Source organism: Lissotriton vulgaris, chromosome 1_1, assembly GCF_964263255.1.
Source record: "Lissotriton vulgaris chromosome 1_1, aLisVul1.2, whole genome shotgun sequence".
In the NCBI taxonomy this organism is placed as follows: Eukaryota; Metazoa; Chordata; class Amphibia; order Caudata; family Salamandridae; genus Lissotriton; species Lissotriton vulgaris.
The window spans coordinates 947,933,892-948,005,980 of NC_141685.1; the positions used below are offsets into that span (position 1 = coordinate 947,933,892).

Below are 72,089 nucleotides of genomic sequence, written 5' to 3' on the forward strand. Positions count from 1 at the left end.
AAGGACACACGCTTGCTCTGAGTGAATCGATGGAGGCTCCAAAGTACTGCAGACACTGAACAGGAGTCAGGACAGACTTTGACATGTTGATGTGCAGACCCAGTTGGTTCAACAGAACGGACGTCCTGTTGAAATGCAATTGTGCTTCCTGGAAGGTGGAGACTTTGTATTCCCGTTCCTAGACGACTGGCTGATCAAACACTTTGTTATTTCTCAGGTGTGCTGCCACCACCGCCATGCATTTTGTTATTTCTCAGATGTGCTGCCACCACCGCCATGCATTTTGAAAATGTCCTGGGTGCAGACGGAAGTACGGTGTACTGATAGTGGTTGTTGCCGACTAGGAAACGCAAGAACTTCCTATGTTTCTGTGCAATGGACACATGGAAGTACGCATCCTGCAGATCTATTGCGCAAAGCCAGTCTCCTCGATGCAGCTGAGGATAAATCTGGTGCAAGGACAGCACGCAAAATTTCTCCCTGCGAATCAATTTGTTTGCTTGTCGCAAATCCAGAATGGGCCTGAACTAGTTTTTGTCCTTTTTGCGCACAAAAAAAAAAAAAAGAACCTAGAGTATAGACCCTTTCAGACAGAGGGACGGTTTCTATTGCCCTTTTTCTTAACAGGGTTTCAGCCTCCGCTTGACGTTCGCGCAACAGGCACTGTGAGCAAACCGGTGGGATAGCTGGAGGGCTTAGAAAACGTAGACTGTATCCATTGCAAACAATCTTCAGCACCCACTTGTCCGGAGTAATTTTCCTCCACTCTGACGGGTAATTCTGGATGCTCCCCTACCCGGAGTGGCTAACAGAAGAGGGGAAGTAATCCCTCAGGGCTTAGACCCAACAGGCCCTTATTTCCAGATGTGGATTGCTGGTTGCCTCTGGTATAGTTGTTGCTGCTGCTGTTGTTGTTGTCCAGCTTGAGAAACCTGCCCTCGATGGAACCGCTGGGAGGAGTAGCGCCTTTGGTATGGACGGAAAGACTTCCATTGTTCCTTCGGCTTCTCCAAGCCCACAGCCTTCAGCGTTTCAACTTCCGCGTTCATGTGGGCCATTTCTTCATCCGCATGGGTCCCGAAGAGGGTGGACCCCGAAAAGGGCAAGTTGGCAATGCACTGTTGCGCCTCTGGTTTCAGGGAGGTAAGTCTCAACCAGGAATGGAGTCTCAAGTTCACCCCGTGGCAGTACCCATGAGCTGCCAGGAGAGGGGGGTATCTGCAGCTGCGAAGATGATTTGATTGGAAACCATCATGCCTTCATTCAAGATTTCGTGAAAGTCTTCCCTTCTGTCCCTCAGGAGGAGCTCAATGAACTGTTGGGAGTGACTCCCAAAGTGACCGGTCATAGCGACCCAAAAGCGCAGTCGAACTTTCAGCTTTCATGGAAGTGGCCGCCGTACTGCAGACATTTCTTCCCGCTGAATCCATTTGGCGGCTCTCCTTGTCCAGAGGGACCGTAGATGACAGGGCAGTAGAATGTTGCTTCTTTGCCGCTGTCACAATGACAAGAGTCCGGTGCAGGGTCTGTTCTCAAATGCCGGATCAGAGTCTGGTGTCTTGTACTTCTTCTGAAGTGGAGATGGAGCAGACTTCACCGAAGCCGGCGTAAGGAACAGCTCCATGGCCGGTTCCTCCAACCCTGGCACAAACTGCAGTGACGGACGAAAGAGGGGGGCCTATGCTGCAGAGTTTCTAATATGACAGAGGTCGACGGGATAGGCACCGTCAGTGCTATCCCTAGTTTTGCTGCTCCCCTCAGCAGTACGTCCTGGGATGTCACAATGTCATCCACTGGCGAAACTCTCGTTGGCGGAGAGTCCGACAAAGTAGGTGAATACCTCCTGTCACTAGAAGAGTCCATGTACCTGGACCGTGACCTCTCTCTACAACGGCGATGTCGCAATCTGGTCGAAGACTATGCCCACTGCGCGAGAGGGGTCTCCCCCGTGATCTTAGTCTCCTGGGCGCGGCCGGAACCACCGGCACAGGCGGTTGCGGAAGAGGCAGCGATTGAGCCAGAATCAAAGGCCTCGTTTGTGGAAGCGGAGGAGGTAATTGCTAAAGAGGAGGAGTAGGTGCCCTAGGCCGTGAAGGTGAATAGGTCCTAGAGTAGTCAGTGTGATGACTAGCGCCGGCACGACCGGGTACTCTTTGATGTGGAAATGCTAACCAGAGGATGAGCTTCCACTAGACTCTGTCCTGGGCGTTTATTTTCTCTTAGACGTCGACTCCTTCCTCGACGTCGATAGTCTCCTTGACGGCAAACGGCGGTGTCGCCTCGACGGCGAGTGCCGATGTCTTCGGGACTCAGCAAGACGATGGTGTGTCAACAGTCTGAAGTTCTCAATGTCTACCTCGCCCGAGGTCTCGACGTCCTTCCCCCTTGATGCCGAGAGTCTACATCGCTTCGACCCAGAGCCCTGGGTCGATGGGGAGCATATGCTAGTCATACCCTTCAACGTTGACGTCTAAGTCATCGACGTCGACCGGGACCGGTACAAGTGCTGGGCCTTCTCTTGACTGGGGAGCCCCCCAGAGACCGATGCACGGGCAGAGGATAGAGTTCCTCCACGCCCAGAGGTCCCACTTGCACCCTGATGTCTTCTCTGCTCCAGGGCTTGAAGAAGGATCTTCTCCCCGTCACGCAGGGTCTTCCTGGAGAAAGATTGACAAATATCACAGGAGTCAGGAACATGTGTTGATGGAAGACAGAGTATGCATACTCTGTGTGAGTCTGACTGTGTGGCCTTCTTCCTACCACACTCAGGGAACTTGTCAAATAACGCTGGCATTTCGACTGGAAAAAGATGGACTAGCAGCTCCAAAAAAGCAGCAAAAGGAAGATAAAGGCCCCAGACGTCGAATGAAACACTAATTAGCTAAAAAAAAAACCTCAAAAAATGGAAGTAATGCCAATAAAGGTAGAGCTCAATGCTCCAGGGTCATGCAAGCAGGAGCCGGAAAAAAGAACCGAAAGTAACTTGCCTGTGGTTGTGCATTATGGGATACCAAGGGTCTCTGGAGGGTTCCTTAAAAGCACGGTATCCCTTTTCCAGACACATAATGACAGCCTACAGGGCTTGTATGTCCAACCCTTCCTCTCTATCATGATAAAGGATCTTTGTGAAGGGGAGTTTCTCTCTGTGTGAAACTTTGAAAAATGTGTAAATTTCTGTATTATTTCGCTATCCTTTTTCAGGATGAAGTGCTGGCCAGTGTAGCCTTGTTAATTTCAGGCTGCATTATTGGTCTTTCATTTTCTCCTAAGTGTCTATGCAGGACTGCAGAAGAAGACGACTTAAGAGACTATTTTGATTGCTCCGGGTCCACGCACAGGGGGGGGGGGGGGATTTGGGGCAGAACGGACTATTCACAGATTAGGACTATACTGAGAGATCCCTACTACAGAACTAGTACATCAAACGCCGTTCATAGGCATGATACATTGTAGCATCCTTTGGCAAAGAGATTGTGACTGGCACTGTTGGGGTGTATATAGTTTTTTTCTTTAACTATAAATTTGAGCAACAATAAGATCTTTAATGGGGACAAGCTGCAGTGTCGTAAAATTAAAAAAAATGTTGGTCATCTTAAAAAAATAGTTACATTACAGATACAGTTTTACCTACACCCACAGGGAGGGTGAAATTCAATCTCTCCCATTCTTTTGGCTCATACAAATGACACGTCTTGATCATTCTAATAAAATAATGGAGTTATCCCATCATATTCCTTAGGCCCAGTATGGGTTAGATTTCCGACATGCTCCATAATAACAGTACTAACTTCTACCGAAATGCTTCCTGGAGGACAACACTTCCGCGTTTCATTAGCACAAAGGCTGCATAAGACCTTGGAAGGTGGATAGGATTTCAGTACAAGCTCAAAAAAGGGACTGTGAGAAAAGGTGTCATGTCTAGCATAATAAAATGACTGCCACTTGTACAACGTGCACGCCACCTTCTCCTCTATCCCCCACACTGCCTCCCTTAGATGTAGTGCTGCCTGTGAATACAACACATATAATTTAAAAACAAAAGCTTTAGTGGAATTGTAAATTACATTACAGATTCTGAAGCAAAATAAATACAAAAGCATTTTCTATTTACAGATTTTGCATATTTAGTTTAAGTCTTTAAAAGCATATGAGGGGGAAAATAATGCAAATATTTCTTGCTTGAGAGGCAAAGATGGTCCGAGATTCTGCATGCATGTTTCTCATAGCTAAGCCTTTCAGCACAAAAAAGAGTGAGATGAGAAGGTAGGAACTGAGAGTTCCAGCAGTCCATCACGCTGAAGGGTGACAGTGTAATTGGCAGTTTGTACACTATTGGAGTATGTCAAGTGAAGGGACATGTCAAAATAAAAAATACAAAACAGAGCCAGGAGTCATTTGCTAGAGATGAAGTATAAACCATTCAAAGAGCATCTCAAATGTTTGTATTCTTGCTGAAAATAGTACTATCCATCAAGGTTTTAAATTCTAAAAGTCTTTTATATTTTTTGCAGCCGTTCGAGATTAAAAGCTTTCGGAAAACTGAAGGAATATAGCAGGCTTGGAGTAAAATTCATGTGTAGTCTCCACAGAACCACTGGTACCGTCCATCGCTCTAGTCATGGAGTAGGCTAAACAAATATTGTCAACAGCTCACTTCAGCATGGGAGAGGCAAAGAAGTTTCCAGGACGGCCAATGCTGGTCACAGACTTGCTTTTGCTCCCAAACCTAAACAAGAGGAAAGCAAGCAGAATAACTGAGAATGCATGTACACAACAACACTTTTCAAAGTATCCTTTTGGAAAAGGTACCCAAGAGCAAACCAGCTAATAATTCAAGAGAAAGATGAAAGGAGAGTAATCCTTGAGAGGAAGGTATACATAGGCATAAGTACCAACACTTCTCACAGTTACTGCATAGAGCAAGTTGATCTTCTGTGAGAACTGCTGAACAAGCTAGCCTCTCACCCACAGGAAAAGGAAGATAACTCTTATTCTACAGAGGATATACTAATAACAATGGACACGAGACATACTTGGGTGTGGTTTTGCCAAGGGTCGACCGGACTCTCTGGGATAATGAGCTGGACGAGGGGGTCTTGGAGAGTTGCTGCTCCGGGGTAGTGATTGGTCCAAACAGGTTCCCTAAAAGATAAATAGACCAAAAATAAACACCTTAACCAGGAAAACAAAGACAGGGGTGAAAACAAACAAAAGATGGTACTGCACCACAACCATCAAAAACAAAACAGGATACTTCAACCAGGCTTCAACCATTGGTGAAATGTTGCAAACAGCAAAAACAATTAGCACATTTGTTGAAATATTATGCGGACGAGCTAGGCAGAATCTTCATAGTGCATTCTGTAACTTGTGGGTCGGTCTTAGAGTCCCTATGACCATAATTATTTGGACTGACAGGGAGAAGAGAACAGCTGATAAATTACCGCTGGAGGAGATTGGAGCTTTCAGCCCAAAACTTTTTCGGATTTATTTTCATCAGAGGTAAGATATGGCCACTGGTGTGCAGATGAAACTGTCCAGCCATCAAGTTATTGTATTAAGCACATCATTTAGGTGGTAAGGTGACCAATAATAATAAATGAACAGTCTTTGTATTCAATATTGCAAGAAGAGGGAGGTAATCCAGCACGGCAAGGCTATTCATAGGTTATTGAACTATACTTTAAATAACACTGATGCAAGGAATGAATGTCCTTAATGCAGGAGTACTTGAGCAAAGTTTGCCTTCGGACACTAAGGGGTACTGCTTTTGTTTTTTTTTCTACTGCTGACATAGCATTGCAAGTCAACTTTCATAGGAGATAAAACTTCAAACTTTCACTTTGATCTACTGCCAGTGGTACTTCTTGGTGAGCACAATCTCACTAAAAAAGGTTTCTCTAACAAATTACTGTACACACGGCTTCTAGCTTTAACCCGTTAAGCGCGCCGCAAATTCTGCCCCAGTGCGGACGTTCGATTGCGCTAACGGGATCCGGACGTCCAACGGTCATGCGCAGCACTAGCGAGGTAGTGCACGCGACGACCGTTGGACGTTCGCAGCACTGAATGGGTTAAAGGATGCGCTACGTCAAAGTACAAGAAAAGCCATTATAATTACACAGCTCAATTACAACCATACCTTTTATGTCCGGTGTGCCGCCTGGTGTGTTGTAAGCATTGGTGTTTTGTATGATGTGACTTGGGTCCATGTTCTCCTGTTCCACCATCATGAACTGGCTCCAGTACTCAACAGGCAATGAAAGCAAACGCTCTATCACCTTGGGAAGAAAGCACATGGTAACAGATGCTAGAGTCCAGCTACAATTCAATGTTTGAACTCAGTATTGTATACAAAAGCAAATTTACCTTTGGCTGTCTCTTGGTGTCCTGAAGGATAGTCATGGGGTCTGGGTCCGGCACAGCATGTGCCACAAGTGTGGGGCCAAATACCCTGGCTAGGTTAGAAGTATCCATCTTACAGTCTGGACTCTGGGCAACTCTAGACAAGAAACAAGCAGTTTCCTTTGAAAAATCAACCCACGTTATAGTCAGCCTTGTAACACAGTAAGAAATAGCTTTTTTGAAGGTTCCACATTACAGCTCAACAGGCAAGGCCAACCATTTCACCAGGTCAACAGATAATCAACAGAAGGCATTGAGCCCTCACCACCACACCTTTTCCCATCAGCAAATTACTGCTCACATACCTTTGTAGGTGAATCATAAGGAATGCTAAGGTATCCCGGTGTGCAGGGGGAAGTTCATCCACAGCCTGATAAATAGCAGCTATGCTGTTATCCTCGTCACTGATTTCTGTAAAAGTAGAGGTTCAATAAGTCTCCCTTGTGGTGTTAAGCTTAGCATTGAAACAGTTTAGGTTAGTTACGGAAAAAGTTTGTCACAGAACTAGACTATACAGTGAGATTTCCCTTCTGCTCATTAAAATTAGGTGGACCCACATCCACTCTTTAAGTACCATTCGTTCAGGGGTACAACATGGGGCAACAATTAAGATCTTTCAACTGTGCACTACAGCTTTAATGAACCAGTTCACGCATAACAATCTAATAGGATACAGAATTAAACTAAAGGGAAATTTACATCTATCGAAGGAGCATTCGCCAAGACGACATAGTCCAACTATACCACAAGTTACAAAAGGACATGGAAACCATTATTACCAGTGAATTGTTTAAAAGCCATATGCACAATCCACTTTTAAATTGAACATATCAAAATGCTACTAAGACCTGGAACCATTGGACGGCTGCAAGCATTCAAATAGAGTCATCAGGGCAGCAGATTTTATATACGCAAGTAACTTGCCTTTACTCCAATATCTAAACCAACAATGAACAGTGCCATCCACACGAGATAGAAATGGACAAAGTCTGTTGCCATTTCTCCAACAAAGTCTTTAAGCATATGACTAGCACAGTGCTGTAAAATGACAAAAGCCATTTACCACTCCAGGAACAGTATTACAGCTTTGAATTGGTAATGTACCAACCAAGCCAAACTGAAATGAGTAAAAGCAACCCCTGTATACATACAAACATACATACATCTCTAATGAATGTTAGTGACCCTGTAAGTACCAGTTTGTGGCATGTAGTGCTGTAGATATGCATGCCTAGCATAATTCCACCATTTAGTGTTAGGCTCGGAAAAGTGTGCACATTGTTTTTCTTTGAAGAAATGTTTGAGTCATGAGGTTATGAGACGGCTGCTCTTGCTCGCAATGCGCATGGTCCTCGACTCCATTGTTAGAGTGTTATCTGGTTGCCGGTGAGGATGAAGTATAAAGGATGATTAGTCCTAGCGAGGGGATCATGGAAATATAAGTACGATAACAGCAACCCTCCTAGGTTTATGGAGAGGAAGGAAGGCGTATGTGAATCTACAGCACTGCATGCCACAAAGAGCTGCTTACAGGGAAACACTCACCATTTGATAGCCTGTGTGGCTATAGATACACATGCCTAGCATATAATGTAACAAAAGGGGGTGGTGATGGACGTGTGTTTGATTGATTCAGATGCTCCGTCCATCACCACCCCCTTTTGTAGCATATAATGTAAAGCAGTTTTCATCCCAAAGCGGTGGCTAACTTGTGAGGGGTACATTTGCTTGAAATAATATACGTAGAACCAGTTGGCCTACATTGGCTCGTTGACGGGTAGGACATCTACACAATAAAGTTTGGTGAATGTGCGTGTGTGGGGTCCACATAGCTGCCTTACAAGTCACCCATGGGTAGATTTCCTAGGAAACCCATAGTAGCTCCTTTTCTGTGAGTAGCGTGAGCTTTTGGAGGGCTAGCGAGAGCCCCTTTAGCTCTCGCTTAACAGGCCTGGATAAATTTTACAATTCAACATGATATGCCAGATTTAGAAATTGCTCTTCCCTTGCGTTTGTTGAATGCAAGAAAGTTGTTGTCCTTCTGAATGGTTGAGCTCTATTAATGTAGTAATTAAATGCCCTTTTCACATCTTGTGTGTAAAGCTCTTTTGGCAACTGAATCAGGGTGAGCAAAGAATACAGGCAACTCAATAGATTGGTTCAAGTGGAATTGAGTTACTACTTTAGGGTTAGTAAGTAAGGAGTCGTTTCTGTCCTGTAACTCCAGTTCTGTAGTAGGGGTATCTCGGTTATAGTCATAATCTAGTGAATAGTCCCGCCCATGTGCGTGGACCCCGGAGCAATCAAAAATAATCTCTTAAGGTGTTGAAAAATGCAGAACTGCACAGACACTTAAGAGACACTTGAGAGAATTAAAAACAGATAATGCAGCCTATAAAACCAGGCTACACTGCCCAGTACTTCAACTAGAAATTCCACCAAAAATCCACAAACAGCAAAGCCTGTCCTGATCCTGATTGCCCCGGAATGGCCAAGAACCTGCTTCACCGGTCTCTTCTTCCACACATATGGCTGCCGTGCAGGCCGGACCTTCTCACGAAGTTCGGGGGCAGATGTTGCACCTCAACCTCTCATCTTTGAGTTTGGCGGCATGGCTCCTGAGATAGTGCAATAGGGCCAAAACAAGATTCGAAAAAAGAAAAAACAATCCAGCATGGATTCAGACAGCTTTAAATCGCTCCTCCAGTATAAAAAGAACTGATTTGCTCAGAGATAAACCAAAACCAGATGAGGAACAAGATAAAATTCGCTTCATCACCACACACTCAACAACCAACCAAGCCATCGTTAAAATTCTGCGAAAAAATTGGCATATTCTACATATGGACCCCAAAGTGGCTGAAATTGTGGGAGATCATCCAAATGTGACTTATCGAAGGGCAAAAAACCCTAAAAGACAAACTTATCTTTAGTCACTTTCAAGAACAAAAGAAACCAGAAGTATGGCGGAGACCCAGAGGATTTTATAAATGTTCTGGATGCAAAGTTTGTTGTATTGCCAAAACTACCAAGGAAATAAAGATGGCAAATAAAAAAACTTGGAAGATTGAACAACTAATTAACTGTAAAACACAATTTGTCATATATGCCCTAGAATGTCCGTGCTCCTTAAAGTACATCGGAAGCACCAAAAAAGAACTGAAACTTCGCATTTTGGAGCATGTTCGAGCTACCATTAACTCTGACCGCAGTAATGCCATGGCAAAACACATGGAGAAGGAACATAAAGGAGATTGGAAACCTCTAATCTTCCATGGAATTGAAAGTGATGGACCTAACCAAAGAGGTGGAGACCGAGAGAGTGATGAGACAAAAAGAATCCAAACACATCATGAACTTTCGAACTCTGAGCCCCTATGGGCATAATCAGGACGAAGAACTACATTGCCACCTGTAAAACTGTATTTATACAACCTTCAGAAACAACTGATACCTACCCTGCCTTAATTTTAATTTGCATGTACTTGTCCTTATTTGAAACCCTCACTCTTAATTTTTCATTTATCTAGGACATGTTAGAATAATTTTGATATGATGTAATCAGCTTTGATGACTTAGAGACTTATAAGTCACTGTTTGATACTGAGCGTTCATGCCCACTGGAGGGCTATATCTTGATTTAACATGTGGTTAAATTCCCAGAATCAATTTCCTCAAATGTATATATACGATTGCTAACAGTAGGCACGCACTTTTTGTAAATTTTGAAATGCCCACCTGAGGGCTCAATTTTGGTTTAATTGTCTACACAATGGTCATATATAGTTGTATATTATTTCATATTGTTTATAAATAGTGCTACTTATGAAACAAAACTGAAATGTAATGAACAGTTATGCACAGAAACGTCAGTTATTTGAAACTACATGTCCCACAATGCCTGTGCGAGACACAGGAAGTGATGTAACTTCTAAAAAAAACTCATTTCACTTTATTTAAATGTCAAAATAATGTCGACTCAGTTAACCTGTGAGCAAGGTCTCCGTAGAGACCGAAACGCGTAAGGTGTTGCTGGTTAAAAAACTTACAATCGACTAAAAACCAGTGTGGTTGGAACTTTATTGGTCACACGGGAGTGGACGAGGAACAAACTTCTCTGTAAGGAGAAAACCTGAATTTATTTGATCGCAGCGGGTCCTGCTGCGCCTCGCGTGCACCGCCCGAGAGCACCCGGGAGCCTCCGACTTGGGCCAGATGGAGAATATATATATATATATATATATATATATATATATACACATATTATATACACATATATATATACATACACACATATATACGCACATATATATATATACACACATATATATATATACACACATATACATATATACACACATATATACACACATATATATACATATACACACACACATACACATATATATATATATATACACATATATACATATATATACACACATATATACATATATATATATATATACACACATATACACATATATATGCACATACACATATATACATATATATACATATATATATATATATATATACACACACATATACATATATATATACACACACACACACACACAACCATGTAAATCATTTCATGCACAGTCTAGCAAGATGGCTTACTGGGTTTAGTGCTGTGCATGTGATGTGGAAGTCTCATTATCCTTTATGCCTTTCCACGCCACCACATATGCAGTAAGCTCGCCAGTAGATAAACACGATACAAGGCTCTTGTTAGAATCAAGGTGCATCATTCTAGGTGCGACTCAATAGGCAGCATTTACATCAAAAAGCCAGATAGACAAAGGAAGAAAAGAATACAGGAGAGATTTAGTCAGTAGAAAGTAGAGCTATCTGCTCCTTTATCATGATCTGGTGGATTTCTTTATGGATTGCTTGACAAATTGGACAGTGGAAGTGGGAAGATAAGGCGAATAATAAAGGGACAGTTGAGATATGAAGCAAACTAACGTTTCGGCAGTGGGGGAATCCTGCTGATCTTACTCAAAGTCCTGAGACCTTTTCATTCTACGTATTGTAGAGGTCATTAGTTATCCAAGGCCTTCCACAATTCACCAAGTGTTCCAAGCCCAATCATCTTTTGAAGAAACGGGTCTTTAAAATATATGTGCTTACCGGCTGCAGTCATGAAGGTCTTGTTGAGCCGAAAGGTAAGAAGAGGTTCCTTCAGGTTTCGCAGAAAGTCTTTCAGGAAACCACACACGGCATGGATGTCTTCTATCTTACTGAGCAAAGGAACAGTCTTACTGCGTAAAAATTTCTCTTTTAAGTCCTTCACTGTGCGGTCGCATCCTGAAATTCGGTAAAGGCCAGTCTGGGGGGGGGGGGGGGGGGGGGGGGGGGGGTCAGGGGGGGGGAGAAAGAAGGAAAAGCTTCAAAGCCAAACAAATGACACCAACCCCCTTCTCATACCTATATTTTCCAAGCCTTGTAACATCCCAATGCCCAATGAGCGCATTCTATCCATCTACTGGTCAGCACTACTACCCCCCCATGCATCCTAAAATCTATCTCCAGTCATTCCCCCAACCAATCTCAAAGCTCCCACATTTAACCCCATGTCCCAACCTTGTTTTCAGATGCTCTTCACACGCCTCCTTTCTCTTGGGTTTTTCATGGCCCAACACCTTCCACTCTGAGGTCCACAATCAAACTACCCACTTCGATCTCAGGTCTGGTTCTCTCCCTACCCATCTACTGCAAAGCTCACACTTGCAACCATCTCCCTGTTCCATCTCAAAGAACTGTGGTATAGCCACACCCCAGAAAGTCCAGTGCCACTTCACCGTTTGTAGTCGGGTGGCCACTGGTCCAGGACACCTTTCTATCAGGTCTCTAGTAATTCCTTCCCGTTCTTGTATTTTACAGATGCATGGTCGAGACCCACCTCCAATCTATCTCCCGTATTAAACCCAGTTTATCCTGTCCAACACCCATTAGCAAGTTTTAAGACCCAGATACCCTGCGTGCCAACCATCAATTCTGCTGTAGTCACCACCCTCCCAATCTCCATGGTTCAGACCTTCACTCAGTCTTATCCATTTCACACCTCCCACATTCTACTCAGATGTCCATGGTCCAACCACCTATCTCATACATACCTAGCCAACACTTCTAGCATAAAGATCCCAGGTTCAACCCTCTTCATCTTAGGTCCCTTGCCCATCCTCCACTTGAAGCTAGATTGCTACAACCCACTTTGACATTAATTGTATAGTTCCATTGGCCATGCCATCCGTTGAGGTCTGATTATGGGCTATTTCACCGTCTCTTTTCACAGAGACCAAAGGTTAAAACTCATCCATCTCAAAGCGCCATGGGGCAACTCGCTTCCACCCCCATGATCCAATCTCCGTTGACTTATGGCAAAATGAAAAGCTCTTCAGAGACTCAAACAATGCCACCATCAATTCCTGCATCAAATATGATCTATACTCCCACCCCACTAAATTGTGGTACCATTTAGCTTCCCTTTCACACCAGCCTCCTTAATAGGAAAGTCACCAGTATTTCTTACCTCATGGAGTCCCCTCTGCTCAATCTCATTGACACAGTGCACAACAACAGAGGGGATCATGGGTGGTGTTGAGGACACAAAATCAGACAGGCTGCCCTGAAAAGCAAGAGAGGAGATTAAGACATATCCTACAGATTTAAATCCCTGCAATTTCTGCAGTAAACTCCCTCGTCACCCACACCCAGCAATCCATTCAGTTGCCAAGAAAAAAAGAGATGCTTTAACAATGCTGCTCTTTAAACTCAAATAGCCTGAATCTTAGTCTGGCTCTGCTCACCAAGTGTCACATCGCTTACCAAATTTACCATAAAGATTAAGAGATTTAATTATTCCTCTTACATTCAATTATCTTTCCTACACATTTTTTTCCTGCATCCATCCTCCCAAATTTTTTTTGCAGTCACACGAGCAGCCTTTCTCTGCCAACGATTCACCCTGCATGAACATCTTTTATTGCCATAGTGATTCACATGGCTAAACTGTGAGCAAGTCGGTTGTACCTCTCCAATCCGGACAGGAGTGCCCCCCAGTGTTGGGATACAAGGAAGGGGGCAACGATCACGGCACTCTGGATGAGATACCACTCGGCAGTCTCTACACTTAAGTGACAGCTTCCCAAACTTTATACGCTTCCCACAGGGAACGCACGACTCTGGCTTGATAACCTGATTATGGAAACAAGGAGAAAACGCACAGACATTTTTTATTATAAAGTAACGTCTTTTCAAAGTGCATTGCAATGCATAGAAACAGTGCAACACCGTAAAATTATTCATGTCTCCCTTTGTTGAACACCCACCGTTTTGGATACAAACTCATGCAACCTCATTCCCCCTGTACCCTGTGGGGTTCTGGTGCCGTCACTTGCAGAGTTAAAGTCCAAATTCCTGCTACCCAGGGTGGAGTCACTGCTCCATGGTTGCAGATTGGCTGAAATAGAATAGAACAACAAGTTACTTTCCAAATACATTCTCTATTGCTACAGCTAATTAATCCCCTCACCCAGTCTTTGGAATGAAAACAAACATTCTTCCTAACATCTCTAGTCATCAAGTCCATAGCAGACCTTGTGTTGCCCAGTGTTAGGCTTTCAACAAGCAACATTAGTACCTGTACAAGCGTTTCTTCTCAACTACTCAGATTGAGCCGATAGGATATGTGGACTAAGATCTTTCCAAGAGACTTTCAGATGGCTGGTTAAACTTCCTGCAGGGCTGACTGGGGTTTCAAAGGTTGATAAGTCCCTTTTGCATTTGATCCAATCAACAATTGTGTAGAAGTCCTTACATAAACAGTCCTTATATATTATTATACATTATTTGTAAACTACAAAGAACAGTGTGCCATCAAGGTAGATGAAATAGCATGGTTTGAGCAAGAGACTTTAAACATGATTCTGAACAGAAGTCACTAACACACATTAGATACAGAACATAAATACCAGTGTGAATTTAGCACACCTGAGAAGGGAAGACCATTAGCTAAAATGTTTATCTTACTTAAGATGCAAACACAGGCCCCCAAAACTGAAAAATGTTAACAGTAGATGATTAGAAATGCAGTGAGACACTAGCTCAATAAACACACGAAAATAGGAGGGCACGCTAAACGGAGCTAAACTGGGTAAACCATTAAAAATATATAGATATATATTTTAGGGGAAAATCAGGGTCGAGCTACTACAATTTAAGAGTCATGAATAAACTAGCCCCAAAACTATGTTTGGCACAATCAAGAATCCCTCGACGCTGTGGAATCTGCACGTCAAACACAACGTTACGTTTAACCTTTGCTAATTGCATGTTTCTATGAAAGAATCATCTTACCTTTCAACTCGCCTGTTCGCCTCCTACTTCTGGTCCAATATGGCCCAGTCTCAATGGTGGAGATAGCCTCAATTGGGCCACCATTGTTTGGAACCGTCACAGTCGTCGTTGCCACAATGGATTCATTCTGGAACACCGAAAATAATCCAGTAAAGGTTTGGGTTTACGATGTAATCACCAAGAATGCTGTGTTAGCAAAGTACAGGGAGGTGTGTAAAGGTCTGGGTAGCTTTACACCAATCTCTAACTGAAAGCATGCAATTCATACGAACAGTATTTCCTCACCACATGCCACCTAAATGCATTATTGCACCACCTTTTTTTGTCCAACTACTTTGTGCTGGTGCTAGTACTATAGGGACATGCAGCTTCTTTACAAGGGCCACCGGAATCTATCCAAAGGAATCAGTGTTTCTCACCTTCAATCCGAAATGTAGGGGCAATTACCAGCCGCATAACATTTAAAGTGAAAGTGTAACAAGTCCTCGAGTTTTAATGACTGCCTTCCACAATCCTCAACACATCTTTTCTACAAGGGAAGGAAGCACTGGAACTTTAGTTTACATCTCTGCTTGATAGTTTCCGAGGACTATAGATGTGCAGATTTTCACATTCAGGGTACATATGATGGTTTTCCTCTTGGAATGAGAAGGACTCATGGCCCTATTTAATGTAATTCCTATACCACCTACCCTGGATGTCCAATCACCTTTGGGTGAGGTTCTAACAAAAATGTTAACAGATGGTCCTCTGCATCACCCACACTCAGACATCCTCAAATACAGACTCAGTGCAACTGTGTAGCTGCTGAGGGTATTCTAAAGCAGTGGCTCTTCATCTTAACTTCTGTGGACCGCTACTTAACCTTTAATGGAATGCCGTGACCCACCACTGAAAACATTTTGGAACCAGGGAACCCCCACTAACTCAATATTGTAATTTGGGGACTCTAGCCGAAGCAATTTTAATGATTTGAATGGAAGAATACACAAAATTACAGAACCAAGCATTCAAACAAATACACAAATGATTAAATCTATTAAATTAAAAAACAAATAGGTTTTAAAAAATAATCATAATTTTAAGGACAATGTTGGAGCATTTCTACATTCAATTGAGGCCACCTATTGTCAATACTATATTCTGTTTGATGCACTTGCACTGCTCCCACAAAGAAATCGGAGGATGCCAACTTCTTAATGTTTAGTTTCCAATTTCAAATTCCTTTGCCGAACGTTTGTTTCCCAATGCTGCCTCTTTATTGACCCCCCCCCCCCCCCCCCCCAAAAAAAACGTGTAGACACTGCAGACCCCCAGGGGTCTCCGGACCACAGGTTAAGGGCGGCTGATCTAGAGGTTGAGGACGTAGGACCAAGGAACCGTGCCAAAGGCTTAAAGAATTAATCAACATTTCTCACCCAAAAGCCACCTTTAACCAGGGAATTGGAGTGCTTATACAGACAAAAGGGCAATGTGTGTGCACAAGCAGAGGTTAAATTACTCTGAAGTGCTACAGCCTGGTAGCGAACATGACGTTACACCAGGCATTGTTTCAGCTTGTCGACCTAGTCAGCAGACTGGACTATGCTGCGCCCAAGTAGCCTAGATCTGGAAGAGACACTACATGCTTTCCAGATGGTCCACTTCCCAAAAACATTTATTAATCTAATAAAAGCTACAATGTTGCGAAAGTATGCAATGTGAACAGGGAAGGAATCGCCCTCTCTTGAAACATTCCAGTCCAACTTAAATTGCAAGTTCTAAATGGACATTCTTAATAGATCAGCTTCACAGCTCTGTCACAGTACAAAATGATTTTACTGACCCAGTGTCCCCGTTGCAGAGAAGAGGAAGTCCACACATGAGCGTACCTGCTTTTTACATTAATAAACCATCACTTTAGCCCTCTGTAGTAAAAATATCCATCTTTCAAGTGATCACAAAGGACTTAAACAGAAGATATTAGCGTGAATGGCCAACTTGTTCGCCATTGGGTCTTACAGAATAGATAAACCCTTGCAACAACTGTTACATCAACGGTGTAGGAAGGTGGATATCTAACTATGGTTGCCCCCAACTTTTTGCCTGGTGTTTTGCTGGTTTTTCGACTTAGTTGACCTGGGGCCCTGCTATTCAGGACCCCAGGCCCACTGCTCTCTCTGTAAAATGGATTCCATGTACCTTAGGTACATATCTAATTGGATACTGAGTCACCTTATCAGTCCCTGTACAGTGTACCTTAGGTACCCAGGGCATAGGTGCACTCAGGGCCTACCAGGGGCTGCAGCATGTATTATGCCACCCCTGGCTGGCCATCCAAATCTGACAACTGGCTGCACGACAGCTGGGGCAAGGTGGTGTAATCACCCTTTGCTTTAGGTATAGTATTCCTATATCTAACCGTAAAATGGACACATGTATTCCTATCAGTCACTCCTATGGCAGGCCTTATCAATCCTGAAGGCAGAGTGCTTGGAATTATGTGAGATGGTGCTCTGGCATGAGCTGAGCCCGTTTGCAGCTTGCGGAACCAAGTCCTAATAGCTGTTCCATGATAAAGCGTACCATATACTCTTAAGTGCATTATAATCCTCGCGGTTATTTGCCAACTTTGGTATCGCTTTATCAAAACATGTCGAGTAAGGTGTCATACGAATTGGAATACTAACCCCTCGCCAATTCTGGCGACGGGGATTCCACCCTTCTAGAGGGACACGACATGGATGTAACTGTGAACCCCGGTTAAAGTTAACTCGAGCCTCAGCATCACAAAATGGATGCTGCCACCACCACCACAGACACAAGTCTGACCTCCTGCTGCTGGGGGTTTCCTGGGTAGCACCATCCCAGACAGGGTTTTGTGTATCCCAGGTAGGCAGGGCTGAGAGGACGGTGACTGCAAGTGGCACCCCGGTGCTCACAGTGCATATGCCGGCTCAAACCAGTTCCAGGGGCACCCCAGCCCCTGAGCTGGGGAGAGACCGGACAAAGGAGAGGGGTGTAACCACCCCCCTCCTGGTCCCACCCATGGGCAGGACCTAGACGCGTGCCAGCCCCTTTTCTTAGGATAAAAGGTAGGAGCGGACCCACTTCCCAAATTAGATAATCTTGAATCTTGAACTACTTTCCACGAAAGGAACTCTTGACATTCTCTGAAGACTCTCCCTTGTGGCTAAGGAGTTGCCACCCTGCACCCGCAGGCACCACCTAAGCAATTGCGGTTTGCTGCACGTCCATCCTCCGGATCAAGACTGACCAGCTCGACGAGACCCGGATTCCCTGCCATCTCTGACCTCTACCTGCATCATCAGCCCAGCTGAGATCCGTGGGTGTGACGAGACCTGAGGGACCGGCCATCTTCAAAACCTGCACGACGCTTAACCAGCACGACCGCCGAGGGATCCTCGAGTGAGTGCACTGGGGTTTGAGAAGCCCCAACCCAAAGCAGCTCCAGCACCGAAGTCCAGCCCCCCAGCATCCACGAGATCTGCGTGGGGCCCTTCTGCTCCTTTGCTGCTTGCCACGTTGTCCGGTCACTTGCCCGTTGGCTAGTGGCCTTCCTGACGTACCACGACGATTACACCGCTGGTCTGGTTGCTCCAGACTGGCCCTAGCTCCCCTCCAAAAGAGGAGCACCCCGGACCCTCCTGGTCCCCTCCAGACGCCATCTTGACTCCACCGCGTGGGCTTGCCCTTGCCAAGGCTTGTTGCTCCAATCCTGGTTCCAGCATCACCGACAGCAGACACCATCGTGGGACAGCTCGCACCTCCAGCCTGGTCGCCGACAACGCCTCCTGGCCCGTGTGACTGCAGAGTCCCGCGTCGCCCACTCACCTGATAGGCGGTGACCTCATCCGGTGCCATCCTGGTGCCCACACAATCACTGGCTAGTGATTAAGAACTGAGTCCCCTCTGCTTTCAGGTCGTCTCCATCACCGATCCAGCCTTGGATCACACCGAACATCTTCACTGGTCGCCTGCCAGCAACTTCTTCTTTCAGGCTCCATAGACTACAACGAGGATTCCCGACGTCACTTGAACCCTATGCAGCCACAGCCCCTGGGCTAGGTAACCCGAGCATTTCGGTGCTCCAACGCAGGTTCACTATCCAAGTGTCCAGATCCCTTTTCGTTTTTAGTCTACCTAGTCGGATTCGTCCGGAAACAGTAACTTTAGACTTACTAGCATCCATAGACTTAGTCCCGCATCCCGCGTGAGTGCGCACACTCTGCACCAGAGTTCCCTAGGCCTCCTGCTCCTAACCGTAGAGTTCAGTAGTGTAGTCCTAGCGGTCCTGAAGCCTCTGGATCGTGTTACTCACCTGCTAGTATTTCGCATTCCACTTTTAGAGTATATGGTTTTTCGTGCCCCTCGGGCATTTGTGTAAATTGTGCAACTTGTAGTATTTTCGTAAGAGTTTTGTATTGTGCTTAGCTCCGACTCATAAAGAGTTCAGGGTAGACTTGTTATTAATATACTTTATTTTTATAACAACTTGTGTGGTGTCCTTTCACTTGGTGTTCAAGGGGTATATGTGATGGTAAAACAGCTGGCTTCACACACCCTCTAGAGTTTAGCCTGAAGACTGCTTTTGTCCACGCTACTAGGATAGCTGGTCTATAAGGTTGACTTACAACCAATCAATAAGGGTCGTTTGGTATGATACACAGTGATCACTAGAATAGTGAGCACTATATATCAGGCCAACTTCTCACAAACGGGAGCACAGAAGATAATTTGGGTACCGTCTGTTGGCTTTTGGGCCATTTTTAAACCAGATGGTAGACTACTTTCTGTCAGGGTTTTGAACAGTGCAGTAAATAAGATTGCAGAAGGCTTCAGACCGCACCATGCCGTAAAGAGGGGTTGTGTGTCGTCCTGTCTCTCGTCGTCCTCAGGCCTGGTAGTGCCATTGCGCTTTTGCAAGACATCGCTCACGGTGAGTGCAGCGCCCGCCCGCCCCTGTTCCATGATGTACAGGGGCCATGGCACGGGCTGCCATGGGGGGCGGGGGTGCGAGCTCATTGCAGGCACATGTGGCGGGGATGTGGGCACTTTCTCTGTGCAAGGAGAGTGCCCCTCGGGGGCAGTGCGGGGCTGGGCCAGGTGTCCTCCGGGGCGGTCCCTGGTGGCATGGTGGGGGGTGATCAGGGGACTGCGGTGCCCCCCCCCCCCCCAACATGGTGGTAGCACTCTGTATTCGTGGGCACTTATGCCCTTGTGTCGTATGTATTCAAGTGGCCTATCCACAGCACGGTTTCTTTGCCGTGGCTGCGCGGCTGTGTTGAAACACCTGGGGTCAGAGTTGGACTATGTGCGAAGTGCCTTTTCACCTCCCGCCCGTCCGGGCCTCTTCAGGCTCCTCCCAGGCCTGGCACTGTTAGTTTGGGGGCATGGTTTGACCCGATCAGGCAGCGGGAGTGCTTTCATTTGGGAGGCGAAACGCGTCATGGCGACTGGTGGGCTGTTTATTCCTCACGAATAAATGCACTAACAACTGAGCACGGAGTCTGTGGCTTTACTCGATTTTTCAGTGTGGCGTGGCGTGGCGTGGCTGTGCTCTTTGCTGCGCTCGCATTGAACTTTACGAAATATATATATATATATACATATATATATATATATATATATATATATATTTTCCTGGAGGGTGCTGTCTTGTGCGGTGTGCTGCGGGAGCGTTAGCGATATATATATATATATATATATATATATATCCATAGAACAGGTAAGCCCCAAAGGATAGATGCCTCAGACAGAAACGTAAGCTCTATTCGTTTGACATCGTTCAAGCAGGCAAACTGACAAGGTAACAGCATCAGAGTTCAATCTTCGCCATACGCGTTTCGGGAGTCTTAGTATTCCCTTCTTCAGTGGCGCTGAATCAAGACTGAGAGCAAAGTTCTTTCATGCGCACCCATATTTAAAATGCTTGCCAAAGTGGGCGTGGCCTAAACAAAGGCTTCTAGTCCTTATAGTTCTTATGGTGCGCCGAATGTCATCCCGAGTGGGCTTGCTTTCACATCGCTTCATAATTAATTAGATTTGGATTGTTAACGGCCTGCCTTGGTCGTGGGAAGAGCTGACTGCCGTCTGTAGCGGGGCCGCAGCAGCGTCATTGATGCTGCTCACGAGCGGCAGGAGAAAGAACACGCACCTGAGCAGTAAGGTGCTTCTTCACAGCGGAAACAGCAGAAATAAAGCGGAGCGGGAACCTGGAGTCAAGGCACCCACATTGATTGACACTATTTGACAAGTTTGAAGCGCACCCACTGGGGTAATATTTAGGCACGGACTACAACTCCCAGGAGGCCTGAGGGCCACGCCCACAGGGGCGGGAAGAAGTTCAAAAGTACGAGGTGCCTGATAGACGCTTTTCAACTTGCCAATTCATTAAGCCACTGACGAAGAGGTTGGACACTCGAAACACGTTTGGCTGGGACACATGGTGCAATTGTTTTTTACTTGGCAAAGGAGTTCCTGTGTGCAGTCTGCTGTTTGAAATAAATCTGCTGCCTATCAATTGGTCTCCTTCGGGTTCTTTCCGCTTTTGGGAAACTGCAAGATTTGGATATATATATATAACTCTAACCACTAGTATATGTAGTAGACCTTTGAACTTACTACCATTCCTGTGAGTGTAGAGTTTATCCGTTTTTATATCTCTTCCTTGAGTGACTTTACAACTTGTACATTTGCAAAAACAAAATCTGTGTGCATCTCTTCGTTGTGTGACTTTACCACTTGTACATTTGAACAATTTTCCTGTTTGTATCTCTTATGTAACTTGTGTAATCCAAAGTCCTTATGTAATGCAACTGGTTCTTTTGTAAAGCGCTCCGACACCTTCAGGTAATGTTCGCGCAATATAAAATAGCATTAAATAAAAAAAATTAAAAACCCAACTTAGGATGTTAATGGCAACCTTTAGTGTGTCAATTATCCTGGCCGACAAAAAAAAAAAAAAACAAGCTTCAAGCATACTCCTTTGAGGGATCTTTCGAGGATTGCCACAAGGATTACGACAATCCTCAGGATGCAGCTGCCTATTATGTTAAAGAGCAAAACATAAATGTGGGTTTGGTACCGATTGGGCATTTAGTGCCAAATTACGTTTTCTGGAGTCACCTGTCCCATAATGGGTGGAGGTGTGGAAGGATTAAATACTGTTTCAACAGTGTGAAATGCTAATTACTTTTTGAATCAGGTCTCATCTACACTTGAGCTATAAAGCTACCCTTGCATCAGCTGCTTCCTCACGGGCCCTGGTGAATTATTTAAATACAAATTAGAACATTATATAGTGAGTAAATGGTCTGTACCTGATCAGCAGAAGCTCCGATGGAGCGATTCTTCTTAACAGGTCCTGGTGGGCCCTCAGTATGAAGTCTGGAGGAACGCTGAAGATAGGGACACAAATTAGAGTAATGGCAGAGTACAAGGGGTCAGAGTAAAAACACCCAAATAAACATCTATCAGCTGTACAGACAGAAAAGCAAAAAAAAAAAACATGACTTTTTGGTCTTCATTTACTGCACAAGCGCCACACCAATCAACTTTCCCTGGACAAGTCCATGGAGTACTTGAAGCTGAGCCAACATTCTGTCACCGCTACAATGCCCACAAAGTAACATACACATAACAGAAACTGATTAATTATATGGATTAATTACATACTCTCTTCTCCCGCTTCTTTAACCGGACAGTCCTCACCAAAGACGAATCCCAGTCCTACAACACAAGACAACATTAGTACACACTGTGCAAAGAGTGGGCAAGATCCTAGAGATTAAATAATAGAAGCAAATGATGTCCCTTCCACTGTGTCAGCGGCAATCAGATTCAGGTCGCAGCTGCGATTTTTGACCATCGACTCAGCTAACTTTCATAAGCTAATTGTGGTCACGCGTGCACCAGATGCCTCAATAAGCACAAGTCACTTTACTAGCACCTTCTGCCAAGGCACAAAAGGACTCTAAAGGCTCTGAAGGAACAACATCTCAACCGTAATATCCTCATACACCACCAGGGTTACCCATCACAACAGGTTGGCATAGCACTGATTCCAGTAGTGGCCGTTTTTACTACACCCCATAGTTATCTGGTACAAATTGAAAACTACCTTCCACCTGTGCCATCATAATAATGAGATGTCCTAACATGCCCACTCCACCACATGCAAATAAAGGTCACTTTACCACAGAATCTTCAGTCTTGTCAAAACTGATATCCGAGAGGATGGAGGCAGATTCATCAATAGTGGACAACCTAAAAGCAGTGCAAGATAAAAAGTGGATGAGTCTTCATAGCTTTAACACCTACATGTATATGTGGATGTCTGATCTCAGCCACATCCACAGGTTTCTGGCAACTTGGGTTTAAAACTGAACCTGAAAGAAAACATTTTGCAGACTATGGTTGGCAGCAGAATCCGGTGTCAGCTACTTATGGAGCCACAATAAAAGGCAAAACTGAGAAACCTGAATTCTGCATTTGGTATGAACATAAAAATATTCACAGAGAAGTGTCAGATTCTACCCCAGAGTTCAAAGACTGTGCAGGCATCGCCACCCCTGTGAAAGTGTTTTAAAGGATTTGTATTACAGCCGCTTGACAAATACAAGGTGACAGAGTAAAGCTACGTCCTTTATTTGTTGGGACTTAAGCTACAGATTAACCTACACCAAAAATCAGAGCAGGTCTTGGAGTGAATGCAAAACCTTTTGCGCCCAGATCAGACTCGTCCAAAATAAGGCACCCTTAAGTGGATGATGAGAGATGAGAGATGATGAGAGATGATGCTCCATTAAACATAGGATACTAAAAGGGTTTGCAGGGCAGGGAGATCAGCTTACAGTAGCTGGCAAACACAGGATAGAATAGAGTTTCAAGCAGCAGCATCAAGTCAAGTGGTAGCCAGCTATTGTTTCTTGAAAATCGAGGGCAGTGATGGCCAGCCGAGGATGCACATTATCCAAGAGCGAGTACATGGATTTTAGTTGGATGTGCCAATGCTTAGCAATTGTCAATCAGCCTCAAACAATTCATTGACTGTCATTCTACTGAAGTGTTACTGATCAGTTTCTATTTAACTGTGTTTAAACATTTTTTGCACAAACTCGACTCCAGGGTATTAAAGCGATTTAGACGAGCACCAGTTATATTACACAAGGTCACGTTCATTTTTTAGGCAAGGGGAGATTGCTTATTTGTCCAGAATCACAGGATTTGGAGCCGACGCCAAGACTTATATCTGGTACGAAAACACTTGCCGTTAGGTCACATCCTTTTCCTTTCTTCTGTGAATCTGAACTAGTGATTGGCTGTGCTTTTACAAAAAAAAAAAAAAAAAATACATGCACACCTTTTTGCACCGTCCGATGAGCGAGTGCGGTTATTATTCAGGAACGCCAGAGCATTCTTCTGCTGCTCGCTGAGCTGAATGGAACCAGAGGCATCACACATTAGCAGCTCCCGAATCAGCTGGATCTGGCGCTCCTGCGATAAACATAAAAAGAATTAGGGGCGGCTGGACATCACATGATCCAAAAGAGGAGAGCTTCAGAGAAGAATCCTTGGGCTCGGGAGCCCCCCTAACTACAACCGCACCCCTAAGAGCTTCTCTAAACGCTGCAGCAAGACTCATCACTGGGTCAAAAAAACTCCCATATTACCCCTGACTTGAAAGCCCTGAACTGGTTGCCATTTGAAGCTAGAATACATCTGAAAATAGCCTGCATGACACACAAGGCGGTACATCTAAACTCACCAGGATACCTCGCTCAGAAACTGACAATCTCGGGAGGAGCTAGAAAGACCAGAGGCACAAACCATCTTCTGCTGAAACCTCGAAGATTCCGGAAGGAAAAAACATATAAGCGCTCCTTCTCGGGAATGGCGCCTAGGATCTGGAATTCTCTCCCGGCCGAAACCAGGCTTATCTCTTCCACCACACTCTTTAAAAATGAAGTAAAAGCTATCCTCATGGCTAAATACACCTGAACCACTATCTTGATCACTGTTAGTACTCTGCACCGATCTATACTACATGTTTGACCCTTTTGCTTATTTGTATTAACTGTTTATTACTCACAGGTTGGTTCTGTAACCGCATATTTGTAGTACTCTGTACTCATGTTGGGCTTAGCTGCCACCAATTTGTACTTATTGACCTATTGTTTTATCTTTTTAACCATGCTACCACATGTACTTCTCTTTGTAAAGCGCTCTGATATCTGCAAGGATCTTGTCTGCGCTATATAAAACTTTCAAAATAAATAAGTACAGTAACAACAAGATTGTTCAAAGAGTAAAGTAGTTTTTAAAATAGACAACTTTCCCCCTCATCAGATAAGTATGTCTGAAGGAGGTAGATTTGTCTTCATGGCTGTACTCACCAGTCGCTCACAGTCTGCCTCAGCACGCTGCCTCCGCTTGATCTCCACATCCACCTGATTACGAGCATGTTTCAGTTTCACCTCTAAGGCACTGCGCTCCGTCTCAGTCTTCATCAGGGCCTCCTTGGCCCTGCCTAGCTCTTGCTCAGTCTTTTGCCATTTCTTTCGGAATTCATCAAATGTCTTGGCCAGCTGGATAAACTCTGGAGCAGAGAAAAAGGGTGAACATTCAGTGATCCGAAATAGGACAAAGGCAGTAAAGGGAGCAGTCAATCCGACACAGACTGTTGCAGCAGATTTGCGACTCTGAAAAATATAATTTTATAAAAAGCAAGCAACCTCTTTTCCAGCCCTGTACATGCCACCTACCTGGCTCCAACCCGTTTCTTCCATATATACAGAGCCATCTTATTTGATACTTGTAACCGTGTTGATGCTGGAGCGCACTAAAAACTGCAAACCTACAACCCCAGTCTTAGACACTGAAAGATGGAGTGCAAGAAAATTGTATGCGTGTTTTCTCTCTATCTGGAACCATAAAGAACCCTGAGCTCACTAAACATGTGCACCCTACCACTTGCCTACTCTGATGACTTTGTCTGAACTACCATTTGCACAACCTCTTCACATCCGAATGCTTCTAGTAGAAGCATGCCACAACCCAACGTTGTTGTTCAAGTCATACTACAGCTTCCTTTAAACCCAAAAAACATTGGGATCATTCCATCCTGTAAGGATTATTTTTTTCTAGTAAGAAATTCCACATCAGCTGCATGACAGCAGTTCCAAGTGAAAACCCTTAAAACATAACCAACAGCTCTACTACAGTACCAGACATCTCTGCTAAACTGTACTGGAAAGATCCTCGAAGGGCGATAACAGGAGGGGCTCATTTAGTGTACATGAAAATGAAAAATTAAGGGAGGGACCAGTGTGTTCCTTTGTCTATCTCCTGGCTTACAGACCAACACACAGAGCCACTGGCATTCAACAGGCATGGACAAGTCATTAGCTTGAACCAGCCAGTTACATATCTAATAAATATTATACTGCAAGTCAATATCAAATTATGGCCTAAAGAACAGGAAATATTTTTAAAACCTTTTACAAATACAGTTGCAGCAGAACAAAAAAAAAAACAAAGAACACATAGAATTGTGTCAGATCAGAGCCTCAATGGGTTACACAACATAGAAGGAAGAACTCTGTAAGGTGAAACAGACCATACAATAAACATCTACATTTACTGCCAGATACTTTAAATACACTGATTACTATAAGAGCAACCTGTTCAAATCAGCCAGGAAGTGTATTTGGCAAAAATAATGGATTACTTGTACCATCATTCATGCAAATGCAACGCGCCTGCAAAAAATCCTTTCAAGAATAAATTCTCAGGACACCACTCCAATGCAAAATGTTCATGCTCACATGTCCACTATATTTATAATCCCCACTTCATGGGAAGGTGGGCAACACAGTTCAAGAGTACCAATAAGTCATCGATGTATTGCACCTGATAAGTTGTCACAGAAGACAGGTGTACATGTACAATAATTGCACTTGTATCTCACTTGTGCATTCAGGCGTGAGATGTACATATTTACATGAAATTGAAAATAGGACAGTGCTCATTTGTGTTCTTTTGTTTGCAAGAGCTCTTTTCAATGATCTTTTCACTAAATAGCCCCATCAAAAACATACAAAGTACCAAGACTTTCAACACAAGCTAATGAACAGACAATCACCACCCCAAAAAAAAACACTTACGGGGTTCGATGCCCTCATTTAGCACGTCCACCTGGCGGATCAGCTGCTCAAACAGATTGCGCAGATTCATCATGGTCGTCATCGCCATCTCCCTGAAACGTGCAGCGGACAGTCAGTTACAAACTCTCCGACTTGAGGGAAGCAGCAAGGCCACCGCTGCACATTAAAAAGTGTACAGTTTTAGTGAACATCTTGAGAACTAGAATTTCATCTGATTTCAGACTTCACAAAGGTCTGCAGAGTCTCGTGCTCTAAACATCAGTCTCTCTGCTGAGCACCATATTCCTTCTAGTTGACGAGGGTGAAATCTCTGAAGTACCCAATTTTGGGCAATCAGCCCGTTACACTGCCCTTTCTCACAAAGCACAGCAAGTGCCTTGGGCAGTGAGGTGAGACACGCTTGCAGACTAACTGAAGCTTGGCAGGTAGGAGTTAAATGTGAGAGAGCACTAGTCATAGCATTGCTTTGGTAACAGCTTTTTAAATCAATTAGGGAACGATGCGCACTTTTTTGTTTCTAAAGCAGGTGTTCTAAGCTTGGTAATTTGTATTTCCCACCAATGACACCACATTCTATACTTCTTAAACAGAACACATATACAAGATTCTAATACAAGTGTAACCTGCGGGCCCAAACAGCAAGCGTGTGAAATATAATATATATATATATATATATATATATATATATATATATAATAAAACCAAAAGACCCGTTTTCACGAAGTCCGCGGCCCATTCACAGATGGCGAGCAGAAACCGAGCAGGTCTGTCGGTAATCGTATCCACCACAGCAATTTTCTTCACAGAAAAGACTCGCACTTGGGATAAACCAGTTTTAATAAGCAAAGTTACGCATTTCAACAGCAAAGGCTGTCTTGATCACACAGTTTGCATTTGATACAGGAAGTCTGTACATAGGTCTAGGACACTGAAAAGGGACTAATGGTTTGATAACTAGTGTCCAGATCTAAACTTGGCGGCCATCTTAGAATGGTGAATATATATAGGTAGTATATAACATGTTCATATTCGACATATTTACATATATATGTACAATTCCCAAGTCTATTTGGAGACTCAAAAATAATAGTAAAATACTATTTACATAGGATTCATATATATATATATATATATATATATACATATACACACACACACACACACGAAATTCATATATACACAATTTAAACAAAATTGCAAACTTTGGCCAACACATCATATTCTTTCGACAGTGTCGTAGTAATGTAGCAGATGACTGGCCAAATGGTCTCCTATTGGCCAACAATATATATCAAACCATATGCGGCGTAGTGCCCAATTTATACCGAAATTGTACTTTTTCAATATATAGCAAAATGACGGAAAAAAATCTTAGCTGAACATAGTCCTACGTGTCATGTTGCATGTATTTAAAGATAGACCGAAATATATACGTTAAATGCCTATGAACTAGTCCCTGTGCCAACAAAGAGATCATGATCAAGACAGCCTTTGCTGTCGAAACGCGTAACTCTGCCTATTAAAACTGTGGTTTATCCCAAGTGAGTCTTTTCTGTGAAGAAAATTGCTGTGGGGGATAGATATACACACACACATACAATATCTGCTGTACTTATTTTTAGCTTATCTACACAATAATCTTATGTCGGGGCATTATGTATACTCTGCCACAAAAATATATCTGCTACACCAGCACTTTGCTTTTTATTGCCCTTCTTGCAATTTATACCAATTTGTAACGCCTAAAATAAGTAACACAATATTGTAATTCAATCTCATTTAATTTGTGAAATCCATAAATATCCAATGTGAAGGTGAGACATGAAATTTAATTTGGTGTTATGATTGGCACCCCACTTGCTCGCATTTACTTTGATGTTTTCTAGGGTATGAATTCATGCGACTTTCCCTTTCTGTAAAGGTGATGGGGCACAGTGCAGTTGTAATCCAGCTGTGACGAAGCCCCAGAGTTGGTGAAATGTGTTGCTGCAATAAACTATTGTGGAATTTGAGGTCTGCAGGTCTTTCTAGAGTCTGATTCCATGGCCATCTTTACGAGTCCTGTGCGCTTGCACTGATCCCGCTTGGTGGAAATGGTTTGGTTGCCACAGGGTGGAGATATATATATATATATATATATATAATAAAAATCATCGGTCCATTCTTCTAATCTAAAGCGGAGAAGTTATACAGAGTAGCAATATTCTAATCTGATCCGCAAAATCAATGATCATGGTAATATTGTTAAAGCAGATAACAGGGGAAATGTAGTCATTTGGCCTAGGCAGTTTTACTTTAAAGAAGCAGAAAGTCATCTGAATGACCCAACTTGCTATAGAAGAGCTTCATACAATGAATTATTCAAAGTAAAGGAACTGGTCCTTAAACAGTTGGCACAATGGAAAAGGGAGGGTTTGATTAGTAAAAAGGAGTTTTTATTCTTGAAAAGAGATCATCCTATCACCCCTACCCTTTATTTCCTTCCGAAAGTTCATCAATGTGTATGTATCTCCTGTTCCTGGGCGGCCGATCATTTCCGCTCAAAATGGGCTTTTGGAACCTATGTCTAAATATGTTGACTTTTTTTATTCCTGAATATGTGGAAGATCTCCCTTCTTACATTAGAGATACTGGCCATTTCCTGACGAAACTAAAGGAGGTTTCTTGGAATTCTGAGTGTTATTTTATTGTTATGGACATCTGCTCACTCTATACCTCAATCAAGATGGATTACATGCTATCCAACAGTTTTTATCAGATAGTGACATTAAATGTCATCAACACAACAAAATGTTAGTTAAAACGATTGAGACGTGCCTGAGCAATCATTTTTTCCTATTCAATAATGAGGTTTTTCAACAATTGCGGGGTATGGCTATGGGGGCATGTTTTTCCCCAGCTATGAGTGTTTACACGTAGGCTGGTGGGAGAAGCATGTTCTGGGTCACACCCCCGCTAGTGATGTTGAAACCGGTATCATCCATATGTGGCGTTTCATAGATGTTTTTATAATTTGGCATGGGTCTAGGGAAACGGCTATGAAATTTGTTGATGGCATAAATATCAATACACTTCATCTGAAATTTACTGCTATGATTAATAATGAGAGAGTCAGGTTTTTGGGCGTAGAAGTCTCTGTTATTAATAATGAGATTCACACTAAATGCACAGGAAAACAACAGCTGGTAACTGTTTTACATGCCTCTAGTGCCCATGCTTGTCACCTCATTAAAAGCATCCCCTATGGGGACTTACGAATCCAAAGAATCTGCAGCAATGAAACTGATTTAAATGAATGTTGGGATGAATCAGTTAAGAGATTTATGGCTTGAGGTTACAAACTATATGATCTAAAGGCAGCTATGAATAAAATGTACAAAATAAGTGAAGAACCTCCCCAGGCTACTATCACTGATGTGAGCTCTTGTAATACAGGTGTATCCCCCGTCAGAGATGATATGACAGTTAGATTGATTACCACTTACAGCTGTCATGAAAAGAAGGTTAGAAATATCCTCAAGTCCAATTGGCCTATATTGAAAACTGATATTACTTTAGCACCTCTACTTAGTGAGTCACCTAATATTACCTTTAGAAGGGCTCCCTCTATGAAGGATGCTCTGGTGAAGACAAGCCCTGAAGTTATTAAATCGTCTAATTGGCTCTATTAGATCTGGCTTTTATAAATGGTTCCTGCAAGGCGTCCAAATTTGAGGTGAATACCCTAGAATATCCGGATGCCTTCTTGCAGAATGTGTGTAATATCAAGGGGATGTTTACCTGTAAAACAGATCATGCTGTTTATGTTTTACAGTTAAAATATGTTGGGAGCACCAAGCTCCAGGTTCTCAATAGGATTTTGCAACATCTCCGGGCCATTGTAAACTCAGAGCCCAGCTACCCCGTAGCACGCCATTTTAAATTTAAATTAGTTTACCAGAACAATTTAAACGACCTGAAATACTTTGTAATTGACGCAGTTCCATGGTCTAAAAGAGGTGGAGCCAGGGAAAGAAAACCGATAGCTGGAGAGTCAATATATCTTACTTTTGGGATACCAAGAATCCCAAATGACCTGAATACTGGTGAGGATCTTTAGTTTTCTATAGGATTTTTTGAGAATTTTTTTTTCCCCTTAGGTCCTTTTTCCTGCATTGATCAGTTCATGGGGCAGGCGTGCCCCATTATTTTTCTTATTGCTCTATTTTATTTCTTGAGCCATATAATATAGGAGTTATTTCTATTTGCTGCTATATGAAAACTCTGTGCATTTTAAAGTGTCTTTGAGCCTGATTATTTTTATTTATTTCCTTTTATGCCTTACTTCGATCGGATTTTTAAACTGATTTTACTAGGCTCCTAGTTTTACTTGTTTTAAGTCGGTGGATGTGAGGTGTAGGGATTGGGTACTAATCGTTTGGCAGGGGGCGGCTTAATACACCTGTAGTCTGGTTGGCTTATCTGACATATGAGGAACGTTTTGTGGTCCATTCCATTTATGAAATTTGCGATATGTTTCACTAGTTTCTTACTATATCTGAATTTAGTTAAGATTGTGAATCACGTTTTCCGAATAATTATATTTTGCACATTAACTTGTACCGTACTTCTGGCAATATGCACTTTATGTTATTGGCGTCTGGCAACATATGTTTTACATATCCAGTATGATGTAATAACTGGATCCATGCATTCATTTATTTTTGAATTTTTATCTTACTTATTTTTTACTGTGGTATGGTTTTTCTTTGCTCTTGACTACTTGCATTTTAGTGATTTTTAACTATTTGGGATATTATCTATTGTAGTACATGCTTCTTATATTGCACTGAAGTGGGCACTTGCCCTTGATGTTTTAAGAATTGATTTATAATTATTTATAATTGTGTCTATTTAAAAAAATGTGCAATATATTTATTATGTAGAATTACAGTAACCCTATTTTGTGGTTTTAATTTCCAACTATAATTTTGCTGGCCGCATGGTAGAATAAGCTTTGAATCTATGGTTCCCAATAGTATTTTGTCACTTTTCATTGAAGTAGTGGGAGGAGTATTTGTCTAACCGCAAAGTATTTAAACACATATGGTCTCGGGCATGTCTTGTGATCAAGACCGGGGTTCCCCGGTTGAAACGAGTCATGCTGCTGCATAGGATAAATAAAGCACTGCATTTGTAAAAATAACCTATGAAGTGGGCCGTAACAGTTTTTTTGCGACACCATAGTCGTTTCCAGGATCGTGGAGGACATACATACATACACAGACCCTCCAGGATATCGCAATTTGAGAAAAAAATAAATAAAAATTGCGAAATCAGCAGTTTTGTAAAAATGCTGCGATTTTTACAAAACTGCCTGCGAAATCCGGCCCTTTCTATTGGCTCCATGGCTCTCGTCACCACGGAGCCAATAGAAATGGTCTCAGGTCAGGGCGGTCTCGCCCATGCATGTATACCCCCCTCACCCGTGCCTCACCTGTGTGCTGCCCTGCTCCTGACCCTCTTTCCCAGGATTTCGCAGCGGCTGCCACATTGCTAGGCGTTGGCAGGGACTGCAGACTACTTCGGTATGTGTAGCCCCCGGGCAAGTATTGGGCCCTGGGTCCAGTCGCGTGCCCGTGGGCCCAGGGGGAGTATTTTTTTATTTTTAAGTATTGGGCCTTGGGTCCCGCAGTGTGCCTGGTGCGCCCAGGGGCCACATTCTGTGGGAGCCTGCCACACATGGGACACGCGGCGGGCCCCGGGGGCACATTTTGGGCCTTGGGTCCAGTCGCGTGCCCGGTGTGCGGTGAGCCCAGGGGCCACATTCTGTGGGGGCCTGCCGCACATGGGGCACGCGGCAGACCTTTTTTTATGTTTAAAATATGTTTATTGTGCTGCACACATAGATAAAGAACAATATCATGCATTATCCACTAGGAGGCGTCAACATTCGGCCACCAGTGTTGATACAGCTTTTTCTACATCACAAACAGTGCGATCATGAGGGAGAGCCACAACACAGCATATATGTACCGGGGGTCTAGGCCAGGTTCAGAAGTGGGGCAACCCAAGCCCGTAGAGTTCAACCCGTAATGAGGGGAAAGGGACCCATGGTGTCAAAACGGTCCCAGAGCTGAGCCAGCCCCTACCCTCCAGTGCTGCTTGCCCCGATCCCTCCAGGCAACATAAGATTTCAAACTGCCCACCCCAACACCCGCCCCCCGCCCCTCGCCCACCCTCCACCCCGTTCCAGGTCCAAACCATACGCACTGTAGGTGCTGTTGAGTACTCTGTCGACTTCGAAACGAGATCATCCGGCAGCCGAAGAAAGACATTTTTTTTTTAAAAAAAATTTGGGCCTTGGGTCCTGTCGCGTGCCAGGTGTGCGGCGGACCCCGGGGGCACATTTTTTTTAAAAACTGGGGAGTTTCATAATTTGCAGGTAGCTGATCGTGCTCTTTTTTGTCCATTTTCTCCAGCCATGCAACCTTTGTCATAGTATTTTTTATTTGCGAGCACTTAGGGCCAGGATTGCTTGTTTTTCGGAAAACATTTTTGCCTTAGGTTTTCTCGACAATTGCAATGCCTTTTTCCCCCTTGAAACACATCTAACACCAAATATATTTGTAGGCGACGGACCATGCTGTTTTAACACTGTTTGCTCAACGCCGTTCGGCATTTCCCATTGCAGTTGTGGCCTAAAAGGTTTTCCAACATGTGTAGTGCTTCATTGTTGCATTCATTTTTAATCATTGATCCCCGGCGCTTTCTTAACTTACCATTCAACAATTGCCTTTCCCCCCCTTAAAATGCATCTAGTAATACCAAATCTATTTGTAGGTGACCTAACTGACTGCGCCACAAGCCCGGAATCTTCTGTATTCCAAGGGAGCAACAAGCCATGACAACAAAAGCAGGATGGAGAAGTTTCTGCAGCCTGTGAAGCACCGATCACATCTGCCTACCCAGATAACCGCAGCAGATCGGGCCAGAGACTACAGTACCGTGATGCATGCTGATGGTGGCGTGCTGTTTTGCAGTGTGTGCAATGTGGCGGTGGACCACATCCGGAAAAACACTGTGGATATGCATGTGCGGTCCCAAAAGCACTTGAAGCGCTGTTCAGATGCTTCTGACCCTCAATCTTCGCCAAAACGTGCACGTCAGATGACTGAACTCGCTATTCACAAAGAGTACAGCTGCAGGTGCCTCAAACCATGAAATTATAAGTGAGTGGGTCAATGTCTGCACAGCGCTGAACATTCCGCTGAGCAAAACCGACCACCCTGTGTTGCGCAAGTTTCTCCACGAGCGAGTACGGAATGGCGGAGCGATACCTGGAAGTCAGCAGCTTCAAGAATGTTATCTCCCAGAGAGATGTCTAGGAGCCAAGAACGAGCTGAAAGAACTATTAAAAGATGAGAAGATCAGTGTTATATTTGATGAAACACCAGATGTCGAAGGGAGGTGTGTATTGTATGCGTCGGTTGCAGTAGTCTCTCCGCAGGGTGCCCGTCAGATCCATACCCACCTGGTGGACAGTCTTCCTATCACAGTGCAACCATTGGACTGTAGCGCAAGCTGTTGTAAAGGTGCTCACAGAGTACAGCATAGACTTCCAGAACGCTATTTCCTTTAACACTGACAACGCGGCATACAACACGGTGTTGAGGAATCTGTATACATACTCCATACACATCATCTGCTTGGCACACATAATGAATCTTGTTGGAGATCTTTTACATGGCCGGTAGCAGAAAGAAAAGGTACCTGCACCATCTTGCTGAGAACCATGGGATGAAAGCACAGGTGGCACCTGACCCTTGCAGTACCCGCTGGAATTCTTGGTTTGCTGCTGTCCAGTACCACTGCAAGCACTTTGAGGCCTGTGCTGGGTTTGTTGAGTCTGAGATGCAACTCAGCAAGTCTCCCCCAGATTCCCTTGAAAACCTACAGAAGATTTTGAACAGCGACCAAAGAAACTGCATTAAAGTCCAATTGGACATTGTGGCAGAAAAATGCCAAAGCATTTTAAACCTGATGGAGTTATTCCAGAGTCAGGCACCAGTGACCATGAAGGTATATGATTATTTGGAGGACCTCCACATGAACCCAACAAAATTCAGTCCTCACTGTGGAGTCACTACAACCATTTCTACAGACCCCTGCAGGAGCAAAATTAAGTCTGGCATAGCTTAATGAAGCTTTTAATCATTCACTGTAAAAGGTGGGCAAATACATGGGGGAGGCCCAGCCAGGCATACAATTCTTGAAACAAGTGAGCCTTTTCAATCCAGCGCGACTCTGCATCCTGCCTAATGAGAAGAGTGCATATTCAGCTATCCCTGGTTTGAGCGAAGTTCCCGATCAGGAGCTTCGACTCTACTTTGAAAATGTAGGCCCAGAAGCAGTGCAGGCATCTGTTTCTGGAGTGATTGACACTGACTTCTTTTGGCGTGGGCTGGCTGACCGCATTCCAGCTCTTTCCCAACTTGCAGCTGTGTACAAGGACTGTGTGGCCAGTTCTGCAGATGCTGAAAGGAGCAACAGCATCTACAAAATTATTCTGTCATCCAGACGACTGTCCCTGTCAGAGCAATCCATCCGGGCATTATTGTTTTTGCATTATGACCAGCAGCACAATACTGGGCAAGATTTGGAGTGCTCAGAAGAACTGGACGTACATGGTCAAGATTAGCATGCCAAGCATACATGTTCCGTGGCCATTTATTCAGTAACAAGTCATGTCCTATATGTAGCCTTTTAACCAAAACAAATGGCATGAATTGTAAATAAACAAAATATACATAGCTCCATGTTGTAAAATAACTCAAACAATAAGATATCTGTGTTTGTTGGCGGAAAAAAAAAAAACACAAAAAAAAAAATGCTGCTGAATTTCCTGATTTGTGCGGCTAAATTTACTAATTCATGCCGCTATATCCTGGGGGGGCTGAATATGAAAATTATATATATACACACACACATTTCCCACCATCACCAAAAACGCATGGGGAAAATATGCTCCAGGATACTAAGATCTCATGGGACAGTAAAGTACAGACTTTTGCTTTTTTGTATGCTACCATTTCCCAGTCTATACACAATATTGTTATGCTCTACGAAAACGGTTGGCGTCTAGTATCTTGTACAATATCACTTTATTATCAAAAATAGTTCCTGTAAATACACTCTGCATCTTATAAGAGAATAGGGTCTACCTTTTTTTTTTTAATAGATCAAGTGCCCCTTAAACAGAGACTCCAGAGCATGAACATGACACACTGGAGGGAAAGAGGGACACAGAGTCCGCTAGAGACAGACACAGTTGAAGTTGTGTTGAGTATAGTAGGAGCACCCTTGAACCAGACAAAGACTGCTATATGGGACTGGACAGCAGGAACAGTGAAAGAGCAACATAATTAGGGCTCCCCGTTTTCACTGATTTTTAGGTCTCGCCTAGGCAGCGCTTTCGCGGCCTCTTCGAAGTGTGTTTCACTATGAATATGGGCTTGGAGGACCTCCCTTCTTTTCAATTGGTTCCTCTTTCAGTCCTTTGGAAATGTCGGATTTTGTTTAGTGGATACGTTTAATAGTCCCTCCTTTTGTATCCTCCCATGAGGTCTGCTCGTTACATGCTTTGTAGCTCGTGATGCTATGTAGAGAGCTTCTAGAGCACTCTTATTTTGTTGGCATGCCTCTGCTGAACGGGTTCTGTTTACTTAGCTTTCACAGCTTTATTTGCCCTGTTTTCAATAACTCTCCCTGTGACACCACCCACCCCCTCACCTCTCCCACAACACTGCTTGCCCACCTCCACCACCTCTTCAGGATTGCTCTTTTTTTTCTCATTTAAATGTCTACATTTATGTAGCGCAGGGGATAAGTGATTTTCCCACATTTACAAAATGTTGAGCCAAGGCTCGAACACTGATCCCCAGCACCCAGTTGGCAGGTGATGTCAGAGCACGTGGTCAGCTGCTATTGGCTGCTGACAGGCTACAATGGGAGGCAGAGGCAGTGGCAGCAGCCAGCTTACTGTAGTGCTCCAGGGCAGTGCATGCTGAGAAGGGAGCTGCAGTAGATCAACTTGTGCCCAATGCAACTGGAGTGGAGCCGTGTGGAGGAGGTGGCACTGCTGCCCTGATGAGGACCTGCATCGGACGCTTGCGAGGTACGTTCAATGTGACCTCCTAGTCATGCTTTGCACCCTATGGTGCCCTTGTAGGGGCATCTGGTATCTATCACTGCAGAGTCCAGGCAAGAGCTGTGGGGTGGACTTCTAAATAGCGCTAGGACTTGTTTTGTAAACACTGCTGGCTCCATGTCCAGCAAATAGTCAGTGCCAGGGCGCATGGGCTGCAAGTGCCTGGCATGAGGTAGCCAGAGATAAACAACATTCTCCCCCTTCAGGACAGACCCTATATACTGATATACATATATAATCTGAGAGCCTGAGCCTCTGGGGAGAACATTCTGGTGGGTGCTGGCGCCTGATTGGCTGTATTTTGGACTATACAAAATGACTATGATAGTCATAGATGGGAAGTTTTTGCCTACTGTACCATTGGCTGTTTTACTTCCTGGTTCATTTCTATTGGTATTACTATATATTTATAGCATTTTATTGCTTTTTTATGTACCGTGGGACTCCCACTCCGACGACGGGGAATGATTCAGGCATGTGAATCTATGAAAGACACCCCTAATACTGGAGAAACAACATTCTCCCCCTTCAGGACAGACCCTATATACTGCCCTTCATTGCTGCTCCTTCCCAAACCTTTCCCTGTACCCCATTTCGAATTTGTTCTATGGATAAATTCTTGCATGTGGGATCAGGAATTGGCAGTCCCGTCTTACTGCACTTTGACACTTTGTCTTTAGTTTCCTACTACCTAAAAACAAGGAAGCGCTTTCAATTAAACCAAACATGTGTATTACGTGTGGGAAAATCGCTATGTTACCTCATCTCTTCTTCCAATACTTAGCCCAATAAGTGCTCCCTTCACACCTCCCCTTAGACTTCTGACACATACCACTTTTATTAATCACATGTTCAAACTGTGTGATCCTTGCCAAATTGCCCATCATCCCTTTGTCCCTGTTCTCTGACAAACATTGGACTCCAGGAGTGCTTAGAAGCAATCTGTATACCTGTATTAAACAGCTCTATATGGAACAGTACTGTTACATTGGCAGTTGCTGCTCGAATCACAAGCTACTGGTGTAACAGCATATCAGACAAGATTAGATTAGTGGCCTTCATTCAACTTTTGTTTTTATTATTTTTCAATAAATTTGCAGTTTACAGTGCATCTGTTGTTGGGTAAATAGTGTAAATACTGCTCAGTTTGTAACTTTACAGAGATAGAACACTCATTATCAACACTTATAAAGCGCAACTAACACCCTACGGGTACCCTGGCGCTGTGAAAAGGATGTCTAGCTAAGCGAAGATACAAATTGAATGCTGTTACCAAATTAAAAGATTAACAAGATGTCAGAGGGCATACTTGAGAATAAAGCCATGCCTTTATCCTTTTTCTGAATGGCAGTAGATCACCCATTTGTCTAATATACGGTGGAAGTTTGTTCCAGAGGTGTGAGGCTGCCGTACTAAAAGCCCTACCTCCTAATTTAATTTTCCTGACTCTGGGCACCTTCACAAGATTAGCCGAAGAGGAACAAAGCATTCGGGGGAGGGGTGTCCATACCATGAGAATTTGTCCTGCAGTGATTTGGGTCCGAAGCCATGCAAGGCTTTGAACACTATACACAATGCCTTAAATTGTATCCTCTGCGAGACTGAGAGCCAGCGCAACTCAGAGTACCCGAGAGGCAGAAGAGTGGTGTGATTTCATCAATGCCAGCTTGGCCGCTATAGTCTGAATTCTCTGTAATCTCTCGATCAAATACCTTGGTGATTTCAGGAGCAGGGCATTACAATAGTCCAATCTACTGAGGATAGGGCTTCTAACTATCAGTGTTTTAGCCTGTTTTGAGAAAATCAGGAACATTTTCCGAAAAGATTTTCAAGTGTCTGTTTATTATCAACATGACTCCCAAGTTGCATACCAAGTTACTGGGAAGCAGTGGAAGTAGGCCAGAAATCAAACTGGAATGTAGGGGGAAATTCTACCAACTGCACAATGTAGGATCTCTGTCTAGTCAACATTAAATGGAAGAGAATTTTCTCTAAGCCAAAGTGCTGTGACCTGCAGACAGGCATGGAAGTCTTCTAGGGATACCGATTGCTCACCCTCTAGAGATAAGCGGAGTTTCATCTGCGTAGTTCACAAGATTAATGTTATGAGCCCTTATAACAGCAAGTAAGCGCTCATATAGATGTTGTATAATATGGGACTAATCGCAGATCCTTGTGGGACACCATGCAGAGAGTTAGAAAACTTGTAGCGTAATGGGGGAGGGCTACTGCCTGTTGTGTATTAGATAGATCTGATTGAAACCACTTTAAGGCAGAGCCCACAACCCCCACCTCATCAAGTGTGGACAGAAGAACCTCATGGTTTACCGTATCGAATGCGGCAGACAGGTCAAGAAGAATCAGTATAGCGGACTGCCCCCTGTCTGCACGCATACGTAGATCGTCCTAGACGGTCACCAGGATTGTCTCCGTTCCATGGGCCAGGCAAAATCCAGATTGCACCATGTCCCGAATGTTGTTGGTTTCTAAAAACTGGGAAAGTGCTTCACTGACTAATCGTTCCAAGATTTTAACTGGGTATGGTAGAAGGGAAATAGGTCTGTAGCTTTTTGGACAAGCCGGGTCAAGTGATGCTTTTTTCAGGAAGGGCTTAACCAACGCCTGTTTCCAGCAAGTTGGCACAGATCCACTAGTCAACAATTGATAGCAAATTTGCCGAAGTACCGGGAAGAGCTCAGGGGCCAGCTCCTTCCAGATGTTATGTGGAAGCGGGTCCAGGTGGGGAATCCTGAAGAGCCCCCCCTTTTTAGGTTTCGCTGGGGAACGGAGCCTTTAGGCTCCGCCTCCAGAGAAATCTCTTGATTGCAGTAGTGACTCTGGAATACGCCCCCCTGTCCCATTGGCTAGCTCCATAAATGGAGGCTAGCCATTGGAACAGAGAGGCGTCCGTCATGGCCGGAGGAGACTCGGGGGCGTTCCCGAGATTCTTTGGCTTTTGGCTACGTCATGATACGTCAGCCAAAAGCCGGGAACGCCCCCGAATCTGGTCCGGCCGGGCCGTGCTTGCTGCTGTCCTGCCTTACTCTGTGTCCCTCCTCCCGCCGTCCCCCCTCCCCCCTGTCCTGTGCACGTTTCCCCTTCCCCTCCCACAGAAGCAAAACAACCCTTGTGTCCCATTGTCTTTGCAGCATTCCCTCCCCTCCCACAGCAGATCCCCGCCTCCCGAGCCGCAGCTGATCCCCGCTCTCCCCGCCTCCCTCTCCCCTCCCACAGCAGATTCCCGCCTCCCTCTCCCCTCCCACAGCAGATCCCGCCTCCCTCTCCCCTCCCACAGCAGATCCCCGCCCCCCGAGCCGCAGCCGGTCCCGATGCCGTTGTAACACGGCCTCCGCTCTCCCCCTCCCCTCCCACAGCAGATCCCCGCCTCCCCCTCCCCTCCCACAGCAGATCCCCGCCTCCCGAGCCGGCCAAAAGTGCCAGAATGCAACCGGAACCTTAGAAGGCCAAAAACACAGCACACATGTAGCAACAGGCAACAATAGAAAATGAGGGCACAATTCAAGCCTAGTTTTGTCATTGCGCCGAAGATGGCGCCGGGGCCCGTCGACTTCTCGTTGCTCCAAGAAGTCCAGGTGAGTGCTCTGCCTTTTGATTACCCTTTCCCGCCCCCCTCTCCCCGTGTGTCCGTTCCCGCCCCCCCTCTCCCGCTGTTGGTGTGCTTTTTCCCGCCCCCTCTTCCGCTGTCCGTTCCCCCCCCCCCCCCTCCCGCGGTCTGTGTCTCCGGCCCCTTGTAAATGCTTGTTTATGTTTACGCTCATTCAGAGCGTCCCTTTTGCCTGCTTCCAGACTCCGGCTCTCGTTACTACGAGACTCCACTTCCTATACCGACACCCCACTTTTTAGGACAGTTGCCGCTCTAGTGGTTTCTGAGGGTTGTTTTTTATCACTTCCGCCTGGCATTTTCAGTGTCCATTACCCGGGACACGAGACGCCAGACTAGACTACAGACACACAGCTACGAGAGCCCAGGTAAGTGTTGGGTTCCGTGGGATGGCCGCCCGAGGATTAACCTCAGCCGTGAGGAAAGTTATTGATTTCCCTCCGTTTTACCCACGTCTTGTCTTAGGTCTCCATAGCTTTGGACTTATCCGTCCTATGACCACAAGTCTTCAATCCTACTATTTGTTCTACATACGGTCCATGATCGGTTTAGATTACCCACCGGCCCTGCGGTGAGTATTGAACCTCAATAAATACGGGCATTTTCGTATTTTGTGCCGCACTGTCTTATCCTTTCACAGAATTTTCAGGATCCCTTCACTTAATCGACAGGTATGAAGGGTAACACCCCCTTTCATGTTATTCACGACGCAAGTCTAACCCACATGTTCTGTCTGATTTTTCTGGCTCACTCCTCTCCTTCATTTCAGTCTGTGGCTCTACTCTTTCCTCAAATACTTGTTTGCCGTGCTGATATATGAAACATGGATTGTGCATGGGTAGCTGGTCATTGTGAGGTACCATTTTCTGTTTATACATTTCACTCTTGCATTACGCTCTGAATATCCATTCAGGTTACTTTTGGATTACATGTTTAGAACTCTAGCAATTCCCACACTTGTGTTTGCCAGCATGCTGTTTCAATTTCCAGCACTTCCACATTTATTTTGTTTTTAAGACCTCATCCAAACCTTTTGATAGACAAAATTTTCATCTTTACTTAAACCGTACCAGGCCCATGTGTGTAGCAAGCATATTTGTCTTTCATTTAATGCCCTTTTGTGTTTTTTCTGCATGTCGAACAATGTCACTTGGAAATGGCCTAGTCGGCGCAGGCTTCATCCACCATTATAACTGCATACATGATTTTGATTTCTTGTATATGTGTGGTTTCCCTCCAGACTTTGGCAAACACGTTTTGATAACATTCATAAAGGGTTCTTTATGGCTGAGAGAGGGACGGTAATTTCCTGTTTGTTCTTCGGGCCTCCCCCTTGTGTTTTTCACTTTCGCACAGCTACCCTGCTTGAGGCTTACTTGCTCCCCAAAGGCTGCTTCCTGTCGCGTGGATCAAAGTTGCGCACCCGCCCAAAATGCCCACGGTTCCCCCTGAAAACGAAGCATGCAGTGTTTGCTGGCCCGGTGATTGTGCCACTTTGAATGCTGATAGCAATCAGTATGAACTTTCCTATTGCTGATGTAATGATGATGAATGCCGTGACACTGCTGCTTCAGACAGCTCTTCCCTGAGGATGCAAAGAACGTGTTAACACTCACTTCGATTGATGTTTTTCACCTGCTCCTTTCCAAATGTGTCTATCACATGTGCTCCTTGCCCTCTCTCTCCTGTCTTCTCTCACACTCTTGGCTTCACTCTCCATCTACCTCCCCATTTTCTCCTCACTCTCTATCCTTCTCTCTTTATCTTTCCTTTTTGCACACTCTCTCGCTCCTGCCCTCCTTCCTGCTTTCTTCTTCTTTCCTGTCTTCCCTATCCCTTCTGCCTTCTCTCACTCTATTCCATCTGCCCTCCTTCTTGCTTTCTCTCTCTTCTGCCATCCCTCTCTCTTCTGCCTTCTTACTCTCTCCTGCCCTCCCTTTCCAGCTCTCTCTTCTGCTCTCTCTCACCTTCTTGTCCTCCATCCCTCTTGTTCTCTCTCCTTTCTGTTTCAATCTCTCTTCCTTTTGCCCTCCCTCTACATCTCACATTCCTGCCTTTCACTCTCCATCTACCTCCCCATTTTCTCCTCTCTCTATCCTGCACTCCTTAGCTTTTCTTTTCACTCTCTCGCTTCTGCCCTCCTTCCTGCTCTCTTCTTCTTTCGTGTCCTCCCTATCCCTTCTGCCTTCTCTCACTCTATTCCCTCTGCCCTCCTTCTTGCTCTCTCTTCTACCATCCCTCTCTTTTCTGCCTTCTTACTCCCTCCTGCCCTCCCTTTCCACCTCTCTCTTCTGCTCTCTTTCACCTTCTTGTCCTCCATCTCTCTTGTTCTCTCTCCTTCCTGTCCTCTCCTCCTCTAGCCATCCTTCTCCTACCTGCCCTCCCTCTCCTTTCTGCCCTCTCTCACACACTCCTACCTTCCCTCCTGCCCTCCCACTCCTTCTTGCCCTCCCTCTCCTTTCTGCCTCTTTTCCTTCCTGCCCCCTCTTCCTTTTGACCTCTCTTCCTTCTTACTCCTGCTCTCCTTAACTTCTATATCTATCACTTCTTCTCTTGCACTCAGTCTCCATCTCTCTCCTTCTTGCCCTCTCTCTCCTGTCTTCTCTCACACTCCTGTCTTCACTAACATGCTTTAGGAAATAAAGTGTATTCTAATTCACTGTGCATCTGTAACTAATTGCATTATAAATGCAATCCATATTTCTGTGTAAAGTAAAACACATCAACGTTTTACACATAATTCAAAGAAGTTAGAAAAGACCATTTGTCAAAAGCAATACCAAAAGCTCAAACTTTAACAAAGGCGAAACCATTGCATTGTAAATGCTTGTTATTGAATTCTTCCACAGAAAGTTTCTTAAAGTGAACTAAGGAATAAAATTTATCCACACGTGCCCGTCTTATAGACGGTGATTCCTTGGGCATATTGTCCATTTTAAGTCAGTCAATCAATAATGTTGCTAATCTTGTCCAAAAAAAAAAAAAGGTCGCTAGACTATCACAAAATCCCGGGCTGGGAACAATCTCATACTTTGAGCAATCTGGATTGATCATATCATCTACTATCCTAAAAACACTTTGAGTAATGTTTGGTGCCTTCAGAATAGTATCTGCAAAAAACACTATTTTTGCTACAAGGTATTTGTTCTTTATACTCCGCTATTGCCATCCCTGAGAAAAAATGTTCGTCTGCGTATTCACTACGCCATTTCCTTTCCACTTGCTTACAGCCCAGTTTCAGGTTTCTCAATTTCATTAAACCATGGGGCTGACGGTCTCTCCAATTTTTTATGACTTAACCAGGGCAACTTGGTCCAGCCTAGTGTTCATTTGATTTACATAATTTTCTTCCACCTGCTTATTTACATCAGAAAGCTCATAAAACAGAAATATTGAAGATACCATTGCCTATTTCAAGAGACCCTTGCAGTCCCTGCTTTGAAAGTTCCTGACTTCCTTAAAGGTCCTTTTATTCATCCTGGGGTTATATAGCTGAAAAACGATCAGATTATGGTCCAACCAACACACCAGTAAGACGTCTACTGTTCCCATTGTCGGCTCATCAGAAAACACTAGGTCCAGTATGTGTCCGCCCTGAAGTGTATGCTCAGTAACCCATTGTTGTAAATTTAAATTTCCACATTGAATAAGATTATGATATCCCGAATCCAAAATCCTGTTAGGCCACAAATTAAAATCCCCCACAACAAGCAGTCTGGAGTGGGTCAATGCCAGATTGCTTAGGACTTCAATTAGCCCCTGCTGTAATTAGACTGGCTGTTCCAGGTCTATAGCGTACTATACCAGTCAGTACTTCCTTTATAAGGAATATCAGAAGTTCAATGCCCTCTAGGTCATCAAAATCAAAAGGAGAGAAGTCCCAAATTTCTTTGAAAATGACCCCCACACTGCCTTCTCTGCCACTGGGTGGAGGCTTATGGAAGGCTTTATATGCAGGTGGGCAAGGCAATCCCTGTTCCAACTCTGATCCAGGGTGTGTCCACGTTTCGGTCACGAACACCACATCTAGTTCATACATTTCTATTAACAGTTGAGTTTAAGTGGTGCTAGGGCAGGGATCTGACGTTAAGCAATCCACATCTAAGGCTACCTTTTCTTGCAATGTCAGATTCAAGCCCTGCAGTCTCTTCTAGCTTGAACCTGCCTCTCCTACCCCCTGCTGCCCCAATCTCACGTAGCGGTTCCATGGAATAATAGTACCTCCTGTCTCCAGCTCCGGCTTTCTTCAAACGGGCAGCATGACTGACGCTGTGCGTGGTCTGTGCGCGGACGGGCACAGACAGGCTTGACTTTGGAGCGTCCACGCAAGCGTGTCACTTTTATGGGTGAGTAGAGAGGAGAAAGTAGGACTGTTGACCTCTGAGTAAACGGGTCCACTCAGACAGGCACCGTGAGGTTAAAGGAGCCGGTAGGAGTACTTTGGTTTTAAAAACAGCCTATCATCGGACACTTCAGGCTGTTATATCAATTACAGACTGCTTGCGTCCATAACGGTTCTAGTATCGTAGCACACAGACAACGTATGCATTACTTGTATAACATGAAACGTTGAAACCCAGCGCCTAGAGCCTTTACAATAGGGTAATACTTTTCCCTGTGCGCCACCCTCACAGTACATTAGTGGCCTTCGTATGCAATATCGCTAACAGAAGATCACCTCAGTGCCACAAACAAAGGTTGCCATCAGTAATGTAAACAAGCATTGGCATAGCCAATCGGTCTCGCCTTTGGAACCTTATAAGTGTTTAGCCATACAACAGTTGATGTTGTTGCACCAAGGATATTGTGCTGCATAACTAAATACTTATAATATCCCAAAGGCGAGAATGGACAGCTGCGGTAATGTTAGGGGGATGACCTGCACCTCCTATTTTACAATGGGAGCATGCATTCCCCTCGGAATACATGCTCCCACTGTAAAGTACAGGAAGGCGACCGAATAGTGTTCGGGTAGCATCCTAATTAGTCAGTGGGGACAGACAATCGGGTGTCGGTCGGTCCCCTGACAGACGATGTTAAGCACAGTAAGCGTAGCCAGACATTGTAATGACGTCCATAATGTACACCTAGATGTAACTCAATTAGGAAATGGCCAATAGCCTAGATATGAGAATAGATCTACACGTTCTTAAATCCACTAATGTAAATGGTCTCCTCCATGTGTTATCGTTAATTTGACGAACTAAAATAAAATACACTGATGGAACTCTCCAATTTCAGTGCTAGAGATCTCTTATTTAGCCAACAGTGAATCAATGATCTACTTCCAACTGAAAAGGGGTCTCTCTTATTCCCATAGCTAATGCATGTCTAGGTTGCACAGCTTTATTTATTTTTTTAACTAACTTTTTTGTGGGATACCAGAAGACCGTCACTGCCAATTGAAGAAGGTTCTTTGGGGGCTGCAAAAGCAGTTTTACATACCATTGTTGTTGAATTTTATTTTCAGGCAGTCCAATAAAAACTAAGTGTTCTCATCACTCACAAAGTGAATGAGCAAATCAAAAGCAAAAGACACGCTGCTCAAGTGCATAAACGCCCCTCATTTGAAACTGCTAGCTTTTTCATATTTCTCAATCTAAAAAAATTGATCCCTACTACAGATGTTTGATCATTCATCCTGCAGATCCCGAGCTACCCGCCCTCTTACATCTATACCTTCCAACCCTACTCGTTTTGGGTGGTAGGCACTGCCTTTTAGTCCGACCTATAAGTTTCGATTCTTCTAATAGATACATTAAACCGCCTCCTGCTGATCTGCCAGTTCATCACATAATTGAAATAACACCTGCTCTATGAGCGATTAGGGCGTTACTGCAGGGAATGGGAAATGGGTAGCCCTCGCACAGAAGACCACCCCTTTTCTGAGCAGGATTCCCGTTTCTGAAGTGGGTGACAAGTTGAGGAAGGGGCGCAGTGATGAATAGGAGAAGATTGGGGCACTCGCGGTTATCACAGGAAAACATAGTAGAACAGGATGAAGGGATGATAGGAAGTAATTAAATTTAAAAAAGGTGAGGCTGGATGATGTGGTGAGGAGATAAAGCCCCCCCCCCCCCCCCCCCAAAAAAAAGGTGCCTGGAAAATGGGGGGGGGGGGGTAGCTGGAAAGGAGAGGTGTCAGATAAAGGCGGAAGAATCTGCGGAGGGAAAGAAAACCCTCAGAGAGAATAGAGAAGATCGAGTACATAAGTAAACCGGGTTAGATGGGTCAAAAGGAATGAAACTCTCCGAGAGCAGACTATAGGGCACACTGAATAGGAGATAACAGAGAAAGAGGAAGAAGGGCCAAGGGAGGGAGAAAATAAAATCCGAGACGAACTAAGAGGAAGTGGGTAAACAACCCCTGGGAGCAGATGGCAAGACTGGTGTGGTTGTGGAAAAAACTGGGGGAGCAGGGCAGAGAAAAGAACGAGGAAAGACTAGAGTGCTATGGAATAAGAGAGAAGGGTGAAGGGAGGGAGAGAAACTAATAAGGCACAGGGGCGGGGAGAGAAAAATAAACAAAAAAAATGGAAGAGTTGTAGAGAATAAAACGGCACTTGGGTTACAAATCTCTTGATTCTTTTATCGGTTCATGTCCCTACGCGTGTAATTTGATTTCCGATGACAGCATCGTAGCGTCAATGGTTCAATTATGTCAATAACAGCTACGTTAGCATTATGGAATGACAGGGTTTAGAACTTAATATCCTACATCCTTAAGCCATAGAATGTAGGTACGTATGTACCTCACGCCTTCTTCCGGATCCCCTCCATTGATCACCCATTCTTCAGGTTCTCCACATCCTCACGTGCACCTCCACACCTAATACCCTCCAGTTCTCAGCAATGCCCCTCCCCTCCTTCAAGTGCTACACATGAATTCTTCATACAGTATTTCAGATCCACCTTCTAGGCAAATCTCACGCCAAGCAAGTATTTTTGCAGCTTCCCTAATTCGAATCTGTGAATGTCATATCGCCCCTCCTCCCGCAGCTCCCCACAACACAGTTTCATTCAAATACCCAACATCAACCACTATGACTACAGTAGTACAATCTTCCGCAGCTTCACACACAACTCACCCCCCTCCCCGGGAGCACCGGGTTAGGTCTCCGTTTCTGCGTCTGGCTCGCTCCCCGTTCTTACATCCGGCTCCGCGCGCTCGTCCTGTAAACCCCCTTTCTGCGGTAAGTAAACGAACTCAAACATGAAGCTGCGCGCCTGCCTCCAGGTTTGAAAACTCACTTTTGCCCAATCCGCGTGCACTTCCGGTTAGTAGCCATGGAGAGATCTTGGCTTCCTCTACTCCTCCGCAGGGCAATAGAAACTGGCATTCATGGACACAGTGAAAGGACTACTGCACAGAGCGAAACGCTGCGATACTTTATTTATTCGTTTCAACAGCTATTGTGAAATGCCGCAGCCCGAGTCACATGAAGGAAAATATTACTTTTGCTACGGGCCAAACAATTTTTCTCGCATAAGTCATTTAATTAAACAATGTTTAAAAATTGAGCCATACAAAAGTAAACGTAGTATTTTTTTTTAGGTTTTTGCTTTTCGGTTTGCTGAACATTTGAGTCTTTACTGTATCAGAACGATATCCGAATATTTAAGTAACATCAACAAAACGTTGTATGTTTCTATAGCAAGTTAATTAATTAATCAAAGATGGCCCCAAATTGTCTAGATTTGCCAAATATGAATACAATTAAAAATTGGCAAGAGGCTTCGTCAGTTATTGAGTAGCGACTAGCCGAGCTTTAATCTTATTTAATGTAATTTAATGCAGTTTTATATAGCGCGAACTTTGCCCAAATTTTGGTGTCAGAGCGCTTTACAAAAGAACCAGGTACGTTATAAAAGGTAGACGCTAACAAGTTACATATATACAGGCACACAAGATAGGCTAATCATGCTAACAAGTTACATATATGCAGTTACAACGCAAACAGGTTGTATATTTACATTGTAAAAAATATGAAAGGTGTCAGCATTAGGTTGAAACAGGAGTAAAATACATATTTACAAAGTTGACCTCATGTGAGGTCGTAATGGTCGTAATGGTCAAACAAGCATTTGCAATGCAATAGGTCTCGCATTAGGAAAGTTTGGGCTATTGGTATTGTAAATTACATTTTTTTTATTTATGTTTTGTTTTTGAAAATAGCTAAATTAATAGCTTTGTCATTTACAATGCCAATAGTTTTAACTTTCGCAAATGTGACACCTATAGCATTTGTAATGCAATATGTGTTGTATTTACGTGACTTACATGTATTGATATTACAAATAACAATTTAACAATTTTTTAAAATAATTAATACTTAAATAAAAGTTATTGTAATTTATAATGGCAATAGCTTAAACTTTTGTAAATAACTTTTGTGAAGATTATGTTCAGTGTATTTTATTGTGACGAAAATCCAAGAACAGAAGTGAAATATTAACATCTTTTTGTTACATTTGTAATAAAGCTTAAAACATTGAGAGAACATATTTGAACCAGTTGTGGTTGAATGGTTGCACAGATTGATGCTGTGGTGGCGCTGAGTGATGTTGTGATGGCGAACGAGTGATGTTGTGGCGTTCAGTGATGCTCTGGTAGGGCATAGTGATGTTGTGGTGCCCCTGAGTGATGCTGTGGTGGTGCTGAGTGATGCTGTATGCTATGCTACGTTTTGTTTTGCTATCCTATGTTTTGTTTTGTTATGCTATGCTATGTTTTGCTATCCTATGTTTTGATTTGTAATGCTATGCTGTGTTTTGTTACGCTATGCTATGTTTTGTTATGCTATGCTATGTTTTGCTATGCTATGCTTTGTTATGCTATGCTATGTTTTGTGATGATATGCTATGTTTTGTTGTGTTTTATTATGCTATGCTTTGTTTTGCTATGCTATGTTTTGTAATGCTTTGCTATACTATGTTTTGTTGTGTTTGGTATGCTATATTTTGCTATGCTCTTTTATGTTTTGTTTTGCTATGCTATGTTTTGTTGTGTTTTGTTAAGCTATGCTATGTTTTGTTGTGTTTTGCTATGTTTTGTTATGCTATGTGTTGTGTTTTGTTATGCTATGTTTTGATATGCTATGCTATGTTTTGTTTTGCTATCCTATGCTTTGTGTTGTTATGCTATGCTTTGTTTTGTTATGCTGTTTTGTTATGCTATGCTATGTTTTGTTATGCTATGCTATGCTTTGTTGTGTTCTGCTATGCTATGTTTTGTTTTGCTATCCAATGCTGTGTTGTGTTACGCTATGCTATGTTTTGTTATGCTATGCTATGTTTTGCTATGCTATGCTTTGTTATGCTATGCTATGTTTTGTGATGATATGCTATGCTTTGTTGTGTTTTATTATGCTATGCTTTGTTTTGCTATGCTATGTTTTGTAATGCTTTGCTATGCTATGTTTTGTTGTTTTTTGGTATGCTATGTTTTGCTATGCTATGTTTTGTTTTGCTATGCTATGTTTTGTTGTGTTTTGTTAAGCTATGCTATTTTTAGGTCTCGCGGCCTATCAATGCGCGCAAGCGCATTGAACGGAGCGAGAATTCAAGTTCTCAAAATCCTCGTCAAACCAAGGGCTTCTTGCTGCGGTTTTCTTTGAGTTCACGTGAATCACGTGACCAAACAAGCAGGCGCATCAGCCTCCCTCCCTCCTAATTGCATTTTTTTAAACGGCCGCACAGCACATCAAAGGGCTTCGCCGAGCGTGCGCTCTGCGGCTTCTCCTCCACTAAATAATCATGGCTGGCCAGCCGTACTTTCAGTTTCCCGGCCGCTCTGCATTATCAGGTACGTGTTGGTGACGCATTATTTTTTCCGTTTCCTCTTTCTGTCTCTCACGCACTCTTTCATTGTCACCACTCAATCTCTCAACGTCTGTGTTCCGCTCTCTCTCTTCCCGCATCTTTCGCTCTAAACTTTCTCGCACACACACCATAATTATCTTTCTTTTTCCTGTGACCCTTGCTTCCTCTCCTGCGTCCCTTCTGTGCCTCTCTGTCTATTACTCGTTGTCACCCACACTGTCTCTTCACCTCTCTGTCTCTCCCACACCGCTCTCATTGACCTACTCACTCTCGTCTCTATTGCTCTCCCACCCTAGACATTCCCATTCCACTCACTCCCTTCATACACCTGGCGAGACTTCAAAGCGATTGCGGTGCACGGGAAACACGCTATTTCATACATTTCGGAGTATGACGGTGAGCTCATTGGAATGAAGATGGACTTTGATACTATGTTCTTTTTGGGTGCAATGCAAAAACGTTCTGTGTACCAGCGCTATTTTTTATTTTATACAAAAGAAAATAAACCAGCACATTTTTATGACTTCACTTTGGCGACGTCTAGAAACGCAAACCGTACACATTATCTAAAAGTCCTGCCCATCTGTCTCGTTATTGCGCAGTTTGCCATGCGATACAGCACGAAGGGGTCCTGACACACTTAACCCAGAAAAAATATTATCCTTTTTCCAGACTTTACTATGTCCGTCGTAAAGTCCTCCATTTGGTCTGGCAGACAATGTCCCGCGCGCTTTAAAGGCCGACACTCGACTTATCTTAGGTGGCACCGGGAGTCTGGCACCACAGCGCTCACTCACCGCGCAGTCAGTCGCTTCCCATTCCTGTGATGCTTAAAGTTCAAAAGAGACCAAGACACGGGGACTGGGGTTGTGTTTCATGTCGGGCAATAAAACTCTACCCAGGACCGCTTAAGTGATTTCACCATCGATGCCCGCGCCCCACGCCGGGCCAGTGTTGCAAACAACATACTATCCGAAGGTTTTCATATTTACTTTTATTGTCTGTCCAATAAATCTATAGTCCTGCGCGCAGTAAATGGATCACCTTTGCTACAATTGGTAATGCATGCAATCTCTTGCGCACAGATGCTGAACTGGAATGTAATATAGGCGCTAAACGCGAAAAATAAAGTCATGTTATCTTCTTCGGTACGATACAGTCGTTTGACAAGCAAGTATGTCAGGCAACGTCAATGTCACAAAACAGTCTGATTTAATATGGATTGGGGGAGTGGAACAGGCCAAACATGCTTTGGAATGTAAGGATGACAAATTCATAACACATAGTAAACACTGCACTTTACAAAAAGTCACAAGTAAGTTTTTGGAAGTAAGAAAAAGAGAAAAAAAAATCAAGAATTCTGGAAGTTTCTATGCTGATTTTCAGCCACAAGCAAGCATAACATGGCGATTCAGCCTCTGGGTCTCAATTTATAGCCATAAATTCGGAGTCGTTTCTCATTTCAAATCAAATTCTAATGGTCATAACATGTGTACGGTGCTACTGGTATTGTTATTATATTCAAAGACAATACCATTTCTATTAGAAATGATGTTTTGCACAGGGTCCGACTGGCCGGTAGGGCAACCAGGCAGTTGACTTTTACTGTTGAGTTCCCTGATAGTACCCCATATTTTTAGCTATTTGCTTCTCTAATGGGGACCTATTTTTTGTACCAGTCAAACACTGGTTAAGCAAGCAAAATAAACGAAGTTATCCTCATAGGCCTTCGTTACCAGCAGTGGCCTTTTTGGTCTTCCAGTAAGTTTAACCACCGCAACTATGAGCAGGAAGAAGTAGGTGTCGCTTAGACTTCAGCATGTGGACGCGGGTGCTGAGTAATTAAGGAAGGACTCAAGCACTGACATCCGGTACTCACTCCGACGTGCCACATATATTTTACTGCCCCATGTGCAACTGGTGGTGACAAGAAGCTTCAGGAGTACTCAGAAAACAGTCCTCAAGCCAGGTGCTTCAGTTATCCAAGCTTAGTTGCACAGTGTCTCGAGCCCAAATTAAGAAGAAGGTTGTTTCATACACTAAAGACTTAAATTAACTGTTTTATAGGCTCACAATGAAAATCAACCACTTCAACAACCAAGGGATCATTCACCTGAGCGGTTCACTTGTTTTATTGCAGAGTTTGCTGGATGATTGATTGAGCCCTTTTCGCCACTCCATGTCTATATTTGCTCATGCCGGCAGCTTGTACCCACTCAACCTCAGTGATGCTGCACTGAGCACAGTGAAAAGGGGCGTCGGAGCCCCAGCCCTCACCGTCAGACTCCAAAGGCCCGATCAAGCTCCTGCTAGAGACAGGAGTGAGCGTAGCAGCCAGGAAGCACATGGCGGTCAGGGATGGGATGCCCATTACAGGTTTGCCAAACTAAACACCATAAAAGTGTCACTGTGTTTAACGTGTCCACCGAATTCACAGCCTCAGTAAGGTGTTTATTATTAATGAGTTTTTCTTACATATATGAAATGATTTATGTGATGCTCCTGGCATTTTTGAGGTCACTTAGTCCTTTATTGTTCTCATTTAGCTCTAAAACGTTCTGCCGCAGTAATGCCTCGCGCATGAGAAAAGCATAACCTGAAAAGTTATGCGGAGAGGACGTGGTTACTCCATAGCTGCCCACTTCGCAACTAGGGATCCGGGTTCGAGTCTCGGCGCTGGCTCAACATCCTGTGGTTCTGGGCAATTCAAGTAATCTCCCTGTGCCTTTAAAATAACACAGTGACCTAGTGTAGTGTAAAAGGTGCTCATGTTGGGCGCTCCAATACCTTTGGGTTGAGTTCACTCTATATAAAACTGCAACAAAACATTAAGTAACGGAAGCCACAGCCGCAATTATCTGGACACAACACTTAGAGCGGGCCGCCATATGCTGCTCACGTCTCGGCAGATGGAGGGAAGGGCCATAAAACCCCCCACTCCACTTCAAAGCGGGCACAAGGGATTCTTCAGAGTTGAAGGCCATCCCCCACCCATAAATTATCAGCTTATCTCCAAGAGCGCATTCCTCTAATGCTCTCTGAGAACAGGCAGAGACACGGGAATTTGGAAAAGGGGGCTCCAGCAACAACATAAAATGTTGGCTGGGGCTATCAAATATAGTACATAGCCCCTCTATAACATAACGCAAAGGCCCAAAAAACGCGCTACAACCTTTGGCAGTATTTATAGCCGCTCAAGGCTGCTGCCTCCAACACGCATTAACACGTGTGCCAAGGCACATTTTATCGCAGCTGCAAAATGAAACAGCTGCCTCACAATTATGGGGGGAAAAGTGATACAGATCAAGTACACGTCAAATGCCCTGTATTGCTACAGAAACTGCCAAGCTTTAAACTAAGAACAAGCACTGGCGTTGCCAATAGGTTTCGCATTTGGAAAGTTAGAGCTATTGGTTTTGTAAATTACATTTTATATTTATAGATTGTTATTAACAATGCCAATAACGATATATAAATATAAAATGTCATTTACAAAATCAATAGCTCCAATTTCCTACTGCGAGACCTATTAGCAACGCCAGTGCTTGTTTGTTGTGTTTTGCTATGTTTTGTTATGCTATGTGTTGTTGTGTTTTGTTATGCTATATTTTGTTATGTTATGCTATGTTTTGTTATGCTATGCTATGTCGCTCGAAGGAGAAGGACTAAGGATTTGGTGATTGTGGGGACTACAGAGCCCAGGAGACCCTGCAGCCTGCACACCTGTGCTGCCACCCCCACGCCGCTGCCGTTATTTGACTCCTTGCGGACCCTGCTTCACGGGTGCCGCTCGAAGGAGAAGGACTAAGGATTTGGTGATTGTGGGGACTACAGAGCCCAGGAGACCCTGCAGCCTGCACACCTGTGCTGCCACGCCCACGCCCGTGCCGTTATTTGACTCCTCGCGGACCCCGCTTCGCGGAACGCGTGAAGGCGCTCGCCGGGCAAAGCCCGGGCCAGGGGCGGGCCCGTTTAAGCCTGTGTAGCCCGGAGGAGACCGGACCGGGCCACCCCTCCAACATCGCCCACTCGGCCCGTACCATCATTAACTGTGAGTATTAGTAGCCTTTGTAATAATCGTGGGAAAATGGCCGGGCGGAAAGGACGGAGTAAGAAATTACTAACGGGGGGTTACGTGGCCGGGATTCTAGACAAGTTTATTACAAGGGCCACAAATGTTCTGGAGAATGAAATAATCTTAACGGAGCGACGTCTTTCGCAGGACCTGGCTTTTGCTAAAAGATCTTCCTTGGGTGAACTGGCAAGTGCCCGTACACCCAAGCGCATACCGCTCACACCTAAAATTATTGTTAGTGAGGGGAGCCTGATTGGAAGTCCTAAACAAATAGCTCAGCGAGTAGGGAAACTCGCCACAATAGGCGAACTTCAATCACTGGATGTCTCGAGTGATGAGTCGGTGACTGTAGCTGAAAACAACAAAGCGGCTTCTGGTAACGAAGGGACAAGTCACAGACAGCTATATGGGCGTCTTGAAGGAGCAGTCCCTAAAAGAAAGCGAGGTGGTGTTGCCTTGCGTGGGATGAAACCTAAGCTTCCGAAGCTCAATAATGATAACGACCATGTCACTCCGGCCCCCACTATGATAGAAAGTGGTCAGTCCGATCCACTGATAGTATTCCTCCCTACAGTTGATACCAACTGCCCTGATCACCACCAGAGGAGGATGTATTCCTGTCGAAACTGGGGGCACTCTTGAAGCAGTTATTACATCCTCTAGAGGGGAGATTATCAGAAATTGAGCAGAGGCTGTCTAAAATCGAAGTGAGCATGGACACGATAAAGGGTATTATGGTAAACACCACGCAAGATGGACCAAAAAATGTTGGAGAAAGGTTACCATCTAAACCTAAAATGTGAATGCCCACAAATTCACTTGCTCCTGCGCGTAAACCATCATCCATACCTTCTGCCAACCTGCCAGAGGACATCACGACAGCAGTAAGCAATAAGAACCCTATAGACTCACTACAAATGGGAGGTGATCGGAGGAGAGATCCTAGGGGAACGACAAAAGAGAACTTGACTCCTGATGGTTTAAACTGTACCTTACCACGTATTGACTTACCACCGGAAAGTGCACCATATGTGGTTGTTCTAACCGGTGTCCCTAAATTGACCGCGAAGGGGATAGAATCATATAATGAGTTAAAAAATAAATCCATTCTCTGGTTGAACACTAACTGACCCTTACCCAGTAATGTGCATTGTAAAATGTTATTTGTAAGAAGAGTGGGATGGGTGGGTAATAGAGCTAAAAATGTGGAGGGGGATTGTATTGTTATCAACTTCGAGGACAGAAGGGTGATTGAGCATGTTTGCATGGGCCCACTGGGCTCTGCCCAAACGAAGATACATCCCAGGGGCCTTGGCTATTTCTATCCCCCCTCTACTCGAAACCCAAACCTCCACCATTGTGGTCCCAATTAGGGATGGGTCGTTCAACATAACTCCCAGACCCAAGGTGATGACTTGGGTGGGAACTAGTCTCTGTGGGGTTTCCCAGTTAGCAATAGGTTCACCTCACTCGACCTGGTCGATTGACTCCCATTTACTCCCCCATCCCAAGTCCATTAGAATTAAGACAAAGGGCCACGAGGACAAAGAGGAGTTTAGAGGGAAGGAAACGAGATCCCTCAATAATCAAGCCAATGGAGTTCAAGGAAAGTAGAACTATATCTTTGGACGCTCCAGCAGCGGAGGTTGGGATCCAGGCTTTGAGTAGTGAGAGTCCTAGCCCACAATCTATGGTATAAGCCTCCCTAGTACCAGAAGTGGTGCCCTCCTCTCACCCGGCATTATTGATCAAGGGATGGTGGATAACGATCCTCTGGAGGGCCCTGGACCCATTACTAGGCCTGGAAGGGGGCCAGTGATCTGTAGTGGAGGGTTCAGCTTACTGTCGTGGAATATCGTGGGCCTTACGGCTAAAATGGACTTGCCAGACTGGGGAGAGTTTAACGATTCCTTTGGAATCTGTCTCTTTCAAGAAACATGGGCCCTAAGCTCGATTCATCGGGTGGGTATGCGACCTTCTCTGCACCTGCAGTTAAGGGACCCAGAGGCAGACCCTCAGGGGGATGGGTATTTCGGTAGGAACTCATATTGAATGCGTGGTTAAAAGAGTCAATACCATGTGGCCAGACATAATTTGTATTCTTGTGTCCTTTAAAAATCAACAAAAACTGGCACTTATTAATATTTATTCTCGACCCGTTCCTTAAAGTGGCACCTCTCCGACTCTGGCCCTATTGGATCCCTATTGAAATCTCTGCCGGGAGGTGTGACTCTTTTGATTGGAGGGGATTTTAATTGCCACTATGAACCCCTCAAGGGAGTGCTTAAATTGATTACTGTAGAAGAAGATGCAATTTGGTCTATTCCACCCCCTAACACCTATGAGATAAAGACCTGTACACCACTAGTGCTCCAAATGACCTCCCTTACACTATCTTCCTCTTTAAGGGCCTGTAATGGGCGTTTCCCGAATGATAATCCTGGTCTCCCAACTTTTAAAAGACTAGATCAGGCATCTGTGATAGATTACTTTTTAATTAGCTTGGAACTCTGGCATAAAGTGGTAGATTTTAAGGTTGTAGTGCGCATGGAAAGTGATCACAACCCATTCACCATTAAGCTAGATTTCCAGGTAGGTGATACAGATAAGGATCCTTTTTTCCAGCCTCGAAGTGATCTTAGAATACTTAATGGAGGGAGGAGTATTCGCTGGGCAAAAATTATTCGAACCCAAAACATAGTTGCAAGATTGTATAATGTTATCATTCCCCTCATCGAACAGGCAGCCACAGTCCAAGTGAACACCTTGGATAGTACCACTGGGATTGATCTGGGAAAAATTCACCAGGAGATGGTGGCAACCCTGGGGCATTTGTTTTATAGTACACAGCCAAATAAAGGTAATCCCCGTAGTACAAACAACCAGTGGTTTAACAGGGGTTGTAGGGTTGCCAAGCGAACCCTCTTAGCAACCTTAAAAGGCGGAGATTCTGTCTCTATAAAGGCATCAAGGGCTGATTTTAAAAGAATTACTAACATTGCAAAATCCGAATGAGAAGAAAATAGATGGTTAGATATTAAGTCTGCCCTAGATGAAAAAAACCCTAGGGCTTTTTGGAACTTGGTTCGCACAGGTAGCATTGAGGGAAAGTCCTGTGTTGAACCAAACATTCCAGAAGAGTCATGGCATCTATATTTTAACGATCTTTATTCTTCACCACCAAAGGAGCAATGTGAGCTGCCAGCGATTTTGCTGACAGCAGACCCTACCTGGCATATACCGCCTTGCACGGTGGTCGAGGTAAGGTCAGCCTTAAGTAAGCTCCAGATGAATAAAGCCCCAGGACTAGACCGGATCCCCGGTGACCTGTTTAAAAGTGAGCAGGTAGTGTGGGTCCCTTATCTACATTTATTATTTATTGCGATCTTACAGGGACTCCCAATACCCAGTACTTGGCCCGGGGCTGAGATTCTCCCCATTTTAAAAAAAGGCTCCCCTCTGGATCTGGCTAATTACAGGCCGATTAGCCTTATTGATGTTTCACAAAAAGTGTACGCTAGGGTACTCCTACAGCGATTGCAGGAGTGGATTAGTGACCATGATATCCTTACTCCACTGCAAGAGGCTTTAGGGCCAAAACCTCCACCATAGATCAATTACTTAGGCTCCAATTAATATACTGGAAGCATGTTGTATTGGAGGGTGGGAGCCTATACTTAACCTTTGCTGATCTCAAATCAGCATTTGATACGGTGGACCGAAGCCAACTTTGGACGATCTTATTGACAATGGGGGTTCCACCATATCTATGCTATCAGCTTAAACTGTTACATGAAGGCACCTTTGCTAGAGTGAGGTACGGCAGGAACGGACAATTGACAACCACGTTTCCCGTCGAGAAGGGGGTGTGAGGCAGGGTTGCGTGTTGGCGCCGACCCTGTTCTCCCTCTTCCTTAACGGACTGATAGATGTCCTACTCACCGCCAAAGATTTAGACTCCCCAAATTGGCCCAGACTAGGTTTCCCGCCTTAATGTTTGCGGATGAAACCCTGCTGCTGTCTAAGTCAGCTCGGGGTATGCAGCGTGTCCTAAACCAGTTCACACAGTTCTGCCAAAAAAGGAATCTTGTGATTAACATAAAAAAACGAAATACATGGTTTTTAATCCTAAATCCACCAATTGCCCACATCCGCAGTTAGAACACGGAGTACTTGAAAGGGTCCCTACCTTCGATTACCTTGGACTTACACTGACTGAAAAAATGGGGTGGGGCCTCCAGCAGGTTAAGGCCAACATAAACCCAGGCAGTTGGTGGTATCCTAAAAGTTCATAGGAGCTGCGTTGTTAAAAATCTAAGCCCTCCATTGGAAATCTACAGGGTGCAAGCGAGGTCAGCATCTCTCTATGGGGCAGAACTGTGGGGCCATAAGCCACGGAACGCCCGCACAGTCACGGAAAATAATTTCCTTAGACACATTCTGACCCTACATAAAAGTACCCCGCTTTGATGTAGAGGGTCTCAGCCAGACCCGCTAGTGCAAGGGATTCGCCCTTCTCAGCACAAGTCCTCAGAACATTAGAAAGAAGTTGGCACGGAAACTAGAATACAAAAGTAATATTTATTGCACCTCATAAGGTGGTGCTATGGTTCAAACAGTACCCTTCGGCATCGCAAGAAGTAGCACCCCGAGCTAAGAAAGCGTGGTTTATTTATACCCGCACAGGGGCTCACAAGAAGGCGGTACAAACACAAGAGCACAGTTTATGTACATATAAGGTAATATCGAGAGGCACAATCGATCAGTGGGAGGAGCTATAGTTTTGGAGACTAATACACAATAGCTCTTTTGTGGAGCTTCTCACTAACAGATGTAGACCCCTCAGGGTACGTGCAGAAGCGGGGGATGCTAAATATAACTTGTTGCCGGGCAGACTTGAAGTGTCATGGACAAGAAGGTAGGACAAAACCCATGGTCGACACGAGGCAGCTAAAACTAAGATGTCTTATGCTAATGCTTATTCTAGTCGCTGTCAAATTACTTAAGACGACCCTTTCAGCAGTAGCTGAAGACATTCACCTTTCTAGGATAATCTAAATACTCATCTTGTATATCTATTTGCATCATATCAGCTACTTCCTTATTCAGTATGTGCTGTGCTTTCATTTTCACAATATTCTCTTTTGTTGGCATACAAGTAATAATACACATGGAACAGAACATCGTGCCACAATGAATACACATACAACAGGTAAATATCTCTGCAATTGCGATACATAGAACAGTCAATAGTTTCCAACCCCAAGCAGTGACTAGAGCCCAAAACCATCCAGAAAAGGACCAAGTACCATTCTTTTCATGAATATCTGTAGCTATCTTATGTAATTTAAAAATTGCATCATACACAGAAGGCGAGTTGTCAGATATATAAATACAGCAACTACTACCGATAATTTTAAATGCTCCTCCTCGATCTGCTAGCATCACATCAAGGGCCATTCTATTTTGTAACGCTACAATTCTTGCAACTTGTAGCTCTTCAGTGATATTCCCTAGTGCTATTGCAGTCTGATTAGTGACAGCTTCTACCACTCTAGTTAGCCTTCTTACTTTTCTGCTATTCAGTGCAGCGCCCACAAAAGAAAACAATCCCAAATTAAAATCAACATATTGCTGTAGACTAGTGTCTGTTTGATCCACTTCATCAGTGCTTATAGACCTTTTGCTCCTGTTCAATGAAACATTCTGATACAGTTTAAAGTCTCGATGATACAATGCAGGTGCCAAGAAAACAGGTGGTAATAGAAAAGAAACGTAGCATATACCTGACCAACCAACTGGTAATTGATGATATCCGTTACTGCCACACACTAAATACGTGTTATGTGAAGCTAAAAACTAGCTATTATTCGCTCCATCTATATTTAATACTGTAATACACTCACTCACCCGACTGGAATACGTCCAGTACTTTGTACACAGAAGTCTGCTTTAGTCTTTGTTACAGAAATTACAAAAGGTTTGTTTTTGGCAAAGTCTCTTGTGTGAGTGAAGACATATGGCGTAGAGGAATTGTCCGGTCGATATTCTTCCCATTCCCATATAGTTCCATTCGCTTGGGGATACCCATCTTTGTCCTGATAACATTCTTTATTCAACGGAAAAGAAGTCATCCTACTGTAGGTTTCCTAGTCGAAAAAAGCAAAGTGTACCAGGCTCGACAAGAGCCATTATGTGAAAAAGGAAGTGGGATAAAAGGGGTTCCTCCTTTCTTTTGATGCGCTGGAATCATACCACATATCCAACAATTAGTGGTATTAGTAGCGCTGTGTGTGTGGTGCAGCATTTGAACAAACATATTATTAAGGTAGGATTGACGGTGCTTCTGTTCATGATATGGAAGAGTAAAATGTTGGTGCTCTTCTGTAACAGGAGTAGTGGCAACAAATAGTTCACAAGCTGGGATCATCACTTCAATAGACCAAGTGATCACCGCTATAATTGCCAAAGTAGCAAAGAACCCTATAACACCCAAAAATGTCTTTTTATTCATTTTAGCAGCAAAATCAACTATTTCTAAAAAAAAGTGAGAAAACACAAAAACAAAAATAATTCTAAGAGCTCTTCTCCCGAGGGTAGACGTTGGTTTCCTCACCGAAGATCAAGACGGGTGTCACTACACTAGGCAGGGCTGATCCCCCCCTTGTCATATCGGCATTCAGTTTCCGCTACCCAGGGTGGTTGCTCAACCTGTCTCTTTCAAAACTGCAGATTCTTTTCTTTGCCTCAAGTTGTATCGCGATGCTCCAGGAGTCATCTGGTCCGGGAAGAATTCAGCAGATTCGTCAGGTGATACAGCTTGGCCTTTCTCCGTAGTCAAGATCTCTCGATGATCGGTCAGCACAGCAGGTTCCACCAAGGTCGACGATACCTTGCGACAATGGGTACTATGCACCCAGTTTTTCTTGTTGGTAGCTCGAACCGCTGTTCTCGTAGCGAGGAGCACTTGCTCTGGTCCAAGCCACCTTGGCTCCAAACTGCTTGACCTCTCAAAGATTTTCACCATGACGAAGTCACCAGGTCGGAGTCCATGGCCATCACCTGCAGATCTGTCGGGAAGTGCTTCTTGAACCTGTTGATGAATGGAAACCAAGCTGTCAGTTAATTGTGCCAAATAGTCATTCATTAAGACACAAGGCACATCACATATAGAACTCGGTTTCAGAACTCCCCAGACATTCATAGGCCTTCCAAACACCTCCTTGTAGGGGGTGAGGCCTGTTCGAGAATGTGGCACTGATCTAATAGACAATAATGCCAAAGGCAACGCATCTGGCCAAGTCAAAGATGTAGAGGCCTGTATCTTCGCTATTTTCAGCTTCAGAGTAGCATTATACCTTTCCACCAACCTTGCTGATTGTGGATGGAACACTGCATGGAACTTCTGTTTGATTCCTAATCCCTTCAGGACATACTTGATAACTTCCCCAACAAAATGAGGTCTGTTATCATTCCATAGGAGTTTGCAAACACCAAATCTAGGAAAGAATTCCTTCAGCAACACTTTAGTCATAGTAATAGCAGTATTATCCTATGTGGGGTACGCTTCAATCCATTTACTTAAAGCACACACCACGACTTGAACATACTTCAAATTATTACAACGCTCAAGTTGGATATAGTCCATTTGCAGGACTTCAAAAGGTGCAGTTGGTGTAGCAAATCTTCCAGCTGGAGTTTGAGTCCCCTTTCCTGGATTATATTGCAAAACGATAAACAGGACTGTACTACTCTCTTAGCTTTGCTAGCAATTTCTGGATGCTCGCAAATTTGCGTAAACAATTTCGTTATTGCTAAAGCTCCAACATGTGCTAGCCCATGTGCCATCTGAACCATAGGTTGTACAAAAGCTATAGGCGGCTTCAACCTATCCATCTGCTTGTTCCGCCAACAACTCTCGTCAGCCAACTCTCCCTCTTCAGACCATTGTTCACGTTCCTTTCAGAAGCGGATTTCTGTATCTCTCGTACTTCCTGCCTTGCATCATGCCAACGCTCAGCTTGTGACTTCACTACATGCATAGAAGTAGTGCTTCTCTGCGTCGCAGTTTCAAGTGCCACGTGATCTGCAAAGGGATTACCTTGTCCAATCCTGTCTGTTACTTTCTTGTGCGCACTACACTTAACAATGGCTATTTTCTTCGGATATGTCAATGCAGTCAAAAGATTATGCACTAAGGGCCAGACGTAGGATACCAAATACCGGTCGGTAACGTCTGATTTCGGCCGTTACCGACCGGTATTTGGGTTTTGACATGTAGGGGGCCTTAAAGTTACAGAATCGGTAAATTTACCGATTCAGTAAATTTATCGAATCAGTAAAATACCGAATCGGTAAATTTACAGATTCTGTAAATCCAAATAACGAATTCCTGTGTACGTGCACATCTGTGCATGTACACCTGTGCCATGTGGCACACATACATGCCCTAAGGGTATGTATGTGTGCCACAAGGGCCACAAGGGCATGTATGTGTGCCACATGGCACACAAGCCAGAAACAGGGGTGCAACAGGGTGTCAAAGTGACACCCTGTCTCCCTTGGCAATTCAGTAATTTTACCGATTCGGTAGTTACGGAATCGGTATTTGCCATTGATTCCTATGGGCTTCAAGGCCCATAAGAATCAATGGCAAATCACGATTCGGTAATTACCGAATCGGTAAATACCGAATTCTACCGATTCAGTATTTTTTACCGAATAATTACCTACATTAGATTTACCGATTCATAAATACCGAATCGGTAAAATTCAGTATTTATGAATCGGTAAATCTATTTTACCTACATCTAGCCCTATGTCTCCGTGCATTATCTGCATTCCATGATATGTAAGAAAGCCTCTTTCCTTCCAGAGTAGGCCGAAATCGTGCGCCACTCCAAAGGCATAACCGCTATCTGTATAGATGTACACACATAGATCTTTACTAAGCTCACATGCTCGTGTCAAAGCTATTAGTTCAGCTGCTTGAGCCAATTTCTGTGGTATGCGAGCTGTCTCCACTATTGTTTCAAGCGTGGTGATTGCATACGCGGCTGAGGTCGTGCCATCCGGTAATTTCAAACAAGCCCCATCAACCAACAATTCACCATCCACATCTGGAAGGGGCGTATCCTGCAAATCAATGCGACCCTTTGTCTGTTCCTCAGTCAGAAATAATCAATCATGTGTTTCTTGTGACTGAGGCTGAGTCGCTGGATACGGTAACAAAGTAGCTGGATTTAAAGTAGCGCATCTCTTCAATGCAATATGAGGAGCTAGCAATGTCAGTTCATATCCTGTCAGACGAGCACTAGTTAAGTGCTGCATCTTTGTCTGATTTAAAAGGGCATCAACCGCATGGGGTACCAACACTAAAAACATAGGCGACAAAACTATCCCTTCACTCTGTCGTATTGACACAGCTGTTGCTGCAACTGAGCGAAAACATCCAAGTAACGCTCGGGCAACAGGATCAAGAACTGCTGAAAAATATGCACAGGGACGTTGTCACCATGTAACTGGACTAAAACTGACAATGCGCATCCATCTTTCTCATGTACATAAAGTGTAAAAGGTTTCGTATAATCTGGTGTACCTAATACTGGTGCTGAACAAAGGGCTTGTCGTAACTGCTGAAAAGCAGTTTCACATTCATCTGACCAAGGGAGGGGCACTGGAGTATCTTTTGTCAAAAGTGCTAACAAAGGCTTAACAATGTATGAAAACCCCAAAATCCATTGTCTACAAAAGGAAGTAAGACCAAGAAATGCACGCACTCCTTTCTGTGTGGTAGGTACTGGAGTATCTAAAATTGCTTGTATACGATCTGATGTCAATGCACGTCCCTCCTTAGACAAAAGGTGACCTAAGTAGGTTACCTTTGGTCTACAATATTGCAATTTCTTCCGAGACACTTTATGATGATGGGATGCAAGAAATGAAAGCAAAGATAGAGTGCATGTTTCACATTGTTCCGGAGTATCGGCTGTCATCGACATATTGTATGAGAGCCACACCTTCAGGTAAAGTAAAGGAATCAAGTTCTCTCTCAAAATGCCAGACTGTAAATACTCGGGCTCTCGGTGTAGCCTTGAGGCATTCTGCAAAACCTATACGATCGATTATTCAAAGTGAAACCGAACAAATATCGGCTATCAGGGTGAATAGGGATCGAAAAGAAAGCATTTTTCAAATCTATAACAGTAAACATGGTCGCTGTTGGAGGGACTAAAGTAAGGAGTGTCGTGATATCAGAAACTACAGGATATTGTGGTACGACAATCTTATTAACCTCTCTAAGGTCTATAATGAACCTGTAGACTCTAGTATCAGTGTCCCTTTTCACTATCAGAAGAATCTGGCTATTACAGACATTAAATGGGACTTCCTCCACAACTCCCACTTGGATAAGATCATGTACAATTCGTGAGAGGGCTTCCTCACGCTCCTGTGAAATTCTGTATTGAGGCAATCGTGGTAACACAGCTCCCTCCCTGACAATAATGTGCACTGGTGGGATGACCATTTGGCCCACATCAGTGTCCAAAGTGGCCCACAAAGATTTAGGGAGTGCGACTAAGGCAGCATCCTCTTTAACAAGACAAGCTCTTTCAGGTACAGAATAATTATCGTTCAAAATGAAATGCACTCCTTTAGGAGAGCATCATATTGTGGCTCTGAAATACTTGAGAATATCAAGACCCACAATGTTATCTGGTGTGTTTGGGGAAAGCAAAAACGGACATGGAGCACTATATTTATTTACATGAAATGCAAGTGGTTGTGATAATGGGATAAGGGAAGGTGTTCCCTCGAAACCTATCGAAGTAATAGTTACGCCAGACAGGGGAGCCCTCGGAACCAATTGTTTAGACAAAGCGCTACGAGTAGCTCCTGTATCAACCAGAAACCGATCAGTAGAACCCAAAACCTGTGCTGTAACATAGGGACCCGTCTGATCTACTGGAACTTCAACTGATTCCTTACCCCATCCTAGGCAATCCTATGCATGAACTGAATCGTAAAGATCGGGTTGCACATAATCAGACATTTGATACTGGTTACGTTTCTCAAAAGTATTAAACCTATCCTGTGCTCGTACATTGGTATCAAATCGAGCACGATCATTTACATTTCCTCGAGGTCCTGAGTAACCAAAACGGTTTCTCATTTGTCCCCGACCTCGCGAGCCCTGTTGAGCACGCAGCACTGGGTTGGGTAATCGGCCATCCAGTGGCCAAATTGATTACAATACGCACATTGATTAATGGACAAATTCGCACGAGTGTGAGGGGGATTAAAAGAACCATGGCCGCCTCGATCATAGCCTCTAGAAAGCGGACCATAAACTTGAGCTAACATAACGTTTGTTTTTAAATCCTTTGATTTCTTATCTTCGTTACCTTTTGCTTCTATTTCTTGACGCTCGTAATATTGGGCCATTGTTAAAACAGATGCTGGAGAAGATGTATCCCAAGAACTTTCACTGGCTTTTAAACGGCTAGCTATCCCTGGTAACACATTTGTAACTTATTGATCGACAAACAAGTGTCTGCCTGTATCATCGGTCAAGGATTGACCGCTGAAATCATGAAAAGCTTCTTCATAACGTGTAAAGAAATCAGAAACCGATTCATCTACTTTTTGTTTGCACGATGCTAAAATAGTTCAGTCAATCTTTTTAGGAGGGATAACTGTTTTAAGCTTAGTTAATGTAGCTGCAGGGAGATCTAATATTAGCTGATGCGGCTTTTGAGCGGGTTCCCTCTCCACATCTAATCCTTTGAGCGCTTTCCATTCCACGCCGAAACTGGCACGATCATCAATTTTACGAACGGTCCTCCACATATCCGGAGGTAATATTAACCCGAAAAATAAATCAATATCACACAAGGTCATAGTACAGGAATTTATCGCGCGTTCCACTTCCTCATGGAAGGCGGCTGGACTTTGTACGTGGATCAGGCAATGATGCTTTAAGCGCCATTACATCTGCCCTATTCCAAGGAGTATATACCCAATTGTAAACAAAATAACCCTTAGCGTCAACAGAATCTTTATCATCATTATCACCCGTTCCTCTAGGAGGAACATACAAGGGCGCGGCTTCCCGCATGGGCTTCATATAGACCGCCATTTGCTTATCTGTTCCGGAGTTAGGCGACTGCGACTCTCCAGGCTGGGGTTTTTGCGCAGCTTCGTCTGCAAGCTTTTTCTGCTCCTTCAAGTGAACCGCCTCAGCCCGTAGTTTGACCAACCGTCTAATCGCGTCAGCCACCTGAGAGGAAACAAGAAGACCGTCACGCATATTCTTATAATCAGCTGCTACATCATCAGGTTCTAAATTTTGAGAAAACTTTCAAAATAATTCAACGACTTCTGCAGCAAATGTTTCAGTAAAATACAATTGCTCTTTTTCCGTCCATCCGTGTATACTAGTTAAAAGATCAGAAGCAAAATCAGTACTACGTAATGCTTTATGAGCAGCTTGTCTGATATCAGCTGCACGTTGTGTAGACAGCATAGATCGAGTGTCCTGCGCTTTTTTGGTTGATCCGAGTCGGAATCCTCACCACCTTTGAACGGAGTGGACGGAACGGCATACGGAGGTGGAGGTCGATCTAGTAACGAAAAATCATCTTGCAGATTATTAAGGACAGGATAAAGAGGCTGTCGGACAGGATATTGGCCAGATACCTGCAATCTATGTTCTTTCACCTCTCTCTCTTTCAGCTCTTTCACTTCTTTCTTTCTCAACTCCACTGCTTTCTCATACACATTCTTTCGCTGCTCTTTCTCAGTCAAGGCTTGCTCACGTCTCGCTCGTTCACGCACTTCTTTCTCCCACATACGCAAACATTCAAACATATCACGTCTAGACTTCCGCTCAAACATACATCGATCCACATATTCAATCTTTCGCACATCGAATGACCCATGCATAGGCCAACGTAATTCAGGATCATGCTTTGTGTATTTGTTCCACAATGTGCTGTACATTATGGAAGAAAGGCCGAATTTTATGTACATATCTCTATTAGGCGTCCCCTCTGGGGGAGCCGATTCTGATTCTTCATCTTTCGTAGTGCGCTGAAAACAGGCCTGCTAAAAATAATGCAAAATATGTAGTATTATACACCAAGTGGCACTTAAGGTACTTCCAGTACGTTGCGCCATTCAAATATTGACTCATTGGGAGAAAAATCTCCACATTACCTGCCTATATGTGTTGCAGCACATATATCTAACGCATTATCCAAGTACAAAATAAGACCGGTCTTTACCAAAAACAAATATGCCACGGTAAGTGTTCCTAAAACTACCTTACCATACAAGGGCATGCAAACCCATAGTATGTGCCGAAAAACGGCCCTTACCAATCATAGGGTGTCCAGGTTCCAACGGACAAGTTTTAAATTCGACCAAACGGCCACTGCACGGCAAATCGAAAGAAGAGATCTCAGTCGAGAACCGGCACCACCTGGATGGTCAGATCGGAAAGAAGAGAAAAACGCCTTGGATGCCAAGACTCTGGTCTCCTCTGGCATGCGTCCGCGTCCGCAGCGAGATCCCAATCCTTCATCGCGACCAGTCCTTCGGGCATCCGATTCACCAATGAGCCCCATGTGTCAGGCGCCAATTGATGTAGAGGGCCTCAGCCAGACCCGCCAGTGCAAGGGGTTCGCCCTTCTCAGCACAAGTCCTCAGACCATTAGAAAGAAGTTGGCACGGAAACTAGAATACAAAAGTAATATTTATTACACCTCATGAGGTGGTGCTACGGTTCAAACAGTACCCTTCGGCATTGCAAGAAGTAGCACCACGAGCTAAGAAAGCGCAGTTTATTTATACCCGCACAGGGGCTCACAAGAAGGCGGTACAAACACAAGAGCACAGTTTATATACATATAAGGCAATATTGAGAGGCACAATTGATCAGTGGGAGGAGCTATAGGTTTGGAGACTAATACACAAGAGCTCCTTTGTGGAGCTTATCACCAACAGATGTAGACCCCTCAGGGTACGTGCAGAAGCGGGCGATGCTAAATATAACTTGTTGCCGGGCAGACTTCAAGTGTCATGGACAAGAAGGTAGGACAAAACCCATGGTCGACACGAGGCAGCATGCAGTAGACAAAATGGCTGCCTGGAATACAAGATGGAGTCCACTAAATGTCAAGTTAACAGGTAAAACTAAGATGTCTTCTGCTAATGCTTAATCTAGTCGCTGTCAAATTTCTTCAGCTTGTCCCGCTAAGGATGGATTTAAATATTGTTTCTGACATTATTTCCATCCCACAACTATTGTATTGGCAGAGGTTGTGGAGCACCCCAGAGTTGGCTAGTTACAAGAACGAGCTAAAAGTTGTGTTGTCTACGCTTGGGGCGGGTAGTTTACCTTGGTTTTTTTGTGTTAGACTTTCCATTAGGACAATCGGCCTAGAAAGTTTGTGGTCAGATCCTGAAGCATCTTGCCCAGCTATTTCCAAGAAATTGTTGGCAAATGTACTGAAGGAGCACAAATTAGCCCAATTGTTCCAGTCAGTGAACCTTTCTAGTCTGACCTATAGATTTTTTGATTTTAAGAGCCACTATGAATTCGAAAAGGCTCTGGACATCATCCATCCTACCCTAGCTAAGAAGCTGTTTTTACAGTTTAGATTTGGTACTCTCCCCCTATTTGCAATCACCAACACATGGGTGGGAGACTCCACTTATCTCTGCCCTGGGTGTCAGACCGAGGAAGAAACTTTAATCCATGTTACGCTTTTCTGTGGTGCATACAAATATCCTAGGCGTAAATGGATTATCCAGCTATGTAGGAACATGGGTGTCAGGAACTAGACTTCTTTAGGATCTTAAAGTCGAATACCGACCCGGTCTGTGTGGTTTCTGTATCTAAGTTCCTGTTTTCTATGTGGTTAATCCGTAGAAATTTGCTAAAAATGGGATAGCAAAGCTATTAAATAGCACTCCAAGCCCTCATAAACTGACTACTTGGTTATATAGTTGGAGTCCTTATATGGAGGGGCTGAGGAGGGACACCGGGGGGGAAGCTCTGGGACTCAAGTGAAATAGACGGCCACTATCCTTCCTTTTTAAAGTTTTTTGCGTTTTTAAATTCTTAATTAACTGACCCGTAATTTGTATTTTTATAACTGTATTTTACAACCATGTAGTCCCATAATGACGATTTCATTGACTGTTATTTTTTATCATGCCCAAATGCCTTTGTCTATCATGTATTGTTCATTTTAAACCTTGATCTGTATCGATATTTGTTGAATATGTTTGTGCTTTTATGGCTATATCTAGCCGCAATAAAGTTTTGAACTGAACTGAACTGCTATGTTTTGTTTTGCTATCTTAAGCTTTGTGTTGTTATGCTATGCTTTGTTTTGTTATGCTGTTTTGTTATGCTATGCTATGTTTTGTTGTGTTTTGTTATGCTATGCTTTGTTGTGTTCTGCTATGCTATGTTTTGTTTTGCTATCCTATGCTTTGTTTTGTTATGCTATGCTATGTTTTGCATCCTATGCTTTTTTTGTTATGCTATGCTGTGTTTTGTTATGCTATGCTATGTTTTGTTATGCTATGCTGGTGAGGGTGGGTGAGGGTGTGTGAGGGTGAGTGACGGTGAATGTGTGTGAGGGTGAGAGGGGTGTGAGGGTGAGAGGGGTGTGAGGGTGAGAGGGGTGTGAGGGTGAGGGTGTGAGGGTCATTGAGGGTGTGTGAGGGTGTGTGGGTGTGAGGGTGTGAGGGTGAGTGGGTGTGAGGGTGAGGAGGTGTGAGGGTGAGGGGGTGTGAGGGGGTAAGGGTGAGGGTGTTTGAGGGTGAGTGATGGGGTGTGAGGGTGAGAGGGTGAGGGGGTAGGAGGGGGTGTGAGGGTGAGGGGGTGTGAGGGTGAGTGAGGGTGTGTGAGGCTGAGAGGGTTGTGAGTGTGAGGGGGTGTGAGGGTGTGTGAGGGTGAGGGGTGTGAGGGTGGGGGTGTGAGGGTGAGGGTGTGAGGGTGAGTGACGGTGTGTGAGGGGGTTTTAGGGTGAGGGGGTGTGAGTGTGACAGTGAGGGGTTGTGTGAGGGGATGTGAGGGTGAGGGGTGTGAGATTGAGTAAGGGTGAGGGTGTGTGAGGGTGAGGGGGGTGTGAGGGGGTGTGAGGGTGAGGGGATGTGAGGGTGAGGGGTGTGAGGGTGAGGTAGTGTGATGGTGAAGGTGAGGGGTGTGAGGGTGTGTGTGAGGGGGTTTGAGGGTGAGGGGGGTGAGGGGGTGTGAGGGTGAGGGGGTGTGAGGGTGAGGGTGTGTGTGTGTGTGAGGGGGTGTGAGGGTGTGTGAGGGTGAGTGAGGTGAGGGTGTGTGAGGGTGAGGGGGTGAGGGTGAGGGGGTGTGTGAGTGTGTGTGAGGGTGAGAGGGTTGTGAGGGTGAGGGGGTGAGGGTGAGTGAGGGTGTGTGAGGAGGTTGAGGGGGTGTGAGGGTGAGGGGGTGTGAGGGTGGGTGAGGGGGAGGGGGTTTGAGGGTGTGAGGGTGTGTGAGGGTGAGGAGGTGTGAGGTTGTGTGAGGATCCCAAGTAAATGGTGGCAGTGCAGACATTATAAGACAGAGAGATACCCAAATGTGTGTGAGGGTGTGTGAGGGTGAGTGAGGCTGAGAGGGTTGTGATGGTGAGGGGTGAGGGTGTGTGAGGGGGTGAGGGTGAAGGTGTGTGAGGGTGAGGGTGAAGGTGAGTGAGGGTGCTTGAGGGAGGGTGAGGGTGTGTGAGGGTGAGGGTGTGTGAGGGTGAGGGGGTGTAAGGGTGTGTGAGGGTGAGGGTGTGTGAGGGTGAGAGGTTTGTGAGAGTGAGGGGGTGTGAGGGTGAGGGTGTGAGGGTGAAGGGGTGTGAGGGTGAGGGCGTGTGTGGGTGAGGGGGTGTGAGGGTGAGGGTATGAGGGTGAGACTGTGTGAGGGTGTAAGGGTGAGTGAGGGTGTGTGAGCATGAGGGGGTGTGAGGGTGTGTGAGGGTGAGGGGGTGTGAGGGTGAGGGGGTGTGAGGGTGAATGAGGGGGTGTGAGGGTGAGAGGGTTGTGAGGGGGTGTGAGGGTGAGGGTGAGTGAGGGGGTTTGAAGGTGAGGTGGTGTGAGGGTGAGGTAGTATGAGGGTGATGGTGTGAGGGAGAGGGGGTGTGAGGGCAAGGGGGTGTGAGGGTGAGGGGTGTGAGGGTAAGAGGGTGTGAAGGTGAGTGAGGGTGAGGGGATGTGAGAGTGTGTGAGGGTGAGGGTGTGTGTGAGGATGAGGGGGTGTGATGGTGTGGGGGTGTGAGGGTGGGGGTGTGTGAGGGGGTGTGAGGGTGAGGGAGGGTGAGTGAGGGTGAGAGGGTTGTGAGGGTGAGAGGGTGAGGGTGAGTGAGGGTGTGTGAGGGTGAGGCGGGTGAGAGTGAGGGTGAGAGGGTGTGAGGGTGAGGGTGTGTGAGGG

The 72,089-nt window shown here is 44.5% G+C and overlaps 1 protein-coding gene across 6 annotated transcripts; it reads right to left on the reverse strand.

The window, feature by feature from the left end:
- Nucleotides 1-4,023: 4,023 nt before the first annotated feature.
- On the reverse strand, nucleotides 4,024-48,115 carry RACGAP1 (Rac GTPase activating protein 1). Of its 6 annotated transcripts, none has more exons than XM_086959283.1 (17): nucleotides 47,998-48,115; nucleotides 26,937-27,028; nucleotides 25,167-25,369; nucleotides 24,134-24,267; nucleotides 22,968-23,037; nucleotides 22,447-22,500; nucleotides 22,092-22,169; nucleotides 14,770-14,896; nucleotides 13,743-13,873; nucleotides 13,444-13,608; nucleotides 12,944-13,039; nucleotides 11,542-11,740; nucleotides 6,711-6,816; nucleotides 6,370-6,502; nucleotides 6,143-6,281; nucleotides 5,034-5,142; nucleotides 4,024-4,726 (listed from the first exon to the last, which is right to left on the reverse strand). In XM_086959283.1, exons 1-17 carry the CDS (start codon nucleotides 48,084-48,086, stop codon nucleotides 4,651-4,653), a joined length of 2,001 nt encoding a protein of 666 aa, XP_086815409.1. In that variant the 5' UTR covers nucleotides 48,087-48,115; the 3' UTR covers nucleotides 4,024-4,650. The 6 variants fall into 6 exon arrangements, with proteins under 6 accessions (XP_086815409.1, XP_086815403.1, XP_086815419.1 ...); XM_086959277.1 differs by having other exon boundaries at nucleotides 14,782-14,896; nucleotides 47,998-48,106; XM_086959293.1 differs by having other exon boundaries at nucleotides 47,835-48,016.
- Nucleotides 48,116-72,089: the final 23,974 nt, after the last annotated feature.

Coding starts and splice junctions, on each gene's coding strand:
- RACGAP1 (XM_086959283.1), bottom strand. CDS start 48,086: ATGCCAGTTTCTATTGCCCTGCGGAGGAGTAGAGGAAGCCAAGATCTC. Junction 24,268..25,166: donor AGGCAGACTGTGAGCGACTG/GTGAGTACAGCC, acceptor TGTTTATCGCAG/GAGCGCCAGATCCAGCTGAT. Junction 6,282..6,369: donor ACACCAAGAGACAGCCAAAG/GTAAATTTGCTT, acceptor TTTCTTCCCAAG/GTGATAGAGCGTTTGCTTTC.